This window comes from Nicotiana tabacum, chromosome 18, assembly GCF_000715075.1.
Source record: "Nicotiana tabacum cultivar K326 chromosome 18, ASM71507v2, whole genome shotgun sequence".
Lineage (NCBI taxonomy): Eukaryota > Viridiplantae > Streptophyta > Magnoliopsida > Solanales > Solanaceae > Nicotiana > Nicotiana tabacum.
In genome coordinates, this window is record NC_134097.1 from 106,137,951 (window position 1) to 106,210,039 (window position 72,089).

Sequence of the window (72,089 nt, forward strand, 5' to 3'; positions counted from 1 at the left end):
AGCTCTAGTTGTGACTTTTTGACTCCTGTGTTGACTTGAACAGTCAGCGAGTGGTTCAATCGAGCCATTCATGATTATCAATCTTAACTAGGGTTGTTGTGGGCCCTCGACTCCATTCTATTTAGCAATCTAGCAGCATAAGAGGTGAAGTATTGAATTGCAAGTCCAAGTACCCGTGCTAATAGTCTAGAACTTGCCCCGAATGTTTTTCTAGGCGAAATTCTAAGTGTAGCTTAGCTTGAGAAATGATTGTAGGCTCTCCTTGATCTAATTTGATGTTTGAAATCTTCAACAACCTACCAATGTGATATCCCTAGTCAACCCATTTGAGCCTAAGCCCTTTTTTCTTTCAATAACCACGGTACAAGCCTCTATTCACTTTTTAATGACTCTCTCTTGGAACCCGATCTTTCCTAAGCACTCTTGGAAAACAATTGGAAAAAACATAATTTTGGGAGAGAGAGGAGGAGTTTGAAAGTGATATAAAGGTACAAAGAAGAGAAAGAAATGAAGAAAAGGGAAGGCAAAGAAAAGAAAGAAAGAACAAAAAAAATGCCAAAAAGAAAGTGAATAAAGTAGAAAGTTAAGGATTCAAAGAAAACAATGATGAAAGGCATGGAGTAAATATAAAAAAAAAAGAATGAATGTCATGACCAAGATAGAGTGACATTATGTCTCTCTAGTTCCCCCGAGGAAAAAGAAATTGACTCAAAGAGTCGACAAAGTATAAGCCAAAAAGAGAAAATGGAGTGCGTAAGGAAAGATGGACCCATTCTATTCCATCAAGTCCTACCTTAATCCAAAAGGCCTTCATTACATCCCGAAAAAGCCCTATATGATTTCAAGTTGAGTGAGCTTGCATTAATGGTGATTTACACGAGAGGCAATCACATGGTACTTAAAGTCGTACCTGAGACATTCTTTTGAGAGAGATGAGCGAACTTTTCACTATCTTTGAATTGAGTGTTACATTCTAAAGTGAGATTTGCTAACGGAGAGTAAAAGAGGAGGAGTTTGGGATCAATAATGACCTACATAAAAGAGCGAGCTTCTTTGATGAATAAAGTTAACTCTTAATGCCCTAGTGTCGCATTAGAACTATTGTACTCAAAAAGTCAAATCATTGCATTGTAGATAATTCATACGTGTTGTGGGTAATTGTTGGTCCCAATTGATGTGTGTTTGATTCACTTTAGGCCAGCTGAAATATTTCTTGTCGTGTCGAGGTGGGAGTTACCTTATTTGCTTGAGGACAAGCAAAAGCTTAAGTTTGGGGAGTTGATAAGTAGAGATTTTGACTACTTATTTGCACTCTTTTTACTTTCGTTTAAGCTCAAAATTGCTTAAAGATATTTCCGAAAACTAATGAAATATGCTTGCTTGCAGGAGTATTGGAATATGAGCTAAAGAGCTGAAGATCAATTCAAAAAGGAGTAATTTTGAACAAGGACCAAAATGAGGCTAAAATGGCACAATGCGGACCGCACAATATTGAGTGAGGCATAGATCATGAAGACGACCTCTGACAAGAAATGGCATGCAAAGTGCAGACCGCACAAATCTGTTGTGGTCGTAAAAGACAAAGATCAAAGAGATGGGATTTTAAGTTCAAGAAGAAATGTGGACCACACCATTTTTGTGCGGCCGCATAATCAAGAGTGCGGTCGCACTTATTTTTATGTGGTCCGTAGAAGTCTCACACAGCCAAAGCCCAAGACCAAGGAGTGTGGACCGCACTATAATTGTACAGCTGTAGAAGCAAGAATGTGGCCGCACTCATAAATATACGGTCCACAGAAGTTGAAGGAGTGTAGCCGCAATCCAGAATTGTGCGGCCGCCGAATTGGAACCTGTCAAGCCAGTCTCATTGCGAACCGCACACATAATTGTGTTGCCATACAACCTCCGCATGGGCAATTTTATCAGATATTTTCAGCTTAGTATAAATAGAACTTTTTGTCATTTAGGTTAAGTTTTATTTTGGGAGAGCACCTGAGCTGTTTTTCTTTAATGTATTGAGTAATATTGTATTAGTTTAACATTTTAACATTTGATTTTCTTCCCTTAATCATCTATTATGAATTCTATCTTAGTTTCTTCTTTAATTTCTTTATTTTTCATGAGTAGCTAAATTTCTAGCTAGGGTTATAGCCCAATCCTAGCGTGGGTACTTAATGGGTATTTAATTTAGGGCTTGTTTGTGATTGAGTTAACGACATTTAGTCTAATTCTTGCTTGAATTCAAGAATTAATGGTTGCAAACATTGATTCATGCCTAATTAACTTAGTCTCTACTTGAGAAAGAGAGACTAAGTGTAGGAAAACTTGGCTATCAAGAAATTGAGGTGAACTCAAAAAATTGATAGCCCCAATTAAAGGGTTGAATATAGAGATAGTAAGACGCGACTTGAGCATTTATCACTTATTTTGTGCAATACCCATTTGGACTTGTGAAAGCCAAATGGGGCAAAATCACTCAAACTACCGAGAGGTATAGAGCGGGTAATTGCGTGTGATTGCTATATTACAACCCCAACCAATCAAACTTGCCTTAGAGTTTACAACCCATTAGGTAACCACCTAGGTGGAAGTCACGGCCCTAGATCTTTCTTAACTTGAAAAACAACCAAAACCAAAAATATTATCTCTTAGATCTACAATTACAATCAATAGTTTAAAAGTAGAATTGAAACAACAATTGAAAATGTGGAAGCGTATTTTGAGGCACATCGTATATTCACACTAGGTGTATACCTAATCCAAATTCTAACTGCCCCAGGATTCGACCCCGTCTTGTGTTAGATTTTATTATTGCTTCGACCGCCTCATAACCTATATTTTTTGTGTGAGTTTGGGTGACATCAGGTATATACGCTAACATTGGTGGCTAATGACAGGTTAAACACAAAGGATAGATTGCTAAAATGGGGAATTCATAATGATCAAATATGTCCTTTATGTTCACATGCAAATGAAATCATACAACATCTATTCTTTGGATGTCAATATGCTGCTGAGTTATGGAAAATGATACTCAACTGGCAAGGTATCTACAAAAACATTTATGGTTGGTCTGAGGAACTACTTTGGGCAGAGAACTGGGCGAGAAATAGAAGTGCAAAAGAAGAGCTGTTTAAGGTTGTGCTAGCAGGCTGTGTATATTTTATGTGGCAGGAAAGGAATGCAAGACTATTTCAAGACAAGTCGAGGAGCTGTGAGATATTTAGAAAACTAATTGTACAAGAAGTGCATTGGCGAAGCAACAGGAAAATAGAGAAAATATTGAATAAATTAGACTACTTGTTTGACCAAAAAGTGTTAAGTCGTTTTGTTACACTAATCAAATAAGAAGATATTGGGTAAATTCTAGTTAAATATAATAAATCCTAGATCTGAAACCAACCGATATAAACAACGCATCCTAGTCGAGGAACTGTGAGATACTTAGCAAACTAATTGTACAAGAAGTGCATTGTCAAAGCAATAGGAAAATAGAGAAAATACTGAATAGATTGGACTGCTTGTTTGACCAAAAAGTGTTAAGCCTTTTTGTTAAACTAATTAAATAAGAAGATATTAGGTAAATTCTAGTTAAACATAATAAATCCTAGATCTGAAACTGGCTGATATAAACAATGTATAATTGCATTTAAACCAATTTAATGCAAAGGGGTATTTAATAATACTGTTATGAGTGTATGGGAGAATAATGATGAGCAATAAATATATTAAATGGCAATAAATATAAATGGAGAACATAATTTACCCAAATATTGAATGGGGTGGATGATTCTCCCTTTGAAAACAATGTAAGACAAACAAACGTGGGAATATAGAGAGCTTTCTTGGATCTGATGCGAGAAAGTGTGGGATCAACAACAAATCAAATCTTTTTGTAAAGACAATGTTTGTAATTTACTTGAGAGTCAACTTTTCATAAGAGAGGTTATCATATAGAATATTACCACCCCTTCTTCTCTCTCTTCCCCTTTATATGAGACATATCCCTTACCTAACTGAAAGTACAAGTGCAGAGAATATTCTGTGACTATCCGGCCCGTCGTCTCATGAGTTATCGCCCCATTTTTCCCATTTTCTGTTTCTTCATGCTTCGTTATCCGTATCTTGTGTGATCGAGTTGATTTGGAGTAGTTTTGGTAGGAAATGAGACACTTAGTCTCTTTTAAGAAGGCTTAAGTTGGAAAAGTCAACCGGACGTTGACTTATGAGTTAGAGGGATCGGATATGAATTCTGATGGTTCGGTTAGCTCCGGGAGGTAATTTGTGACTTGGGAGTGTGATCGGAAGTGGTTTTGGAGGCCCGGTGTAGAATTTGGCTTGAATTGACGAAGTTAGTATTTTGGCGATTTCCGGTTGATAAGCGAGATTTTGATCCGGTAATCGGAATGGAATTCCGAGAGTTGTTGTAGCTTCATTAGGTTATTTGGGATATGAATGCAAAATTTTAGGTGATTCGGACGTGGTTTGGTTGGGTTTTTATCGAATGCGTGTTTTGGAAGTTTTAGAAGAACTTAGGCTTGAATTCGATGTAATTTGATGGTTTTGGTGTTAATTGAGATGTTTTGATGATTGGAACAAGTTTGGATGATGTTTTAGGATGTCTTGGTGCTTTTGGTTGAGGTCTCAGTGGCCTCGGGTGAGTTTCGGGTGGTTAAACGGACTATATCATCTTTGGAAATGTTGCAGATTTTTGTTTAGCTTCAGTTGTGCACCAGAAAATTTCTGGTGCGAGGAGTCCAGTTTGGAAGCTTATATCTTGAAATATATAAGGAATAAGAAAAAGTGCAAAACATAAAAGTTGTATCCCTTGCATTCTAGTTTCCATAAAGTTAAACCATTCATGATTTGGATATTCTATCAGAAAGTTATGATGAATCGAATATGGCTGGTGGATCAGTTTTGACAGAATTTTCTGATGCATTTTAGAAGCTCATATCTCGGAATATATAAAGAGTTATATGGTGTACAACCTATCAAATAAAATATCTTCGAGTCTAGTTTTTAAATATTCAAACCGTTTGTCATTTGGATATTTTCACAAGGAGTTATAGGCGTTTTAACAGAAGGTGTACAACATGGAAAATGGTAAGAGGATGTACAACCTGCACAGCGCAAGGTACACCTCGATGAAGCCTGGGCAGAATGTTTTTAAGTCCTCTTGTCTGCGATTTGGGTCCATTTTTCAGCCATAATTGATCATTTTGAAAACTTTTTGAAGGAGATTGAAGAGGGATTCAAGGAGAAACATTTGGAGGTAAGAATTTCGGACCTAAAACTCATTTATATTGTGAAATCCACCTAGAAAATCTTTGAATTCTTGCTAAAAATGGAAGAAATAGGGCTTGGAATTTTGAGATTTTGATTGGGGATTTAGAGGACCATTTGGGGTCGGATTTGAGAACTTTTGGTATGTATGAACTCTTGGGGAGATAAGGAACCCGTTGATGTAAAAATTTCTGAATTTCGAGAAGTGGGCCGGGGCTCGGGTTTTGCCAATTTCAAGAATTTTGATATTTTGCAATTGTTTTTGATTGGGTATTGTTTCTTTAGCATAATGTGACATGTTCGTTGTGATTTTGGTCAGATTCGACGCACGAGGAGGCCAATTTGAGAGGCAAGGGCACAACGAGCTAGAGCTTTGACCAGTTTGAGGTGAGTAATGATTTTAAATGATGTCCTAAGGGTTTAAAACCCCGAATTTTGCACAACGTAGTGCTATACTGAGATGAGACACACGCTGCGTGATGAGCGTGGGGTTCATTGCTACTGGGGATTGTGACTTGGTCCATCCCAATTGATATTTTCACTACATTTTGACTGAGACTTATGCATTGTCATCCTGACTTGGGCTAGTTGCCATGTTTGGGCCCTTGTGCCGACCTGTAGTATCCTTATGGGATTTTTGATTGGTTTTTCTCACTTATTTGCTAAAAATCATATCCTCAAACAGTTTAAAAATGATATGAACCGGGTTATGAAATGTTAACCATAAATGAGAGAAATATGTGGGTTGAGATCCCTACCTTATATTATTGTGCCCGAGAGGCTGTGATTATAATGACTGAGATGGGTTGAGGACCCAATAGTGAGAATATTATATATGATATTGGATCGGGCTGCACGCCGCAACAAATACTTATATGGACCGGGCTGCGCGCCGCAGCAAATATGCAAATACATATATTGGATCGGGCTGCACACCGCAGCAAATACTTATATGGACCGGGCTACGCGCCGCGGCATGTATGTAAATATATATATATGGATCGGGTCGCACGCCACAACAATATAGCGCTTGGGCTGTAGGTGCCCCTCCGGAGTCTGAACACCCCTAGTGAGCGCAGTTGACTATTATTATTATGGATCGAGCTGTGAGCCACAACGATATACGGATCGGGTTGTACGCCGCAACGGTATATATATATGTTTCGATTTCGGTTATTGTAAAAAGTATATGAATTGAGTATTGAGGGTAAGAAATAATTAAATGAACAGAAATGCTCGAGGAGCGAATTTATACTGGATTAATACCTGTCAAATTACCTGTTTTCACCTGGTTCAAAGAGTTTCATTCAATTTTCTTTACTACTTGCTCTTTAAATGGTTTTACTACTTTGATATAGAACTGCTTAGTGCCTTTACGTGATTTCATACCGTCAGCTATTATTTATTGTTATTACTCACTGGGTCGGAGTACTCACATTACTCCCTGCACCGTGTGTGCAGGTACAGGTGTCCCTGAGGTGTAGAGCGAGCTTTCCTGCCTTTTAGTTTTTCATCGGAGTTATCGAGGTAGCTGCATGGCGTCCGCAGACCCAATTTCTCCCTCAATCTTTCTTTACTATTCCATATTTTAGACATATTTCTGCATTAGGCTGTTGAAACCTTGTATTAGAGGCTCAGACTTGTGACACCAGATCATTGGGCATTTGTAGAGATTTCATTATGGCCTTCCACATATTCCAATCTTTTATTTCAGACTTCTACTTATATTAAATTGGTATCTATTTCTGAAAATTGGTGATGAATTTTTATAAGAAGGGACTGTGAGTGGTAATTGGTCGGGCTTTCCTAGCATTGTGTTGGGCGCCATCACGACCGGGATTGGGGTCGTGATAAGTTGGTATCAGAGCCTAGGTTACATAGGTCTCGCAAGTCATGAGCCGGTTTAGTATAGTCTCGTGGATCGGTACGGAGACGTCTGTATTTATCCTCGAGAGGCTGCAGAACCTTTAGGAAAAACTTCATATTCTTGAAATTCTTGTCGTGCGACTTTGGTTGATCCGAGAACTAAACTTCTGTTATCCTATTCTCTCGCAGATGGCGAAGACTCATGCTACTGGACGAGGTGGACGACCACCAGTGCCATCCACTGAGGCCACCAGAGGCCGTAGACGCGGTCGTGGTCGTGGCAGAGGCAGGGTAGTGAGGGCAGCACATATTGATCCACCAGCTGCCCCAGTTCCAGTCCAGGCCCCGTTTGTGCCTATTATGATTCCGGGTCTACAGGAGACCTTGGCTCAGATCCTGACAGTTTGCACTAGCCTAGCTCAGGCAGTTTCAGCTACCACAGCAGCGGCTACTTCACAGGCCGGGGGAGGCAACCAGACCCCCGCCGCTTGCACACCTGAGCAGGTGGTATAGGGATTGTAGACCTCGGAGGCACTTCCAGCTCAGCCGGTTGCACTAGCTCAGGATTTTGTAGTACCAGTTATGCCAGATGATGAGCAGCACCGTCTTGAGAGGTTTGGAAGGCTCTAGCCTCCGTCATTCAGTGGTGTTGAGGGCGAGGATGCCCAGGGTTTTCTTGACAAGTGTTAGCGGATGCTCAGTATAGCAGGGATACTTGAGACTAGTGGTGTGGCATTTACTACTTTTCAATTTACTGGGGCTGCCTTCACTTGATGGGAGGCATATGAGAGGCGTAGGCCGGTTGGTGCAGCGCCACTTACTTGGCAGGAGTCTCCACTCTTTTCTTGGAGAGGTATGTACCGCAGTCCCGCAGGGAGGAGCTGCGTAGGCAGTTTGAGTGGCTAAAGCAGGAAGATATGATTATGTCTCAGTATGAGGCAAGGTTTTCTGAGTTGGCTCGTCATGCTAGTTGGATGGTTCCGACCGATCGTGAGCGGATCAGGAAATTTGTTGATGGCCTTAATTACCATCTCTGTATCTTGATGAGTAGAGAGAGTTTTGGGTGTTTCATTGAGGAGGTGGTTGATATTGCTCGGGATATTGAGATGGCTCGCCGTCAGGATAGAGAGGAGCGGGAGGCCAAGAGGCCTCGAGGTTCTGGTAGTTTCAGTGGTGCTCCGTCTAGGGGCCAGTTCCAGCATGGTAGAGGTCGTTCTTTCAGGCCCGCTCAATCGGCCCGTCCAAAGTATCGCGGGGTATTTTCATGTCATGGTTATCATGGTTCTCAGCAGGGTCAGCCTTCACTAAGTGCCCTCCCAGCTCAGAGTTCATCTCGTGCTCTATCAGTACAGGGTTCTTCCATGGCAGGTCATTCTACTGGTCCTTCTAGTGCCAGAGGTTCCCTTCAGTCCCTACCTCCAGCATCGGGTAGTTGTTATGAGTGCGGAGAGTTTGGGAATATGAGGAGACAATGTCCTCGACTTCATAATGTTCAGTATCAGCAGATGGGTCAGCCCTCGACTTCTGCTCCAGTTATTTCACCACCCGCCCAGCCAACTAGGGGTGAAGGTCAGGCAGTCAGGGGTCGCCCTAGAGGGGGAGGTTGATCAGGTGGTGGCTAGGCCTGTTTCTATGCTATTCCAGGCCGGACAGATGCCATTGCTTCAGATGCTGTCATCACAAGTATTGTCTTATTCTGCCACAGAGATGCTATATTATTTGATCCTGGTTCCACCTATTCTTATGTGTCCTCATATTTTGCTCATTATTTGGGTACGCCCCGGGAGTTTCTTTCTTTACCTGTTCACGTATCTACCCCGGTGGGCGATATTGTTTTGTGGACCGTGTGTATCAGTCATGTGTTGTGACTATTGGGGGTCTGGAGACCCGAGTTGATCTATTGCTATTCAGCATAGTGGACTTTGATGTTATTTTCAGTGTGGATTGGTTATCTCCGTGTCATGCTATTCCAGACTGTCATGCTAAGATAGTTACTTTGGCTATGCCGGGTGTACCGTGGATCGAGTGGCGTGGTGTGACTGATTATGTTCCTAGCAGAGTGATTTCTTTCTTGAAAGCACAGCGTATGGTTGGGAAGGGTTGTCTGTCATATCTAGCTTTTGTGCGAGATGTTGGAGCTGAGACTCCTAGTGTTGATTTTGTCCCAGTTGTGAGGGATTTTCCCGATGTATTTCCTGCAGACCTGTCGAGCATGCCGCCGGACAGGGATATTGATTTTGGTATTGACCTGGTGCCGGGCACTCAGCCCATTTCCATTCCGCCATATCGTATGGCACCAGCAGAATTGAAAGAGTTGAAGGAGCAGCTTTAGGAACTCCTAGATAAGGGGTTCATTTGGCCTAGTGTGTCACCTTGGGGTGCGCCAATTTTATTTGTGAAAAAGAAAGATGGCACAATAAGAATGTGCATTGATTACAGGCAATTGAATAAAGTAACAGTGAAGAACAAATATTCTTTGCCTCGCATTGATGACTTATTTGATCAGTTTTAGGGAGCGAGTGTGTTCTCCAAGATTGATCTCCGTTCGGGCTATCACCAATTGAAGATCAGGGATTCAGATATTCCTAAGACTGTTTTCAGGACTATATATGGTCACTATGAGTTTCTTGTCATGTCTTTCAGGCTGACCAATGCCCCAACAACGTTCATGCATTTGATGAACAGTGTATTTTAGCCTTATTTGGATTCATTCGCCATTGTATTCATTGATGATATTCTGGTGTACTTGCGTAGTCAGGAAGAGCACGCAGAGCATTTACGTGTAGTGTTGCAAAGATTGAGGGAGGAGAAGCTTTATGCGAAGTTCTCCAAGTGTGAGTTCTGGCTCGGTTCAGTGGCATTCTTGGGACATATAGTGTCTAACGAGGGTATCCAGATTGATCCAAAGAAGATAGAGACGGTTCAGAGTTGGCCTAGACCATCCTCAGCCATAAAGATTCGTAGCTTTCTTAGGTTAGCAGGCTATTATCGCCAGTTTATTCAGGGATTTAATCCATTGTATCGCCCTTGACCAAGTTGACTCAGAAGGGTGCACCATTTGTATGGTCGGACGAGTGTGAGGAGAGCTTTCAGAAGCTCAAGACAGCTTTGACCACAGCTCCAGTGTTGGTTTTTCCATCAGCTTCAGGTTCATACACCGTATATTGTGATGCTTCGAGAGTTGGGATTGGTTGTGTATTGATGTAGGAGGGTAGAGTGATTGCTTATGCTTCTCTTCAGTTGAAACCCCATGAGAAGAACTACCCTATTCATGATTTGGAGTTGGCTGCCATAGTTCATGCATTGAAAATTTGGAGGCACTTTTTGTATGGCGTATCTTGTGAAGTATTCACGGATCATCGTAGTCTTCAGCATTTGTTCAAGCAGAAGAATCTTAATTTGGGGCAGCGGAGATGCCTAGAGTTACTTAAGGATTATGATATTACTATTCTGTATCATCCGGGAAAGGCCAATGTAGTGGCCGATGCTTTGAGCCGAAAGACAGTAAGTATGGGGAGTTTGGCATACATTCTGGTTGGGGAGAGACCCTTTGCAATTGATGTTCAGGCTTTGGCCAATCGATTTGTGAGACTAGATATTTCGGAGCCCCGTCGGATGTTGGCTTGCGTGGTTTCTCGGTCTTCCTTATATGATCACATCAGAGAGCGCCAATATGATGATCCGCACTTGCTTGTCCTTAAGGACAGAGTTCAGCATGATGATACCAGAGATGTGACCATCGGTGATGATGGTGTGTTGCGGATGTAGGGCCGGATTTGTGTGCCCAATATGGATGGGCTTAGAGAATTGATTCTGGAGGAGGCCCACGACTCGCGGTATTCTATTCATCCGGGTGCCGCAAAGATGTATCAAGATTTGAGGCAGCACTATTGGTGGAGAAGAATGAAGAAAGATATTGTGAGATTTGTAGCTCGGTGTCTCAATTGTCAACAGGTGAAATATGAGCATCAGAGACCGGGTGGCTTACTTCAGCAGATGGTTATTCCCGAGTGGAAGTGGGAGATGATCACTATGGACTTTGTTGTTGGACTTCCATGGACTTCGAATAAATTTGATGTTATTTGGGTGATTGTGGATCGGCTGACCAAGTCCGCGCACTTCATTCCTGTATGTACTACCTATTCTTCAGAGCGGTAAGCAGGGATTTATATCTGGAAGATTGTTCGGTTGCATGGTGTTCCAGTTTCCATCATCTCAGATAGAGGTACTCAGTTTACTTCACAGTTTTGGAGAGTCGTTCAAAGAGAGTTGGGTACTCAAGTGGAGTTGAGCACAACGTTTCATCCTCAGGCGGATGGACAGTCCGAGCGTACTATTCAGATATTGGAGGACATGTTTGGTGCTTGTGTCATCGATTTTGGAGGTTCATGGGATGAGTTTTTGCCGCTTGCAGAGTTTGCCTACAACAACAGCTACCAGTCGAGTATTCAGATGGCTCCGTATGAGGCTTTGTATGGGAGGTGGTGTAGATCTCCAGTTGGTTGGTTCGAGCCCGGCGAGGCTAGGCTATTGGGGACAGATTTGGTTCAGGATGCCTTAGAGAAGGTGAAGGTGATTCAGGAAAGGCTTCGTACAGCACAGTCGCGCCAGAAGATTTATGCAAACCGAAAGGTTCGAGATGTATCCTACATGGTTGGTGAGAAGGTCTTGCTGAAGGTTTTGCCCATGAAGGGTGTTATGAGATTTGGAAAGAACGGAAAGTTGAGTCCACGATTTATTGGACCTTTTGAGGTACTTAGGAGGATTGGGGAGGTGGCTTATATGCTTGCTTTGCCACCCATATTGTCGAGTGTGCATCCGGTATTTCATGTTTCTATGCTTCGGAAGTATGTTGGGGACCCGTCCCATGTTTTGGATTTCAGCACGGTTCAGTTGGATGATGATTTGACCTATGATGTTGAGCCAGTGGCTATTTTGGGTCGTCAGGTTCGGAAATTGAGGTCAAAGGATATATCTTTGGTAAAAGTGCAGTGGACAGGTCGGCCCGTGGAGGAAGCTATCTAGGAGACCGAGCGGGAGATGCGGAGCAGATATCCTCACATGTTTGAGGCTTCAGGTATGTTTCTTGACTCGCTCGAGGACGAGCGTTTGTTTAAGTTGGGGAGGATGTGACGATCTGGCCTGTCGTCTCATGAGTTACCACCCCGTTTTCCCCATTTTCTGTTTCTTCATGCTTCGTTATCCGTATCTTGTGTGATCGAGTTGATTTGGAGTGGTTTTGGTAGGAAATGAGACACTTAGTCTCTTTTAAGAAGGCTTAAGTTTGAAAAGTCAACCGGATGTTGACTTATGAGTTAGAGGGCTCGGATGTGAATTCTGATGGTTCAGTTAGCTCCGGGAGGTGATTTGTGACTTAGGAGTGTGATCGAAAGTGATTTTGGAGGTCCGGTGTAGAATTTGGCTTGAATTGGCGAAGTTAATATTTTGGCGATTTCCGGTTGATAGGCGAGATTTTGATCCGGGAGTCGGAATGGAATTTCGAGAGTTGTTGTAGCTTCGTTAGGTGATTTCGGATATGTGTGCAAAATTTCAGGTCATTCGGACGTGGTTTGGTTGGATTTTTTATCGAATGCGTGTTTTGGAAGTTTTAGAAGAACTTAGGCTTGAATTCGATGTAATTTGATGGTTTTGGTGTTAATTGAAGTGTTTTGATGATTGGAACAAGTTTGGATGATGTTTTAGGATGTGTTGGTGCTTTTGGTTGAGGTCCCAGTGGCCTCGGGTGAGTTTCGAGTGGTTAAACGGACTATTTCATCTTTGGAAAAGTTGCAGATTTTTGTTTAGCTTCAGTTGTGCACCAGAAAATTTCTGGTGCGAGGAGTACAGTTTGGAAGCTCATATCTTGAAATATATAAGGAATCAGAAAAAGTGCAAAACATGAAAGTTGTATCCCTTGCATTCTCGTTTCCATAAAGTTAAACCATTCATGATTTGGATATTCTATCAGAAAGTTATGATGAATCGAATATGGCTGGTGGATCAGTTTTGACAGAATTTTCTGATGCACTTTAGAAGCTCATATCTCGGAATATATAAAGAGTTATATGGTGTACAACCTATCAAATGAAAGATCTTCGAGTCTAGTCATTAAATATTCAAACCGTTTGTCATTTGGATATTTCCACAAGGAGTTATAGGCGTTTTAACAGAAGGTGTACAACATGGAAAATGGTAAGAGGATGTACAACCTGCACAGCGCAAGGTACACCTCGATGAAGCCCGGGCAGAATGTTTTTAAGTCCTCTTGTCCGCGATTTGGGTCCATTTTTCAGCCGTAGTTGATCATTTTGAGAGTTTTTTGAAGGAGATTGAAGAGGGATTCAAGGAGAAACATTTGGAGGTAAGAATTTCGGACCTAAAACTCATTTATATTGTGAAATACACCTAGAAAATCATTGAATTCTTGCTAAAAATGGAAGAAATAGGGCTTGGGATTTTGAAATTTTGATTGGGGATTTAGAGGACCATTTGGTGCCGTATTTGAGAACTTTTGTTATGTATGAACTCGTGGGGAGATAAGGAACCCGTTGATGTAAAAATTTCTGAATTTCTAGAAGTGGGCCCGGGGCTCGGGTTTTGCCAATTTTGAGAATTTTGATATTTTTCGATTGTTTTCGATTGGGTATTGTTTCTTTAGCATAATGTGACATGTTCGTTGTGATTTTGGTCAGATTCAACGCGCGAGAAGGCCAATTTGAGAGGCAAGGGCACAACGAGCTAGAGCTTTGACCAGTTTGAGGTGAGTAATGATTTTAAATGATGTCTTGAGGGTTTGAAACCCCGAATTTTGCACAACGTAGTTCTATACTACTGGGGATGAGCGTGGGGTTCATTACTACTGGGGATTGTGACTTGGTCCTCCCAATTGATATTTTCACTACATTTTGACTGAGACTTATGCATTGTCATCCTGACTTGGGCTAGTTGCCATGTTTGGGGCCTTGTGCCGACCTATAGAACCCTTAGGGGATTTTTGACTGGTTTTCCTCACTTATTTGCTAAAAATCATATCCTTTGTTTCTAATTGTTGAAAAATGATATGAACCGGGTTATGAAATGTTAACCATAAATGAGAGAAATATGTGGGCTGAGATCCCTACCTTATATTATTGTGCCCGAGAGGTTGTGATTATAATGACTGAGAGGGGTTGAGGACCCAATAGTGAGGATATTATATATGATATTGGATCGGGCTGCACGCCGCAGCAAATACATATATTGGATCGGGTTGCACGCCGCAACAAATACTTATATGGACCGGGCTGCGCGCCGCAACAAATATGCAAATACATATATTGGATCGGGCTGCACGCCGCAGTAAATACTTATATGGATCGGGTTGCGCGCCACGACAAATATATATATATATATATAGATCGGGCTGCACGTATATAGATCGGGTTGCACGCCGCAGCAATATAGTGCTTGGGCTGTATGAGCCCATCCGGAGTCTGCACACTCCCAGTGAGCGCAGTTGACTATTATTATTATGGATCGGGTTGTGCGCCACAGCGATATACGGATCGGGCTGTACGCCGCAGCGGTATATATATATGTTTCGATTTCGGTTATTGTGAGAAGTATATGAATTGAGTATTGAGGGTAAGAAATAAGTAAATGAACAGAAATGCTCGAGGAGCGAATTTATACTGGATTAATGCTTGTCAAATTACCTATTTTCACCTGGTTCAAAGAGTTTCATTCAATTTTCTTTACCACTTGCTCTTTAAATGGTTTTACTACTTTGATATAGAACTGCTTAGTACCTTTACGTGATTTTATACCGTCAGCCATTATTTATTGTTATTACTCACTGGGTCGGAGTACTCACATTACTCCCTGCACCGTGTATGCAGGTACAGGTGTCCCTGAGGTGTAGAGCGAGCTTTCCTGCTGTTCAGTTTTTCATCGGAATTATCGAGGTAGCTGCATGGCGTCTGCAGACCCGATTTCTCCCTCTATCTTTCTTTACTATTCCGCATTTTGGACATATTTCTGCATTAGGCTGTTGAAACCTTGTATTAGAGGCTCAGACTTGTGACACCAGATCATTGGGCATTTGTAGAGATTTCATTATGGCCTTCCATATATTTCAATCTTTTATTTCAGACTTCTACTTATATTAAATTGGTATCTATTTCTGAAAATTGGTAATGAATTCTAATAAGAAAGGATTGTGAGTGGTAATTGGTCGGGCTTGCCTAGCATCGTGTTGGGCGCATCATGATCGGGATTGGGGTCGTGACATATTCTATGGAATATTCCCCTAAAATATATTACTACTAAACTAGCCGTTAGGACCGATCTGAGTATTCGACCTCGATCCCAGTTACTCAGCTCGCCAATAGGTTCTTTCTATCTTGAGCACGACCTCAGCCTAATCAGCTCTTAGCAATCATCTATTGGCAAGATTCCCTTTGGTTAGGTTTTGACTCATACACTACTACAACAACAACAACAACAACCCAGTATAATCCCACAAGGGGGTTCTGTCTTGATTGTAAATATTTTTTCTCTGGTATATATAAAAGTTTAATTACCAAAAAAAATGAAAATCAAAATGGAAAATTTGATAATTTGGTGTATATATTTAGTAAAAATTGACATAATAGATTTACTTTTATTTTAAGTGAAAACGAAAATTAAACGCAAATTAAAGGTGAACGCCCCTGTAGCTGGTAGATGGTAAACTGATATTCCATCATTTCTTATTCTCCGGCCAATTATCCCAGTACTAATTCATAAAATCCGGGTAATTGCCTCCGCCACAGCCAACGGCATGTGCGGCCGCGATCCCATTTAAAGCAATCGAGATCGTAGCCGACACGTTCGTCGTTTAGCAAACCTTTTCACGACTATTTAGAACTCCACTCTCCGTAAATAGCCGCTTGTCAATTTTTCTGTAGTGAAAACCAAATTATCAGATCAATGGGGACCAACGGTAATTCAAGTCCTAATAATACCGCTACTCACAATGCCATTGTCAAACCCGTGCTATTACCGGAGATTGGACCCGATGGCATTGCCAGAGAATCACCTGTCATTGCTTACACTGAAAAGGTATTTCTCTTATTTCTCTGATTTTACTTGTACAAAATATGTTATTAATTTTGGGAATTTTACTGTATGCATTGTTTGATTCTCGCGTTGGTGGATACAGATAATTGAAGAAGAACAACTTCAATTGAGAAAGTAAGTTGACTTGTCACTTTTTTCTAATATTTTTGGATCTTATCAAACTTTCAACTCTCGTTATTTGCTTCTGCCCCACTTCACTGGTTATTTGTGTCAAATTTATTTAAGTATCTGCCTCTAGGTCTATATCTTTGGATACTAGTCAATCAATCAATATACTACTTAATCTCAAATTGATCGGAGTCTGATGATAGTAGTTCTGGTCTATTCATTAGATACTGGTAAATAAAGCGTTTTAGCAGAAAATGGTGTGACTTACGGTCAGTGAAGCTAAAATGAAGATCACAGTTCAAATGCCAGTGAAGACCAAAAAGTTAGATGATTTCTTCCCATCTGTCTCAGCTTTGATGGGCAGAAAATACCTTCATGTGATGTAATTGCCGAGGATGTGCATAAGTTGGTCTGCCATTATTTAAAAAAGAAAAAGAAAAGAAAAGCTAGTCAATCAATCAATCTACTACCCTTGAACTAGTAGGGATTCATGATATGATTTCTTTGTATACTCTGCTCTTTTCGGACTTATTTCATTCTAATACTGGATTTTCGGATATTAGTACAATGTAAAAAGTTTTTAAGAATGGATGGTTAATGAAGCAAACTATGCTCTCACTTTGGAGGAGTACACTGTAAGAGATTGTGCAGGGAACATAAAACTTGAATTTGATGAAAGGAGTATGGGTAAGTAAACTGGGAGAAAATAGCGAGCGAATTGGCCCGACACCATGTTATCCAAAATTCAAATTGGGACAAAATAAGGTAATTTAGCTTACAAGGATATAGTAATGAATTCTGATGACCAGCATACTTCACAGAGTTCGATTGGGCAATTTTATACACAGTTAGGGAAAAGAGTCTTGGGATAAATTCACAAATAAAACGTCTATTTTGTGTAGTTTCAAATAGTGTATATGGTGGTTGTTATTTTGACAGAAACTATTTAAACAAATCACTATATTGAGGTTTATCTGCAAAAAAAATAACGTGATATGCAGACCAATTATCAAGGAAAAAGTAGACTTTTTCTTTCAGAAAGCTTTAATTTTGGAATATCTAAAAGTTGATTTACCAAATATATAAATTAGAGATCTTTCAAATAAAATTGAAGTTCGGAAAAAAGTTTAGTCATTCATTTCTCTATATGAAAACATTATATTGGAGCTATGTTGCACAGACTCTCCAAAATGCTTCCGCACCCGTGTCGGATCCTCCAAAAATACACTACTTTTGGAGGATCCGACACGCACCCGGCAAAATTTTCGGATAGTCCGAGCAACACAGTATTGGAGAGATTTCATCAAGGGAAATTTATTCCATGCATAGGGTACTCTTTTTCATCTTGTAGATCTTTGTTTCGTAAATTTTTGGATGTATTACCAATGTCGAGTTCATGTCCTAGTTCCTTTTTCCGATAACGGCGATATTTGGGCTAGCCTGCCCGCACCTTGCCTACATGTTCGTAGATTCTTTTACCTGGTGAACACATTGTCAGAGATGATTGATTTGGAGTTGAATGTTTTAATGGAGGCCTAGTTCTACAGAAGAAATGGAGGTGTAAAGTGTAATATTGACTTGTATTTAGGCTGACTCCTGCATCAGACTGCTTTCCACATCAGATGGTCTTTCCAAGTTTTACATGCATAATAATTTCTGGTATTCTGCTATATCTTTCCAGATATATTGATGAAAATTATTCCAAGATCCGTGATGTTGAAAGGGAACTCACGAACCTGAATATGGAGATGAAGCTTACTGCTGGGCCAAAAAAAGCAGGTTTGTGACTTATAATGCTACATCTTTGAGCACCATTACCTTTTGATACATTGTTGATTTAAGTGCTTCCTGTGCACCTTCAGCACTTGAACTCATGAGAAAGAAAATAGAAATGTCAACAGAGAGAATCCGTGTTGCTAAGCTGAGGGAAGAGCAAGCACGAAAGGTTTGTCTAACCTCCCTTTCTGTGTTTTTATCTCAACGGATAGAACAGACTCCAATTCTGACTTTTCTACCATTAAGAGAAGTTAAGCATCTCATTGTCGCAGCACTTGTCTTGCAGTAACATTCCTTTTCGTTTTTCCATATATCTCTTCCTTGGATATGTGATATCCGTATGTGCCACTAAGAAATTGTTAAAAGATACTGGTACCTCATGGATCTTGCTTTAGATAGGTGAGCTTATTTGGTTTGGAATGTTCATGATGTCTGGTTGAAAAGACAGAAGAGGGAAGGGAGGATGTCATCCACCATATAAAAAGAAAAAGAAAAAGAAAAAGAAAAAGAAAAAGAAAAGGGCAATACAAGAGTGTTACATTTTTTATTTTGACACAAAGGAAAAAAAAATAGTAAAAGTTGTATTTTTTGTCCTTGACACCCCTCAATATTCATGAACTGTTAATTAAAAGTGCCTTCTGGATTAGGAAATCTTTGCGAAATCTGAGTTCTTTTTTTACCTTTTCCTGAAATGTCTGGGATGAGGCAAAAATGGTGCTTTGGCATGTCAAATTGTTTTAATTCCGAGAATCGCAGATCAAATCAAAGGAAACCCTAGACGAGAAGTCAGAAAGAGAGAGAGAGAAGAGAGAAAGTGAAAAGTTGTATTAAAAAGGTCTCAAACCTTCCATACAAACCTCAATAACGGTACTTATATTAACAATGAATAGACAATAACAATAACTGGAAAAAAAATACATCACCCTGATAAAAATAAACAATTGGACCAAGTCTGCTACATCCATAAGAAACTCAGGTCAGGCCTTCTTCATGTTGGGCATGGACACCAGCTCTAAGACCCCCTCCTTTAAGCTTGTGGAACCATCCAACTTGCATAATAATCGGTGGTGAGGATTTGTGAACAAGTGATACTGAGATTACAATGTAGGGATTTTAGTATGGGGATTAAATAATGACGAGATTATTTAGTGGATATACTCTTATTGGCAGATGTTTAAAAATGGGATATACAGGTATAATACAAGATATGTATTTGGTTTAAACTAGATAAACTTGGATAAACATTTATTTTCAACTTTAACCTTGGGTTTCTTAAAAGACTTTGAAGGAAAAGCTTTGGAGAAGAGCAAATGTGTCATTTTGTTGTTTATCTTGGGATTAGTAATCCCGAGATTGATATACCACATAGAGTGTGATATAAAACTAATACCACAATTGTAGTATAAACATTCCTAGGATTGCTAATCCCGAAATTAAAAATCTCACCAAACATGGGATAAAATATTACCACATTTCATCCCTGGATTATAATTCCTTATCCTTGTAACCAAACAACCCCCTAGGGCTCGTTTGGTACGAGGATTAAGGGATAATTAATTCCGGGATTAAATTTGAGATGAGATTAATTCCGGGATTAAATTTGAGATGAGTTTATCCCACGTTTGGTTGGGGTAAAATCGCGGTATCACTAATCTCGGGGTTAGTTATCCCAGAATTGTAGTGTTATTTTTAGCCCCTATGGGAGGTTGAGATAACAATCTCGGGATAACTAATTTCGGGATAATTAATCCTGGGATAACTTGTTTCCCAACCAAACGACCCTTTAGTGATCACATCAGCTAGTTGTGGATCATAAGGAACAAAAGGTAGAGATATGACCCAAGAATTGTGCATGTCCCCAACAAATTGACAGTTACCGATATGTTTAATGTGCTCATGAAAACAGGGTTCCTGGGAATATGCAAAGCAGCTTGACTATCACAAAATTTAGTAACAGCCTTAGAAATAGGCAAGCCAAGATCACCCACAATTCTTCAACCAAGCAATTTTGGTAACCATACTCCTCAAGGCTCTATACTCGGTCTCAGCCCAGTGTTATTAAAAGCCATTGTTTCGTTGCTGAAAGCGATGAAACGGCACGAAGCAGAGGGTCATGGCTTAAGTGATGTGCTTTAGAGAAGTGTAAACTTAAAACAACATGCTGTTAGTTCTTTAAAATCTCAACTTTGAGAAATTGGACTAATATCAGCATTATTGTAAACTGGATGCTGAAATTAGCTTTTTAATTACAAATTGATTATTAGGGTGCTAAATTCATATATATTTGCTATTTTTAGTATTCGGTAAATTGTACGTTTCACTTTGAAAAAGCATGCTATTCACTTCACGCTTTTCGCTTTACGATGCGTGGATCTTGTCGCTCTTTTGCACTTATGCTATTGACAGTGGATTTCTTCTTAGGCTTTCAAGAGATAGGGAAAACATATAGTGTAATGAAGTACCCGTAACAGACCTCTGGGAGATAGGGCATGCAGCCCGATTAGGATCAAAATATGCTTTTAAAGAAAAATTTGTAAAAACAGCAGAATCCCTTGAGCTGGATCTTTCAAGAGATACCTCAGAATATGAGCCACCATAGATTGAAAAATGATTAAGGTGCTGGACTGAGAGAGATACCAGGTCTAGTTTGCTGTAGAAAATTCAGCCTCCTAACATGTATTCCGTACAAAGAAAGGTGAAGATGAGGCTCGTCTTCGTCAACTCACACTTTAATAGAAGAATCCAAAGAAGTCACAACATGGGCCACCCTAGAACAATTAAACTTATAAAGAAGATCCTGGCCATATTTGTCTTAATCCACAACATAGCTTTGAGGAAGTTTAGTTACTTCAAGACCAAGAAAGTGATGAAATACACCTAGATCATTGATCTTGAACTGTTCATCCAAGAAGGATTTAAATGTCAGCATTCCATTATCAATCACCAACCAGAAATATGTCAACAACATACACTGCTAATACCATAGTAGAAGATTGTGACACCTTGGTGAGCAATGAGAATCATTTTTGCTAGAAGAATAGCCCCTGAATAGGATAACTCCGAGAGTTTGGCAATTTAACCCATAGAGAGACCTGCTCGAAGACGCAGCCATGGCAGAAGGAAGAGAAACAGCAACGTCGGGCAGATCTTCATATAAACCTTCTCATGAAGGTCTCCCCAAGGAAAACATTATTAGCATCCAACTGATAGACATTCCAGCTTTTCTTAACAGCAAGAATGAGCAGGCACTAAATGGCTGTGATGACAACTGGGGAGAAAGTTTTAGTATCTGCTATACCTTCCTGCTGAGAATCACCTCTAATAATCAGTCTAGCCTTATATCTCTCGGTGAAGCCATTAGATCTTTGTTTGATTTTGGTGACCACTTGCAAGGAATAGTTCTCTTGCCAGGCGGAAGAAGAACATGCCCCAGGGCTGATTTGCATTCAGATCTTGGAATTCCTCTAGTATTGCTTCTTGCCAAGTAGGATAAGAAGCAGCTTTTTGGTAAAGCTTGGATCTTAGCAGAGAAAACCTTGCAGGTTTTAGCTTGTGGAGCAGGAGGAGTGATGGAAGAACACCCAATAGTCTTGGAGGTAGCTAGGGGGATTAGAAGTCCTTGTGTATTTCCTAAGGAAAGGAGAAAAGTGAGGAGGATATGAAAGGAATGAAGGAGTAAATGAAGGAAAGGAATTAAAAAGCTGATGATCCACAAATTTTTAGGATGAGTAGGAAATGTAGAGGCAGGGAAGAGTAATGATAGGTGAAACACATGTTCATGGAATATGATATCTCTGGATTACATAATAGAGTAACTAGACAACCCTAGTGTTATCTCCATCATTCTTCTATCTTCAGACACCATCTGTCACGTTAAAACAAAAACTGTTTTCAGCACTTCCAATGACCACCTAACCTCTCCTGTTCCCGCAGTTCAAATCTTTTTGTGTCAGCTACTATTTCTCCAATATACTAGCTTAGCACTAAATCACGTTTTAGCTGGTTTAGGTCCATTGCTATTCAGTTCTTGTGCGCCGAAAGTCATTGTCTTGTGAAAAGGTTGGAGGCATCTCTATTTGATGGTGTAAAGAGAATCTTTTGTCTTCTCTTTGACTTTCATACTCCAATGTTTCATTCCTCCTTGAATTAGGAAGCATCGACTTCATTCTTAGCAGTGTGAACAAGAAGTTGATAGTAACTTTTAGGAGTATATACTGAGTCATGCCCAAGTAAATCAGATTAAAACAAATGGATGAACTTTACAAGGATCATTCTGTCACTTTTTACGGGGATGCAGTGGCTTCCGATCGCACCATGTCCTTATATTAGTTTCTATATCAGTCTAGTCTTGTAATGTGGTTTTGCTCCTACAATATGATTTCAACAATCAGAAGAAAAGATGGAAGAAATTTAAAAAAAAAAGCGCTCTAAAGCGAGACAGCGAACAATAAAATTACTTAGTTGTCCTTCTTAGAAAATTGTAATGGAGTGTCCATTGCTTATGTGGTTTACTTATAATAAATCTGATAATGACTTCTAGGCTTGGGAAGCAGCATCACAGGCTGTTAAAGACGAGGAGGCGAATAAACAAAAGCTTTGTGAGGATTTGAATAGCCTGGTACTTTTTCTTCTGTACTATTACCTTTGCATTTTTAGATTGTGTGAATATTTCTCAAATGAGATTCTCTTTATAGGTTCTGGAAAGTAGTAACAGTCAGCTTGCTAGATTGGAGGAATTGAAAAGACGGCTGGAAGCTATGAATCCAAGTAGAGCATCCACGGCCTCCACCCCTGTAAGAATTCTTTCATATCTTTGTGTATTTTATGTGTATTTTGGAATTCGATTAGTTTCCAGTATGTTTGTGCATGTTTTATCCATTTCTTTTTCTAGATGTGGACAACACTTGTTAGCAGTGTGATAACTCTTTTTTATGCTGCTAGAAATTCCTTATCTGTGCATGGAAGAGTGGGGTACACATATTGTTGTTAAGTTTCTGTCTTCAAAGTAGTTTATGTCTTTGACCAATTCTAATATCTAGCATAACAAGTTGTGTTATGCAGTAACCAACTGGCTGATTCATTATAAGACTCCTTATAGAATTATCGTGCAAAACCATAGTATGATGAGAAACAATTGGGACATGGACCACGTTATTTGGTTATCTCAGCTTTAACTTTTACAGTTACAGTAACTTTGGCGGATATGGATAGAATACGTGACATGATTCTGCTGGCAGCACAGAAATAACCCTGTTTCCTTTTAATTTGCGGAATATTTTGGAATTCTAGTTAGTTCAACGTTTCTTTCCTTCTTTCTCCTCCTGTCCTTTGTTGTCACCTGTAATGAACCCAAATTGTATTGACCAGAAAATAGAGTTGCATATCTTAAACCAAACTCTCAAAGTAACGAACAACAACCAAATGAACAACTAAAAAGAAGAAAAAGGAAAAGAAGAATGGAGGGAGGTTCAAGATCATCCTCTAGAGAAACTAAGGAAATACAGTAAACCAATTTCTTGCATAGCACTAAGGGGCCGTATGGTTACAAGATTGGGGGGGTTATCCCAGTATAAAATTTGGGATTAAATTTGTCCAGTGTTTGGTTGTGGGTATTAGGTAAACCAGGATGGAATTTATATCAAAATCATGGAATTATCTGTCCCATATAGAAGGCGAGATTATCTATCCTGGTTACAATTCCATGATTATAATCCTGGGATAACTTGGTTTTGAATGAAAATAGATTGTTCTTCTTGTATATGTAGGCACATCTTTACATAGTGCACATGCTCCTTCTAGCCAGGGTCCTAAATGTAATATGCCAATTTCCCATACATGTCCTCTCATAGGTAAGTTATGTTCACAACATCATCATTCATTTATTAATGTTGACCCTCAGCACTGCAATGCTGGCAGCCATGGAATTCTATCTTTTGGTTTCTAAGACTGCGTTATTGCCTCAGCCAATTTTATCCTCGAAAGGACCATGTTTTCCCACCTTTTCAGCCACATATACCACTCATTTGCTTGTAGATTTGCTATCCCACTTGTAAGGTTGACATCAACTATTCTATTCTCTACTAGCATCGGTGTAAGATGGTTTTATTTTAGAACATCAGCAATGTTACTCTTGGTTTTAGTTTAGAGCCTGAATGATATTATTCTCTAACATTCTATGCCCTAACAGATGTTTAAGATTGCTGAGCACCTTGCCGAACTACTTGGGCTTAAAGAATGTCCCGAATTGCCCGCTTTGGCCAATCCTCTTATCCATTTTTTTATAAGCGGATTCGCTTATCCGTTTCTCAGAAATCACCTTTTTCCCCTTGCTTCTCTATGTTGGGTATTTTGGTCTCACATCTTGTGTTTGCAAAGATGAAGCAAACCATCTCTCTGGGTGAAAAGATAGCTATTTCCATATGAGTGAGCAAAATATATGCCAGACAGAATATTACAACATGTGCCAAAACTAAAAATTGAAAGGATTTTTCTTTGATTGAATTTTTTAGCTGTCACGTACCCTTACTTTATCCAAAAAAAGCCATCACAGATATGAATTGGAGAGTTTCTTGTATTTCTCTTTTTTCTACATTTGGATCTTATTTGGAACGATATGGATAACATGGCACACTGCAGTTATATAATGCTTGCTTTTGTTTCGTAATTAAGATGACTTTCTACTAAAATGCCCGTGGCCTTTTCCCATATGTGGTCTCAGGATCAAAATCCTGTGGGACCTGTACAAAGCAGTATGACTCAAGATGTTTCCTCAGTTAAGGATACACAAGAACCGTCAAGCGGATCATCTGGAAATACATCGAAAGAAGGAAATGATAGAAGCAGTGGAGCAGAAAATGGACAAAACCAATTGCCTTCTCTTGGTGAAGCAAGAGGTAAGAAGAAAATCAACCTCCAAGGAAGAGTAAAGGGAATTGGCATAGTGCCTAAAGGTAGGGGTTCAACAGCACCTGGTTGGACTGGAGCTGGGTTTGATGTGGATGGTAGAAGTTGATAGCAGGTTTTCTCAATGTTTAAGTTCATTGGAATAAGAGACTTGTTGATTTTTAATGAGGTAGATAGTCCACTCCAAGCTATTAAAATTCTTTACTCTCTTCTATTATTCCATGTATGTGAAATATCATTTGTGAAATTCAAATGACTTGTGAATACATTGAAATATATAGTTCCTGAATCTTTCTCGTGTAAATTGATTTTAGTTTTTGTCAACCTAGTTCAGCAGTGTACTTTATATGTCCTCCAAATTGTTTCAAGAGAGAGAGAACCCAAGGAGTGTATGTTGTAATGATACGACTTGCTGCTGTTTTAAAGAGGTGGAGGGGAAGGAAGGAGGAATTTATTTCTGAAGAATTATGCACCTTGCGCTTGCTTGGGGATAATCTTGTTTGGTTAGTGTGAGAGAGATGCTGCCTTTTAGTTATAAGAGGTATCACTCACACTTAGGGTGATAATTGTCCTTTCACTTGGATTTGAAATGCGCTTAATTAACTGCTATATGTCTAAGTCTAGTATTTGAAGTGCTTTAGAAGTTATATAATGTAGCCTGCAGTTATTTTAGGTACATTTATGACGCAGGATATCATGTGAACGTAATGCAAGGCGAGTCTGGGATTTACATGTCGACAATACTAATTCTATTTTATACTCTCACAGAAAGAATACATTTGTAGTCAAATATGTAAATTTCTCTGTTGTATGTAATATATAGGAGTTTGAATCCAATAGAGCATATGCACGTATGCGATCTGCTAAAACATAGAGAGATGGTGGTAAAATAGTTCTGTTGTAACTTGTAACTCATGATTGTGTTTCTATTACAAAGCATCATCAATTAACCTCTTCCTTTTTATTTTCTTCCTCTTCGTTTTAGTTTCTGGTTTTATTTAACAGAGTTTTTACTTTAGATTAACTTTTACTCACATATTCAGCAAAAAGATTATGAGACATGCATGTAATAGAACTGTGTAGGGGTTGAAGACTCATCAAATACTTGGTTATGTTTCTCCATGAAATATTAACACATTTTTTGTGGAAGACGGTTTTCAAGATGAATAAGATAAGCTCTTAGGCATTACCATCGTTCATGATTATTATATGTATTTATATAGTTTTATGTTGCTGGACATTTCCTCTACCTATATTTCAGATTTAACGGCAGAGAAACTGCTTGTAGTGGTGGCAATGAAGGCTGTAAAGGTATCTTAGCACCAGGAAAGACTAGATTTTTATTAGACGATAGTTAGATAGAGCCTTTAGATGTTAGTAATTATTAAAGCAATTCCTTTATGTAAGAGGAAAAAGAATATCTGGATGGATTGTGGACTTCTTAAGCATCATTGGACGAACTTTTGCTCAACACAAAGAAAGTAGTTAGGCCTTGTTTTGAGTTGATTTTGATGTGTATTTACTATGTAAGATTATTGTTGAGTTTTCGTCGGAGCAGATAATTGCATCATTAGGCTCAATTACTCGTTAGTAGATACCTCCTCTTTTATGATTTTTCCTGCATCTGTCCTCTTTTTTTCCCTTAAATGTTTGCTCTGGTAATCAAGTGTAGTCATTTAAATTGTGTTGTCTTATTTATCTCGTCAGTTTGGTCGCTGTATATTTGAATTTCTAGTAAATGTTTCTCAATCGACTATGCACATACTTTAAAAATGATTGTGGGAGAATCATTATTTTCTCAGTCAATGATCTTGCAGCAGGTGAACATTGGAAATTGTTGCATTCTCAGACGTTTACTACTGAGTATAAAATTGCTGACATTGTGTAGCCTGATTTGGAAACTTATAACGCGAGTAAACTGATGACTCTGGTCTGATTATCTTAAATTATAGCAAGTCCATTGCTACCTTTTGGGACCATAGGAAATGCATTTTAGTTATGACTCTACTGCGATGCATAATGATTATGTCTGAGGTAGCTTTGCAGTCTAACAAGTTATTGACTCCAGTTTGATGTGACAATTAGCATTAAAGTTGGGCATGAAGACTGAACAGTAACAAAATAATTGCAATTTGCCAGAGGTCTACTGTTGCATGCCTTTGACTGCAGTTCTTGGAGTCTTGGTAGGGACCATTTCATATCATTAGTTTACTCGTTTTCAATTTTGATTGTCAAATGAATCTTTACACAACAAGTGGAATTATTTTATGTGAAGTTTTGAACTAATTAGTGGAGTATTAGTTCAAGGGTTTAAGCTTCCTAATATATTTCTACAGAACCTGAACAATTCGCTGTTAAATCTGGTTCTTATAGTCTGTTTGGCTAAGTTTCTCCAATCCTAGAAGCACTTATTTTTTCAAAAAAGTGTTTTTTCAAAGTTGAAGTGTTTGGTCAAGTTTTTGGAAGATAACAAAGTGCTTTTGAGGAGAAGCATAAAAAGTTTTGGAGAAACAGAAAAAAGTAGCTCCTCTCCAAAAGCACTTTTTTGAAAAGCACTTTTGAGAAAAATATACTTAGAAACAGTTTTTAAAAGCTTAGCCAAATACTAATTGCTACTCAGAAGTGCTTTTCAAATTAAATAGCCAAAAACAAATTGATTCTCACCCAAAGTACTTTTGAAAAAAGCACTTTTGAGAAAAAACACTTCTCAAAATAAGTTGATTTTTGCAGCTGGCCAAAAATGCTATTAAGCTCCCCCTAAATTAATGGCAAAAAGTATGCTCTTTTCATGCGGTTGTCAAGAATGTCTCATTCTCTGTGAATTGTTGGTGTAGTTCTAAAATTTCCGTTTGTTAACTACTACTATATCTTTGTACATAAGATATAGAGAATAAATAGTTAAAAGACAAAGAACAAATATTGGAGATTGTGGGAGCAAACGATATGACTATTTATTCCAAAAGATAAGCGAGAGTTTTGAAATTGTATAATATAGTTGGAGGGAGGAATTGAAAAAGGGGCTAAATATGATTGGCTCTGAGTTGCTGATAGATGAAAGGTGATGCTTTTAGGTGCTAACGTTATTTTAATCTAAAAACTGGCGAACTAATACATGAAATACCCGGGATATTTAACTTGTTATTGCTTACTATTATTTACTTTATTTCTATTTAAAATAAACTTACTATAAACAGTTATCTCTGTTGCAGATCTTATTGAACTGATAGTGGGAACACAGTAAATACTGTTAGCGCATAAAAATTAAACTCCATCGCAAACCTGTTTCCATATTACCTTACGAATTTCTTTGTATTGGTGAGAGATGACTTGATTTGGGTACGAACAGGAAGATTAGCTATATTTCTAATTCTAGTGTGGAAATTCGAATTCATCCAATCGATCTTTAAAACAGCATTTACCAAAGCAATGCTGTTGCGTAGAAGTCAATTCATGAAGCATACATTAATAGACGCTATCGCCATCAGCAGCAACAGTGAATGACTCTGTTGCCCAATGTGGTAGCTGCCACTGCCCCATTCCTCATGTTTTTTTGCTCTACGACAGTTCCATTCCTCTGTAAATCTATTGAAATCAGTACAATTTTTTTCAACTCTTTGTCCAATAAGTAATATCCAAACCACTTCAGTTCAAGTGATGCTAAAGCTATAGACGAAGATATGGAAACTCACTGATGACAGTTCGTGCTATGATCCGACAAGTCTTTTATTAATCTGTATCAGTACATTTTACTAGTGTGTTATTATTAGACATCATAATTTTTTTTAACTCTTGGCCATGTGCTCAGTATTAATGCCATTAGGAGCATTTGAATTGTCCACTTAGTACTCATTTGGTTTAGCGGGGTTGGGGGAGATCTAATCTTCCGATCCTCTTAACGCAAATTTTGAATAAACAGTAGTTTAATGAGGAATAATGACACCTGCCAGTGATGTGGGTATTTAATCATGTTTGGTGACTGACATGGTCGCAACACCCAAAGGTGATAATGCATCCCACTCTTTGACACGTAAAATACTTGCTTGCTTGACCCCAGGATATCACTTCTTACTTGCACAAGCTTTTGCTTTTATTAAAATTCTAGTCTTATGATATGCGGCTCGCGCAAAGCGCTTTGCGCGTATATAATATCTCAATAATTTTTTTAAATAAATAATACATTAAATATTATGTTTGAGTTATAAAATGAAAGTTAATATTCCCTAAAAATGATGAATCTTCATAAAAGTTCTCAATCATCGGTCAATACATTCAACTTAAAATTTATTTCAGTTTTATGATTCAATCACTTTAAATTCATAAGTTATCGTGCTTCTTTTTCAATTTCAGCAATCACATATAATCCTTGAAAACTTAAGAATTTTTCTGATTTTTTTTTTTTGAAAAGTTACTCTATTATTATTATTATTATTATTATTATTATTATTATTATTATTATTATTATTATTATTATTATTATTATTACTATTATTATTATTATTATTATTATTATTATTATTATTATTATTATTATTATTATTATTATTATTATTATTTCACCAATACCTTTTCTTTCTCTTTCTCTCGTTATATTCTTAATTTTATTAGTTATTTCTTCTAATTATTGAGTATATTTTTAAAATTATTATACAAAAAAATGATAACTGATAATATATTATTTGAATAAAAAGTATATATAGAGAGAGAGTGTTCACATCCAAGATAATATTAAATGAATTATAGTTATATTCCATGATCAATTTAAACAATCCTAGAAAATATTATTTGAAAAGATTTTTAAAGCCTAAAACTAGTGATAGAACAAATTAGGATAGTATTCATTATTTTTTTATTTTTTTTTTGATAAACAACTTTTCTATTTCATTCCATCAAAAGAATATACATTACATTCAGTAGATGTCGACCATCTACTCATCATTTGTTATAAACTCTAGTCCGAAGTTCCTTCTTAAGCTAGGACTATACATGACAATCCAGTACTCCAATGCTATTACACAAGAAACCAGTAAAAGACTCTAGCATACTAAGGGTAGCAGTTTATCTTCTGCAGAGCTTCTTTCCAGTTTTGTATTGAGACCCCTTTCAGGTGTATGTGGATAGCTATTTCTTTGCAGATGTTGTTGATTATCAGTTTACCTCCTTGGAATCTTAGCTTATTTCTTTCTCTCCATATAGCATTCACCGGCATGCCAAATACACAGGTAATTATTGCACATTGTCCATTTCTGCTTTTAGCATTCTTGCTTACCCATTCGACTTCACTCTGTCAGTCATAAATAGTCTCTATAAACGTGTGTTGCACGATATTTACCATCAATCATATTAAAAAGCTAATTAATATTGTTTTTAATTATATTATATCTATTTTATGAGGTATGAAAAAGTTATTAGGGTCCTATCCTCTTAATACTTCTTAATTTAAAAAAAAAAGTTCTAAATATACATTCCCTTTGTTGCTGCTACCCTTGTGGAAAAAAATAGGTTATGACTAAAATAATTGAATATTAGGAACTAAGGCCGTGATCGTATGTTGTGTTATTGTTATTAATTGTAACTATAAAAGTATTAGAAGGATATTAATAATTTTTTCGGCGTAAGAAGTCAAACTATTGTGCGAACGCGTTTGGTTGCACGTTATTTCATCGATGTTTACACAAATTATAGGAGATAAGAAGTTTCACTCATCAAAGGGTGAGACTTTACAATTTTCCTAGTAGTCATGTGAAATTTTCTTATGAGTTTGAGCTCCTAGGTGTCTTTAAATCGAGTGTAATGAAGGGATTCTCTCTAACGCATATATTAAATAGTTATTTATGGATCACCAATTTTTCAGGGAAAGTTATGTGATTTTCTGAGTCAGAATTTTAACAGAGGACTTGTGATGAGATTTGAACTAATGCACATGCAGTGTTAGGTGGAAGTGAAACTATGGGTAAATTTACTTATGCACCTATACGGTGTAAGATAGGAATTTAGGGGTGGCAAGGGGGCGGGGCGGGTTGAGTCATAACCCAAATTTCAACCCGCAACGCCTACCACGCTTCGCGCCTGCGGCGTTTTCGCCAGACGGTCTTTGCCGGTAGTGCCATCCTCCCCGCTGATTGTATGAGCGGGTTGTCCCTCGCTGCTGCGTTCTTTTAAGCTATGGATTAAAAGAATCCATTCCAGACTATTTACATTATTTATGATCTTCTTACAGCCATCACGCTATTCTATAATTAAAGATCTGAGCCCCGGTCGGTGACAGCGGCTGATTGCCTTGCACCGCATAATATTTTTCTGATTTTTCAAACTGCCCCGCCCCGCAATCGCGCCACTTTTTTGTTGTAGTGAATTTGTAGATCTAAAAAAACTAAATCAAGATTTAATATTATTGCAGTGAATAAAAAGATTCAGAACATAAATTGCAATGAAAAAAAAAAAAGAGAAGTCATGGACATTTAGTGAATTGCTGCTATTTTTGTATTTCTTCTTTTTGTAAAATGTGATATATTTTAGAGTGACAAGGCATTAGGTGAAGAAATATTAATATAATATTCAATCTATTATTTTTACCAACAGTTAGTTCTTGGGAAAATACATAAGAACCCCTGACCTATACCCGAATTTTCAACTACACACTTTTTCTTTGCGGAAATCCTATTATCCCCCCCTAAACTTATTTTAAATGGAATTATTTGCACCCTTAACGCTGACGTGGCAAAGTGTATGTATTTCACTCTCCCAAAGGAAGGAGAGTGAGAATCAAGAAAAAATGATTTTCAGATTATTTTTTATTCTTTTTTACCATTTTTTCTTACTTTTTTTTTCCTTTTCCTTTTCCTTTTTCTTTGTCTTTTTCCTTTTACTTTTTTTTTGTTTCTTCTCTAATTCCGGCGGATATTCATTCACCGGCGACTTTGTCTAACCTTTTTTCTTCCATTTTTTCTTTTCACACACAAATTAAACTCTCAAAAAGATCTATTCATAAGCAAAGCAAAATACACTCTGATTTGGGGGGGGGGGAGGATTCATCATCGAAAAACCTTCCCACACCGGAAAAAAAATGATGTATTAAAATTTTTACTGGAAAAAGTTTTCTCAACTTATATTTTCTTTTGCTCTTCCTCCCACACATAAATTACACTTCAAGAAAAATTTATATGTATATAAAACAAAACACACTTAGATCGGGATAAAAATCTGTCACCGGAAAAAAAAATTCGCCAGAAAAAATGGTGTTTGTGAAATTCCGACAACCATCATTTTATGCCGCCGGTGAGCAAAACAAAAAGAAAGACAATGAAATAACCAAAAAATGAGAATAATAAGAAATAAGAAAAAGAAGAAAGAATAAAAAAGTACTAAAAATACATGTGGGGGCGCGTGTAGGTCACCATCTGCCAAGAGTTTGGTTTCCGGCGTTAAGGGTGCAAATAATTACATTTAAAATAAGTTTAGAGGGGTAATAGGATTCCCGCAAAGAAAAAGTGTGTAATTGGAAATCCGAGTATAGGTCAAGTGGATACTTATGCATTTTCCCTTAGTTCTTAATTAAGTTAATTACGAGACATATTTTGAAAACTCAAGTGTATTCCTATTTGTCTACAAAAAATGAGGGATGGGAAAATAGAACTAGAAATACATAAAATTATATAGAAGTCTTTTCTTTTGAATGTTTTTTCAAAAGTAAAATGAAACAATATTTGTAAATGGGTACCCTTTATAAACTAAAGCTTAGTTAATGATTCATGGATCACAAAATAGAAGTTCATAAGAATGGTTACGAAAATTTAGAGAATAAAATTATTCTTAAAAAAAGAGAATTTAGAGAATGAAGTATGTATATAAAGCAAAAGAAAAAGTCACAAAGAATTGAAGGGTGGAATTAGTAGACTTATAGCCCCTTTGGCCAAACTTCTAAAATCAGCTTATTTTGAGAAGTGTTTTTCTCAAAAGTACTTTTTTAAAAAGTGTTTTTGATGAGAAGCAATTTGTGTTTGGCTAATTAATTTGAAAAGCACTTTTGAGCAGTAATTAGTGTTTGGTCAAGCTTTTGAAAACTGCTTCTAAGTATATTTTCCTCAAAAGTACTTCTCAGAAAAGTACTTTTGGAGATAAGCTACTTTTTCTGCTTCTCCAAAACTGCTTCTGTTTCTCCTCAAAAGCACTTTTTTTTCTTCCAAAAAGCTTGGCCAAACACCTCAATTTTTGGCCAAAAGTGCTTTTGGCCAAAAAAAGCACTTTTGGCCCAAAAAAAGCTTGGCCAAACAGACTATTATATTCCCTCAAATGGAGTAACATTCGCAGCAGTTTCACCCCAAAAACCCACAACCGTCCCATCCCACATTAAATTTTCAAAAACTTATTTCAACGCCCATCGCACCCGTTACGCCCCGAACAAAGACAAATCCGCACCGCACTCGCATAAGGTTAAACCACCCCACCCTGCAACCGCTCCAACCCATTGCCACCCCTAAATAGGATTGAAAGTACAAGTAAATTTAACTATTGTAGTATAAAGTGAAAGTAAAACTATGGGTAGCTTTACTTATTGCATTTATGCAATGCAAGACAGAGGCAGAATTAGGATTTCAATTTTAAAGTTTTTGATTTTAGAACGATTACTTCAAATATTAATAATTGAGTTCCAAATTTAAATTTTAATATATATTTAATAAATCTCTTTGTATACGGCTAAAATCGGAGAGTCTGATTTTGTGATCATTATAGCATTTCACAACCCGTCTTCAGAAGCCTCGAAGCGCAGCTCGAGGTTTGACCCCGAGGGTTCCCAATGCTCGACTTCGGGGCAGTGCAAATCGGTGACTATCTTAGACAAGCAGAAAATCCCCAAAAGGCACGTGGCACAAGTCCGTACCTGAAATAGTTTCTGGATTGAATCTAAAGTATGAAGTAGAGAAGATAAGAGAAATGGAAGAAGTAGAAAGAAGATGAGATGAGCTAAGAGAAGGGGAAAATAATTTTATTCATCTGATCTTTTACATAGCTGGTGTAGATATGTGTGTATATATATATATATAGACTAATTGTAAATTACTAATCTAATTGTAACTAACTAGATAGAGCCGTTATTAATGAGCTAACTAACTCTAGGATTGGTGGTTAGTAACTAACAACCTAACCTATATGAAATTCTTAAATTGCCCTTTCTTACTTATGTTATATCTTTCTCTACACTCCCCCTCAAGCTAGGTACTGAGAACACATTAAGAACACCTATCTTGGAAGAAAGATATTTATGCTAATCCTTGTTGAGACCTTTGGTTAGCATATCCGCTGGTTGCTCCTTAGTAGATATGTATGTTGTTTTGATAAGTCCTTGTACAATTTTTTTCTCTGATGAAATGACAGTCGATCTCGATGTGCTTTGTTCTTTCGTGATAAACAGGATTTGCTGCAATTCTTTGCTATCACTAAACACTTCAACTGGTAATTTGACCTCAACTTCCACTTCTTTTAACAGACCAATCAACCAAATGAGTTCTGCAACAGTTGTTGCAAGGTTTCTATACTCAGCTTCTATGGAACTTCTAGAAACAGTAGTTTGTTTCTTGAATTTTCATGATATTAGAGAGTATCCAAACTTAACTAGGTAACCTGAAATAGACTTTCTTGAAAAAGGACAAGTTGCCCAATCTGCATCACAGTATGCTGAGATAGTATTGTTTAATTTGCTTGAAAGTAGAATTCCTTGTCCTGGGCTGTTTTTGATGTATTTGACAACTCTTAGAGTTGCTTCCATGTGGGACTTCTTTGGTCTTTGGAGGAACGGACTTAGTGTTTGAACACTAAATGAAATATCTAGCCTGGTCATTATTAAATATAAGAGTTTGTCTATCAGTCTTTGATAGGAAGTTAGATCTGCCAGTTCTTCATTCATTTGAGCAGTTGACTTGGTCTTCTTTAGATGTTCATCATACTCTGTAGTTGTAAGCTTCATATTTGTGTCAAGAGGTGTTATAGATGGTTTGGCAGCTGTAACTCCTGTTTCAAAAATCAGTTCCAGTGCATACTTCCTCTGGTGCATAAGAATCCCTTGTTCTGATCTTGCAAATTTTATGCCTAGAAGGTACTTCAATTCACTTAGATCTTTCATTTTGAAAGACTGTTGCAGATGTGCTTTTGTTTCCTCTATTAGTTTCAGAGAGTCACCAGTCACAAGCATATCATCTACATAGATTAATACCACTGTGATACCTTCTGCAGTTTTCTTAAAAAATAAAGACTGATCATGTTAACTTTGCTAAAATTGAGACTTCATTAGTGCTTCTGTCAGTTTAGCATTTCATTGTCTAGGAAACTGTTGCAGATGTGCTTTTGTTTCCTCTATTAGTTTCAGAGAGTCACCAGTCACAAGCATATCATCTACATAGATTAATATCATTGTGATACCTTCTGAAGTTTTCTTAAAAAATAAAGACTGATCATGTTGACTTTGCTAAAATTGAGACTTCATTAGTGCTTCTGTCAGTTTAGCATTTCATTGTCTAGGAGCTTGTTGCAGATGTGTTTTTGTTTCCTCTATTAGTTTCAGAGAGTCACCAGTCACAAGCATATCATCTACATAGATTAATACCATTGTGATACCTTCTGCAATTTTCTTAAAAAATAAAGATTGATCATGTCGACTTTGCTGAAATTGAGACTTCATTAATGCTTCTGTCAGTTTAGCATTCCATTGTCTAGGAGCTTGTTTCAAGCCATATAGAGATTTCACAAGTCTGCATACCTTATTCTCCCCATGACTTGTGAATCCTTGGGGTAGTTGCATATGGATCTCATATAGTAAATCTCCCTATAAGAAAGCATTATATACATCCATTTGATGTATATGCCAGTGTCTTGCAGCAGCTATAGCTAATATAGTTCTTACAGTTTTCATTTTTATGACTGGACAGAAAGTTTCTTGATAATCTATCCCCTCCTTTTGACTGAAACCTTTGGCTACTAATCTAGCTTTAAATCTTTCTATTTAACCAGAAGCTTTATATTTAATCTTGTAAATCCGCTTGCACCCAATAGGAATTTTACCAGTGGGCAGAGTTACTATGTCCCATGTATGATTATTTTGTAGTGCCTCAATCTCTGCTTTCATTGCATCTATCCATTTAGGGTCCTTCTTCAGAGTATAGAGTTGGTTCACTGATATTTGAAGTTGTTGTCAAGTAGGCTTGATACTTAGGAGTTATATGATCATAGGTTATGAATTTTGATATGGCATAGGGTTCATTCTATTGAGTAGTTAATGACACAAAATCTTTCATCCATATAGGTGGTTTCTTTCCTCTTCCTGATTTTCTGACATTTATTGGTTGTGAGATTTGTTCTCTTTGTTGTGTAGCTAATGTTTGTTGATTGTTAGTTTGAGTAAATTCTTTGGGAGTATTTTCATAATATTATGTGTATTCTTGTATCACTTCTGACAAACATTATTTTCTTGTTCATTTGAATACATATTATTTTCTGAAGTTGTAGTTTGTGCTGTTGGATCTGTGTTATGTAATAGTAAGTCTGTTATGTTTTGATGGACAAATAAAGATTTATTGTTTTCTTATTTGTTTCTAAAAGGGAAAATGTCTTCTCTAAACTGGACATCTCTGCTTATAAAGAAACTTTTATTAACTAAATCATATAATACATATCCCTTTTGGGTTGTAGCATATCCCATGTGTATAACAGGTTTTGCTCTAGGCATTAGCTTATCATTTTGATTAACTAATTTTGAAGCCTATAAAGATGTTGTAATGTAGGTTTCTTATTATACATCCTTTCGTATGGACTTTTATTTTCAATGACAGAATTAGGCAGCCTATTAATGATATATACTGCAGCAAGAACACAATAACCCCAGAATTTGATAGGTATATTAGCTTGAAATCTGATACCTCTAGTAAGTTCTAGTATATGTCTATGCTTACTCTCAGCTACTCCATTTTGTTGAGGAGTATAAGGACATGTCTTTTGATGAATCACTCCTAGATTCTTAAAGAAGTTCTCACAAATTGAGTTAACAAATTTTGTACCATTATCTGTTCTCACTGTTTTAATTATAGTTCCAAATTGAGTTTTGACAAAAGTAAAGAATTATTGTACAATCACACATACATCAGATTTCAATTTCAGCAAGAAAATCCATGTCGTTCTAGAGAAATCATCTACTACAGTTAGAAAGATCATATTACCATCCATAGTAGGAATTTTGTAAGGACCCCATACATCTATGTCAACTAATTCAAAGCTAGCAGCTGTTTTTATACTACTGATAGGAAATGGTTGCCTTGTTTGCTTTGCACAAGGACATGTAGTACATAGATAGATTTTAGCAGATATATCTTGTGCATTTGTAGAAAATAGTTTCTTGAGAACAGTAGCAGATACATGTCCAAGTCTTCTATGCCAAAGTTCAATATCATTTGAATTAGTCGCTTTACTGATTTTTGTCTCCTTAGTGTTTAAACTAATTGCATTATTTCTTGGTAATTTTTGTCTACTGAGAATGTATAGACCATTGTCTTTTTTACCAATCGTTTTCACCCTCCCACTGAAAAGTTCCTGAAATATACAAAAATCAGGGAAGAAAGCAACTGAGCATTTCAGTTCCTTAGTTAATTTAGAGACATACAAGAGGTTATATTTGAATTGAGGGATGTAAAATACATTAGTTATTATATCTTGATCTGTTAAGGTACTAGTTCCAATATGAGTAACTTGAGTAGTTTCTCCGTTAGGTAGATGTACTTTCTTTGACTGATTTGTTTGCATTAGAGAGACTTTATTTAATAGTTCGATATCAACTACCATATGATTTGTAGCCCCTATGTCTATGATCCATTCTTGTAGGTTATTAGAGGCTAATAAGGCACAAGGAATACCTGCAGCATTAGCTGATGGTGTTGTTGCAGTAGAAACATCATTAGCTGATGGTGTTGCAACACTTGAATTGTCTTTGTTCAGTAGTTGAACAATATGGTCATACTGCTCTTTTGTGAAGGTGCAATTTCCCATCCAAGGTGTATTTTCCATTTGACCAAAATTCTGAGAATTATTGGCACTCACAGTACTGCTTGTTAATTGAGAATTCTGTACACAATTCTCATTCCAATTTCCTCTAGGTAATTGATTACCTTGTACACTGACATCAGATAGCACATTATATGCACTGTGTGTATTTGTGTTCTTCTTTCTTGGTCTATATTCTGTAGGATAGCCTATAACCTTATAGCAATTTTTTTTAGAATGTCCTTTCATTTTGCACACATCACAGTTTAGATTGAAATTTTTTCTAGTTTTCTCATAATTTCCCCCAGTTTTAGTATACATTGCCATATCAAATTGACTAGTTCCAGAAGTAGGATTTGCTCCTAGTAAGCCAGCATTTGCTGCAACTGATTTCTGGCTTTCATCACTAATCACCATGGCATATGCTTGATTAACCATTGGCATTGGACTCATGAGCAAGATTTGACTTCTAGCCTAGCTGTAGGAATCATTTAGCCCCATCAAGAATTGAAACAGCTTCAATTTTTGCAAGTGAACAACAAACTCTCTTGATTTTGGACAGTCACACCCAGGTGCAGGAACCAGTGCTTCAAACTCCTCCCATAAATCTTTCAGTTTTGAAAAATAAGCAGAAACAGATAATGTTCCTTGACTAAGTGTAGCAATTTCTTTATGTAAATTGTACGATCTTGAACCATCCACTTTATCAAACCTTTCATGCAAATCATCCCACACAGCCTTTGCACTTGAGGCATACATTATACCACCAAGTAACCCATTACTCACAGAATTCATCAACCAATAAAGCACAATAGCATTTACTCTTTCCCAATGATTCCATATATTTTCTGAAAAAATTTCTTTTGTGCATGTACCATCCACCAAACACAATTTATTCCTTCCTAATAGCGCCATTCTCAAAGATCGAAACCATAGGGAATAGTTTTCAATCCCAGTTAGTTGAAAAGATATAATTTGAATACCACTAACATCTGAAGGGCTTAAAAACAGTGGATGATTGTAATCAATTGCATGCGACCCTCCTTGATTTGAATTTGCAGGCGTAATTACAGGGGGAACAACAGCTGGTTGTTCATTAGTCGCCATAGCAATCAAGCTTTCTTCAAGAATTGTTCTAAGCAGGAACTGAAGTTAGAACTTCTTTTGATTTTGCGGAATCAAAATCAAATCAAACTAACTCTGTCGGTTTGAATTGGTTCGATTTTAAAATAGATTCTACATTAAATCTAAAGTATGAAGTAGAGAAGATAAGAGAAAGGGAAGAAGCAGAGAGAAGAAGAGATGAGCTAAGAGAAGGGGAAAATGATTTTATTCATCTATATATATATCTAGACTAATTGTAAATTACTAAGCTAATTGTAACTAACTAGATAGAGCAGTTATTAGTGAGCTAACTAACTCTAGGATTGGTGGTTAGTAACTAACAACCTAACCTATATGAAATTCCTAAACTGCCCTTTCTTACTTATGTTATATCTTTCTCTACAATACCGTGACATTAAATAGTTGTACCAGCTGCATATCTTTGTAATAAATGCATATGTACTATGTTGGGATTCCCCCTCCTATATAAAGAGGATCTTTGTCATTTTGTAAAGACACATGATATTCAATACAAGAATAAGAACATTCTCTACTCTCTAACTTAAATATTCTCCATTGTTTTTCCTTTGATTTATTGCTTACATTATTGTGTTTCATTGATTGTTCCTCATTTATTACTCATCATTGATCACAAAGAACCATCATTGTGGCCCTTGGAACTGTTAGTCCTTCCTCGATCATCTCCAATCAAGCTCATTAGCTCAACCTCGAGGCCCAGCTTAAGCCAGTCCGAGACCCCGATTTACAACTATTCGGTTTGCATAACATACTGTCCTTAAGCTCTTATCTCATTCCCCTAACTCACACTTAGCATCTATCTTAACAATTAGCATTAAAATAAATTACGTATTTTTAGAACCACAAAATCAAATTTAATTGTAATTATCATTTTTAAGGTAAACACTCTTAACTTAAATATACTGCTTAACCAAAAATTATAATTTCGACCGAATCGGTAGCTGGGTTTTAGCTTCCCCGTGGTGCAAGGTGGAAAGGAAACTACAGAACAGGTGCACCTACGTAGCTAAGGCAGAGAATACTACATGAAATAATAGGAAAATTAAATAGAAAAAGTGGAATGATAATGACAATGTTAGAAAGGTGTAATGATTATATAAAAATTATATAAAAATAAGGAAAGTAAAATAATCATGTAGAAAAAGGTGGACAAGAATCCAAGTGAGGAGCCTATACGAAAGCGCAATTAGTTGGCCAAAATCTAGTGTCACTTTACGCCCCACGTGTAGCCCAGTTTCGTCAAACATTTGACAATAGTGGGACCCGTATCCAAACGAATGGCATCTAATCACGTGATTGACCCACCTGAACACGGTCAGACCCTGTTTCTGTTCACTAGTGCCCGCTCTCTCCCCTCCTTTTTTTTTTTTTAATTAAGTTATAAGTATAAACTTTACACTATAATTATTATTAAAAAAATTACTTATAATTAGCTTTAAAAGGTGACTTGATAATTTAAACATTCTATCTATACATTAGCAACATGCAGTAGTTAATCTTATGCGTACTAATTCGTTTAGAAGCATGCTACAGTCTCCAACTACAAGGTATTTTGTTGACGAGAATTAACAAAATTTAGCTCTGGCAAATGTGATGCAGTGAAAGATACTACCATCCGGAAAGACAATTCTATAAATCATAAGTAAAGCAAGATTGAAGCAAATGGACTTGCACTTTGGGGGGGAAAAGACTTGCACAAAAAATTTAAATTGAGATGCAAAACGAAAATATATAAATTGTTACTTCTACTTGTATACTTCAATCACTCAATTGTTCTAACTCAACTGCTACCTCATTATTCTATACGAACATGCCACAGATTCATGCACAAGTGATTCAAATATATCACGTTCAATCTCTAATACTATGCTTTCCCCTTCTTCTTCTTCTTCTTCAAACACACGGCCTCTAATTCCGAGCTCTTTTTTTCGCAAATCCTTATCTATCAATGCATCAATATCTTCAAGAACTTGGCAATTAGCTGAAGGTAAACTCTGTATTCTCATGCAGAGTGTGTTAATCAGCTCCAACCCGTTCATTTGACGATGTAATCGCCTTTTCTTTAGCCATATGGGGTTCAACTTGATGTAATATGGTTCCAAGATTTCAACAAGGAGCTCGTTAACAAGTTGAAAAATATGCTTTCTGTTACACCTCTGGCTTAAACTTGATCTTGGTACGGTAAAAATGGAAGGGTGAAAAAGTTCTAAGTGGTGAAAAATACAAGGATCAAGAGGGTGAGATTGAGAGTACAACTTGGCAAAGGACACTGGGGTACATTTGTCAATTCCTGCACGTTTCAGTATTCTTTCAATGTACTGAAATTCCTCTCGTCCAACACTAGAAGTAGTAGTAGTAGTACCGTTAGTACATTTGTTGCTTTCTTGGAGTGTGGTGTTGTACGAATGGCTCGAACTACAAGATAATTGTGTGCTCCTTTTCAATGGACAAGCATCTGATTCCTGTGACTGTTTTATTCAACAGACAAATATTATTGCACAAAATATCATAAGATAAATAATCCAGCCATAATTCAAAGCAGATATTTAACTTACATACACCTAATGGTATTACAGAATTTTAACACTTGTCGCTACATATATTTTGACCTATTGTAATTTGTAACAATTTATTTATCTTTATTTTTCATATTATTGATTAATCGCATTTATTGTGAACAGTTACGTGCTGCTAGATTTAAATTATACACATTAATAGAGTAAAAAAATTGTACTATTACATGTATTTTAATATGTGATAGCAAGTCATCAGTTATTATTTATCAAATTATCGTTACATTTACCTATAATTACCTTAAATGATTGTCTAAATACATTTTACATAGAACTTATGAAACTAAAAAAGAAAAGGTCAGTACGGTGCACGACACGTTCACGCAAGATTTGAGGAAAGACCACATCAAGGGATGTGATACAAAAATAATAGTATATGAAACTCTTAAAAATAATATATGGAAAAAAAATAGAAACTAAAATGCTGGTTATTTTCATACCTTTTTGATGAGTAATTTAGTGGGGGGAGAAGAAGGCTCTTTCTTCGGAGGAAAAAAGGTTGACAATGCAGTTTTCTTGCACTTGTTGTCCGTGATGTTTGCTTTATTTGTGGCAGCAGAATGAACGAATTGTTCTTCCTTCTTTCTATAGATGGGATCTTTTAATGGTGGCTTCTCATATCTCTCACCTTTTCCTTTTTTGCTACTTCTCTGATGCAGCTGCTGCTTCTGTTTTATTTCCTCCCATAAAGAATCTTGAGATTTATGATTTGTGATAATTTTAGCAGCAGATGAAAGTCTAGGAGAGTGCTGTAAAGTTTGGGTTTTATTACCAGTTGATGTAGTTGTGACTGGTAATTTGTTCTTGGTCTCCAACAATCTTAACCTTGGTGAGCTAGAAGGAGTAATTGATTGCTTACTAACTAGGCTATTATCATCTCCAAGATGGTTTAGAGCCTTGGGTTTTTTCGTCGGTCTAAGCAACACAACAGTACTGTTTGGAATTGAGGCGTAGTTATTGCTGTTAATCAAGACGACATTATTATCGTCTTTACTTGTAACTGTGTTGGTAATGTCATGACCAACTTTCCTGCTGACTCTCTCTTTTACTTGCTTCACAATTTGTCTAGCATAATATCCTGGACTTGTATTCTCATCATCTTGCTTTAGTTTATCATCTCTCCTTCTCCTAGCCATTTTCTTGCCATTGTATTGATAAGCTGAACCTTGAGATTCTTCACCAATATTTTCTTTGTTGATTTGAAGAGATAACCTATGATGATATTCCACATCTGACCTCCTGCTCTCTGAAGATACCCTTGGTGTCTCAGGCAGTGACACAGTACCTGTAATTACGGGTGACAAAATTAGCTCATGAAAATATGACATATCCAACGTAACCCGCCTATTTATCAGTACAACCCGCCCGTTTGACACCCGTACCTGTAATGTTAAGGCCTTGAACTTGCTTTTGGACCAAGAGTGACTTACAATGTGAAGTTGAAGTTGGAGTATTATTGATAGTGGAAATATTGGAAAGAGGAGAGTAATTTTCAAGGCCCATAAGTCTAGCAACAAGTGTTGGTGTTTTGGGCCCAGGAGAGCAGCTGCTATATTCAGAGGAAAAATCATCTGTTTTTCCTCTTGAAGTTGACGTTGATACTCTAGGTGATCTAGAGTCAATGCTTGTTCTAATTTGAATACCAACCTGGATTAATTGCACAAAAATTAATTAATTTTCAATAAGAAGTAAAGTTAATTCCAACACTATCATTATTATCATCATTACTCACTTTTACAAACAACAACAACAATCTAATTAATATCTCACTCTACTCAACATTGGGAAAAGAGATGATTAATTATTAAAATATTGGTAACACGAGATGGGAAGTAACGGTTACAATTTAGACTCACCGGAATGTTCAAATTTTCTTCTGATGAAATTATTAATGAAGTTGAAACAGATTTATTTTCCACAAGAACAGGCCTTTCCTCGTCTAAATCCAAGCTGTTTCTTGGCGCTTCAATTCCTGCATTATCATGTTGTTAAAAATTACTACTCAAAATCCTTAGAAAAAGTGGTTAATATGATTTTTTCTTCACGTTAAAATTACCTTTGAGGAGAACAGGTTCTTGGTCTTCTTTAGTTAAAGAAGGATGAGATTGGTGCTGCTGGTTCAAATTTGCTAAATGAAAATGAGGTAAATCAAATATTTGAAAAACAGCACACATGCAACCAGCAGTAGTAACTTGTTCATTGATTTCTCCTTTCTCTGACCGTCTTCCTTTATTCTTGGTAGATCTACTAGTACCCCAGTACAGCCACTCTTTCCCCATTCTGAGCACTTTTTGGTAGCAAATTGAGTATTTCTGATGGGAAAATGGAAATATCAGAATATTGAAAATGACAGCAAGTATATACGGTCTCAAGAGGAGTATAGTCACTGATCAGGATAGAGAAATGAAATGAGTAGTGAATACTTTAGTTTTCTGCCTCTCTTAGCTTGGTTTATTAACACTCACTCCCAAACGAGCAGTAGCAGTAGCAGAGACCAGATAAAAAAACCAACTCTATCTACGTCTCTTTCTTGTTCTTGTTTATTTATCGGGAAGTGAAATGGGGAGATATATGACGATATGAGTACGTTTCTGTCTCTCTATCTCTATGGGAGACTGTGATTTTTATACTAATTAAGGAGGGGTGAGTTTTGGGGGGTGGGGGTGGGCGCTGTTGACGATGCAGTGCCCACTATTAATTCATCCCGTTATAGTGAGAGTTTAAAATTCGAGGGGGTTTGTTTATTGGGGATCTGCAATATATGTCTCTAAATTGAATCTTCCTGTTTTGAATCATGATGACGTACTCTGTTTATTCCCTCCACTTTTTGATTCTTCTCCCTACTAACCATGGTTAGATTTTCACCTGACTACTATGTTTAAAAAATTTCTTTAATTTTGACAGTGAGGATAATAGTTAAGGTAATTAGCATATTGTGTATGACCATAATTAGTTTACTATTCGGAGCACCAAAGAATATGGTGGAATGAAGGCAATCATCCAATTTGTAATAACCCTTCAATGGAGTTAATGGAAGCTCAAACACTCTTTTGAAAAGTGATGATGACTTGATTACCAATTACAATTGATAGAGACCAATGATGGTGGTGATATGCTAATTAAAATGAAAGAGTTATAATTGAATCCCTTTCCTTATAAAATTGTATTATATATATAAGTTTAAATTTTTTTATGCATATATATAACTTATTGAATTTTTTTCATATAAAAAATCTTTTAGTTTAGTGATTTTTGAATTTCCATATTAGAATTTTTGGCTCCACGACTAAACAGATAAATATTATTGTTTGACTAAAAAACATTAAGCCTTTTTATTAAACTAATTAAATATAAATATTTGAGGCAAATCCTAGCCAAAGATAATTTATCCTAGATCTGACATAGAAGATAAAAATACACAACCATAGTTGAACATAAAATTCGATTATAATAATGGTTGAATCTCATAATGTAAGAAAAGGATGATGATTTCAATAATATTAAACGATAGCGATGAATACATAGATAAAAAGGGTCACCGTTCTTGAACAAAGCTGACCTCCATACATTTGATATAATTCAATTACTGATAAATACTGAGGATCTAAGCTTCTTTTCTCCTTTTTCTTGGCGAGGGGCTTGAGATGAAGATCCCTCTTCATCTTTAAAGATGTGTCTATATCTCTGTGTGAGTTTTTTGTCCCCCCCCCCCCCCTTCAGTTACTCTCTCCTATGATATTTATACAAAAACACTTTCTTTACCCAACAGTCCTTAATCGGAGTACCTAAGCTCTTGGAATATCCTGTGGAATATTCCTTTAAAGATGTCTAAAGGTTGAACTAGTCGTTCAAGCCGAATGGAGTGCTCGACCTAGACCGTAGCTGAATCACTCGTTAGTGTATTGCTTCCCATACATGACCTCGACTTGGTTGGCTCTTGGTCGCCCTCCCTTAATTAAGATTCTTTTGTTCACATTTCAATCTATACAGTTAGTCCCTCCGCGCGTCGAGGTTGCCTTTGGGCGAGCTTGGCAGGCGGACTAAGCCAGTTGCATTTTTTGAGAAATCTGAGAATGTTGGTCGAAGAGTGATTCCACCTTGTTGGCGAATTGGCGAGGTGACGCTTCAAAAGCCGCACATGACTGTTACGTCAGTTTGAAATGACACTTTCTTCATGCGTCATTATGGCGCACGTTCCCTATATGTTATATCGTTTCCCTCGCTTCTTCCGTTTCGAAATTAATTAGGTGGCATTTGGGTTTTCTTGATTGGGGTGCCTATGTTCTTATAAATACGGATAGTCACTCCTCATTTGAATTGTTGTGTTTTTAGAGCCTTTGAAGCCCAAGTTCTTTTCTTCTTCCAATTCTCAGCTTCTATGTTTTCTTCCTCTTCTTAGTATCATTTGCTACTTTCATCACTTTCATCTTTATACTTCTTATACACACAATCAAAAAAAATGTCCAATGCTTCCTCTAACCCTGTGACGTTGGATGCAGATATATCTCCCCATGAGGAAGGGGTGGCCGTGGTGGAAGATGAAATTTTTTCCACCGTGGACGAGATAATCCCACGCTCCGGGAAGGCTAGGTCAGACTTCAAAAACCTGCCTAAGGATGAACCTGAACCTGTCATTTCCAAAATGGATGCGGCGGCGATCACTGCGTTTAGAACTAAGTGGAAAATCCCGGCCCATATTGAAATCATTCCCGCTGGTAGTGATGTAGTCCAAACGCACTGTCCGGGGTACTGCGCATTTTATGTGTACCTATTTGTTGTCGGCTATGCGCTTCCTCTTCCTTCCTTGGCAGAGGATTTTTGTCGCTTTTACAATGTATGCCCGGCTCAACTCTCTCCGTACATATACAAGTTTTTCCTCATGCTTATCAAATATGCTAAGTTGTCCAGCTGTGGTATTTCTCTACGTCATGTACTTCACCTCTTCGCCCAAGTTATCACAGGGGCACGATGATTCATATGCTCCATCGAGGGACCAAAGGGTTAGTAATGAAGATGGACGATAAAACTAATCGTCATTTTTGGGAAAATTTCTTCTACGTGAAGACAAAGCACGTGGTATCGAACCCTAGCAGATTCCCCGAGGAGTGGAATTTTGCTCGTAAGTATTTCCCTTCTAAAATGACCGTCGTTTATTTTGGGGTAATCTGATCGTTTTTCTTCTTCCTTTGCAGCCCAACGGGATCCTCCTTTACTAGTTGTTGATATTCGCAACTGGGTGAGTTAGGTTTTGCCCCATACTATAGGGATTCGCGAGTGGTCACACTTCAATGAGAGGTTCGGGCATAGACCTGCGGCCGGTGAGTCACCTTTGGCTTCAATTGTTGGCTTTTATACCGTCATTTCTATCTTCTTATCTCTCTTCTTTGTTTATAGGTCGGAGGGCAGCAAGAAGGACGAGGGCTCCTACACCTGCCTTTCATCAGTTGGGCATCTCAGCCGAACCCGTACTCGTCGTGGCTACAAGTGAGCCTGCTCAGGCCTCCGCTGTCTCTCAGACTTCGACTTCGCGCGGTCTTGGCCGCCCGGCTGCCTCTCCCCTGGCGGGGGTTCTGGCTCCTACAGTTCATTTGGTAGACGAGTCGCTGGAGGACGAAAATGAAGATGCCCCTTTAAAGAGGCGGAGGATAGTGGCTGAGACCGAGGGGCCTTCGAAAAGTGAACTCGTATTGGTGGTGTCTGAACCGGATGGGGGTACTAGTTTGGGCATTGAAATCGTGCCTCCTCCGATCGTGGAGATGGCTTCTTTAGAAGGGGGCAGAGCTCGGAGGCCGTTGTGATCACTTCGAGTGGTCCGTTGACTTCACAACATGCCTATGTTTCCTCTTCAGCTAGTGAGAGGGCTAAGGGCATGGTAGTAGATGACTACGAGTCCGGTTCGGATATTGACCCCGAGGACATAAGAATGTTTAAAGAGGGATTCACTCGGTGGAAGCTGGAACGGATAGTTCCTCTCGCGTGATCGAAATTTCCCCAGACTTAGGTTTGTTGGAGGACACAGTAAGTCTGGTCCCCTAATTTGCTATTCTTTGTTCCGCTACTGAAAACAGGGCCCTTTAGGAGATCAGCGATGCTGGCCTATCACAGGGCGTAGCCGGAATGGCTTTGAGGGTGAGTTTTTTATTGCTTTCTTCGTTTCAGGTCTTCTACTCTTGCTGACTTTTCTTTGTCCTCTTTTCTTTCTTCATACCTTCATTTTGGAGACTGAAAGTCTCCGCCATGTGGAGAGACGAGTTGCCATTTTCTAGAAGATAGTTTCAAAGTACTGTCAATATCGTGACAAGTTCCGCGAGATACATGCACGACTTAGGGAGGGCGGCAATCTTCAATCCCTTAGAGAGGAGTTGGAGCTAAAGGATGAGGACCTGGTGCAGTCCATTGGCAGATGCAGCAAACTCGAGGGGCTGCTTAGGGCTAAAGAAGAGGAGCTTGAGGTGGGAAAGGGGGTTACGACTGAGTGCGTTGATCTTCAGGCAAAGATGGTGGCCTTGCAGGCGGAGCTTGAGCAGAGTGCCACCAGAGTCGCTGGTTTAAGTGTTGAATTGGCGAAGAAAGTGACCGAGCTAGAAAGGAAAGCAGTTGAGCTGGACATGATTGAGAAAGCCCAAGCAGCGGCCTTGGCGAGGGTCGAGGCATCGGAAGATTCTATCCGCGTTCTCAGGTCTGAACGGGCAACTGAAAGGAAAACAACCGCTCTGAAGGAGGCACGGCTTGATGAGCGGATTGGTGGGCTTGAAAGAGATGTCTCTAGCCTGGGTGATCAAATTGTCGCTCTCGAGGCTGAGAGGGCATAATTGTTGGCTTCGACTCCTCCCGCGTCCGTTCCTTGCCATTTGTACGAGATGTGAATCCATGCTGAGGCTCAGTGGGATATATATATATATATAAGGGCTTGTTGGCAGCGGGGAATGTTCTGAAAGCCATTTTTGAATAAGTTTAAGCCAAAGCGCGTGAGGCCCGGGTTGCCTGCGGCTACGACCCCGCGACACTGGAGGCTGATGGGGACGATGAGGCTGAGGACAGGCTTGCCTTTGATGATGAACATTCTAATGGAGAGGTTGATGGTGGAGGTAAAGTCGCTGAACCAAGCGGAGAGAGAGATGATGGCGTGGATGGGGATAATGCTGAGTGAAACCATTGTACTTTTAATTTGTCCTTTTGTACTTAGTTAGTTGGGTGGGGGGCCCTTTTGGCCCTTTGTAAGACACTATCTTTTCTTTTTTCCTTTGAATGAAATAGTCGGTTCGTCTTTTGATTGTATGTCTTTGGCTTTTCCTTCACTTTCTATTCGAATTTCTTGAATTTTTTCACAATAAGTCCCTAACTTTTGGTAGTCTATTCGAGCGGGTCGAATTTGACCTGCTAATTCAGGCGAGGTCGAACTTGACTTGTTAATTCGAGCGATATTGAATTCGGCATGTTAATTCGAGCGAAATCGAATTTTGACTCGTCCATCCGAGAGGAGTTGAATTTTGACTTGCTAATTCGAGCGAGGTCAAATTTTGACTTGCCAACTTGAGCGAAGTCAATTTTGCCTTGTTAGTTCGAACGAGGTCGAATTTTAACTTGCCAATTTTAGCGAAGTCAATTTTGACTTGTTAATTCGAGCGAGGTCGAATTTTGACTTGCCAATTTGAGCGAAGTCAGTTTTGACTTGTAAATTCGAGCGAGGTCGAATTTTGACTTGCCAATTTGAGTGAAGTCAATTTTGACTTGTAAATTTGAGCGGGGTCGAATTTTGACTTTCCAATTTGAGCGAAGTTGAGTTTGACCTATAAATTTGAGCGAAGTCAATTCTGACTCTTTAATGAATTTGAATTAGGTCGACTATTTTTCCTGTGTTGGCGTGACGTGTAGATTTAGTGGAGTTACGTAAGAATTCTAATTCTGTATGTTGTTTTGCTTACTCATTTATTGGAGAAGGCTACATGTTACTGTACAGTCCGTACATACATTTGAGGAGTCCCAGTCTATCTAGTTCCTTCATAGCTCCGCCTAGAGAGGTAGTTGATAAATTGGGCGATGAATGTCTCGCTCAGGCCGGGATCACGTATGGGCGAGATCAGATTTTAGCTAGTTATGTCGTCGCATAGTTGCTTTGGCGAGCGCGTGGATGAGTTTCACGCACTTGTGTTCTTTCTGCATACTGGAGAGATTCATATGTTCTCCGAGCTGGTGACTCAGTCCCAGTCTATTCAGACTTTTCCCTTTATGGCGTTAAGTACCAATTTGTTGGAAACGTGGTTTCACTTGTCCGTTGCGTGCAAGATGATATGGCGTGGAGAGTGTTGTTTTGATGGCGTTTGTTCTCTGTTCGCGTATTTGGGAGAATGTTCCTGTTCCTATCCCACTCAAAGAAAAATAGCTAGTTATACCCAAACTAAATTGTTTGTTACCTCGACTTGATTGGTTGACGAGTGGAGAGGGGTGCTGTAGTATGACTCGTTTGACCTGTACTCGAATGTTGGCTTTAGATTTGATCCCGGCCTCATGTTTAGCTTCATCGTTAGTCGAATCTAGGAATCTTGTGGACTAACAAATTTGCCCGTTGGGATCTCGAGTTTGAGTCCCCGTCCGATCCAGTCCCAGGTGCACAAAAATAAGGGGAACATAAGTCATACGGCCACCACACAGGCAGGGTAAGATTGCTATTTCAAAGAATTATACAATAGGCTATCATTCTTTGCTAAGAGAGAGAGGGCAGTGTGTATAAAGTATAGATTGGTATTTGACGTTAATATAGCAATAAGATGGTGGACGTACTTAGAGCATAGTGGCCATAATCCTATTTTGACAACTCACACTCACCACATACCAGACTCACCCCTTCAGCAAGACGTGGCTTTCGTGTAGATATCAAAATATAATTTTGATTTCGTGCAAAGATTTGACCTCGGTTGGTTCGGCTATTTCACGAGCTTTTATAAATTTCTCGAGTTGGTGTTTGTAATGAGAGGGCGAGGCTACGACAACCGGGAAGTGAAACTCTGGCTGACTTTAGATCTAGAGGAAAGTAAAATTTTGGCTAGAAATTCCCCACAGACGGCGCCAAATTGTTTGTCTAAAAAACGTTAAGCCTTTTTATTAAACTAATTAAATAGGAATATTTGAGGCAAATCCTAGCCAAAATAATTTATCCTAGATCTGAGATATAAGATAAAAATACACAAGCATAGTTGAACATAAAATTCGATTATATTAATGGTTGAATCCCATAATGTAAGAAAAGGATGATGATTTTAATAATATTAAATGATAGCGATGAATACATAGATAAAAAGGGTCATCGCTCTTGAACAAGGCTGACCTCCATACATTTGATATAATTCAATTACTAATGAATATTGAGGATTTAAGCTTCTTTTCTCCTTTCTTCTTGGCGAGGGGCTTGAGATGAAGATCCCTCTTCATCTTTAAAGATGTGCCTATATCTTTCACCAAAAATGATCATACTCAAGGAGCCATAGATGATATGGATAACCATATTATCTGTCAATTAACCAAATTTTTATCTGTATTAAATATATATCGGTTCGAATAATTTATCCGTTTTTGCATCATTCGTTTTCAACCCGACCATATCCAATCCAACCCGCCCGTTTGCCACCCTACTAACACCTAACAATTGTAGGTGAAAACATAATTTTCGTGAGAAATATAATTAACACTCATAAAAACTCATTTTATTTTTTGTTTATAATAAATACCTAGCATGTTTTGCTCATAAGATTTCCGGCAAACATTGACCTCTACAGAAACAAAACTAGGTCTGTTACAATCACGGGCCATGGTCCGATGCGCTTGAAACTTTAGTCCCATTTATAGGAGAGGAATTTTCAGATCTACTATTGTTTAGTGGCTATTAACTTCCTATAGCTACCATATACATAATTACTTCCTATAACTATTATTCAGTTGTTACTATAGTATATTTGCTGTATCCGCATTGCTGTATTCATGAATACAGTAGCAAAAAACGCCTAAAATCAGGGCAGTCCAGTTGTACACGTATGTATTTACATATATTCGCGTCGTGTATTCATGAATACAGTAATGGAAATCACCTTAAAAATAGGTATGTCTAGTTGTCTAATAACAGAAATAATATCAATTAGTGTGATACACTCCTAATATAACTCAACAAAATCAATTCTAACATACCTCATTATCAACCCAATTATAATTCGATATTTTATATTCAGTATATTCAAGTGTATTTGTATTAACATTATTTTAGTTACTTCTAATACATGTTATTACTATTGTATTCAGTATATTTCACTGGTTGTATTCACTATATTTCTATTTGTATTAAGTGTATTTTACTTTATTTCACCATATTTTAAAATTAAATGTATTCACTATTTGTATTCTGTTCTATTTCAATATTTGTATTCAATGTATTTCAATATTTATATCTTGTATTCATGCATACTGAAATGTGCAGTATGCATTAATACAGGTGTATTCGGCTGTATTAAAAAACAAAGATCTTCGTAATACATAAAATACATGTAAAAAATATATTTATATAAAAATATAATGCGTTTGAGTGAATTTATATAGAATACAATGTATTTGTATCATTGTATGTGACTAAATAGAAAAGAAGAGAAGAAAGTTCGTTGGAGATTGGATTTTCCGGCCAAGAAGAGAAGAAAGTTCGTAGGATATTTTGGGTTCATCCGCCCTCGAATAGGATATTTTGGGTTCATCCGCCCTCGAATAGGATATTTTGGGTTCATCAGCCCTCGAATGGGATATTTTGGGTTCATCCGCCCTCGAATGGGATATTTTGGGTTCATCCGCCCTCGAATGGGATATTTTGGGTTCATCCGCCCTCGAATGGGATATTTTGGGTTCATCCGCCCTCGAATGGGATATTTTGGGTTCATCCGCCCTCGAATGGGATATTTTGGGTTCATCCGCCCTCAAATAGGATATGTTGGGTTCATCCGCCCTCAAATAGGATATGTTGGGTTCATCCGCCCTCAAATAGGATATGTCGGGTTCATCCGCCCTCAAATAGGATATGTTGGGTTCATCCGCCCTCAAATAGGATATGTTGGGTTCATCCGCCCTCAAATAGGATATGTTGGGTTCATCCGCCCTCAAATAGGATATGTCGGGTTCATCCGCCCTCAAATAGGATATGTCGGGTTCATCCGCCCTCAAATAGGATATGTCGGGTTCATCCGCCCTCAAATAGGATATGTCGGGTTCATCCGCCCTCAAATAGGATATGTTGGGTTCATCCGCCCTCAAATAGGATATGTCGGGTTCATCCGCCCTCAAATAGGATATGTCGGGTTCATCCGCCCTCAAATAGGATATGTTGGGTTCATCCGCCCTCAAATAGGATATGTCGGGTTCATGCCAGGCGCCCACCTGAATAACGAGAGGAATACTTTTTTGTCTGTCCATTTCATATTTTAGGCGCCCACCTGTATAACAAGGGAATACATTCCACGCCTTTACCAATAGGAGACGCACTTCCTAGGTCAAGTTTTGCCAATAAGAGACGCGCTTCCTAAGTTTTACCCATAGGAGACGCATTTCCTAAGTTTATTTTACCCAGAGGAGACGCACTTCCTGAATTAAGATTTCACGCATAGGAGACGCACTTCCTAAGTTAAAGATTTCATTAATAGGAGACGCACTTCCTAAGTTTAGTTTTACCGATAGGAGAAGCACTTCCTAAGTTCATTTTACCCATAGGAGATGCATTTCCTCCTAAGTTTACTTTTACCCATAGGAGACGCATTTCCTCCTAAGTTTAGTTTTACCCATAGGAGATGCATTTCCTCCTAAGTTTAGTTTTACCCATAGGAGACGCATTTCCTCCTAAGTTTACTTTTACCCATAGGAATACTTTTCTGTCTTTTCATTTCATGTTCTAGGTTGCCCACCAGTATAATGCGGGAATACATTCATGTTCTAGGTCGCCCACTAGTAAAATGCGGGAATACTTTCTGTTCTAGGTCGCCCACCAGTAAAATGTGGGAATACATTCATGTTCTAGGTCGCCCACTAGTAAAATGCGGGAATACATTCATGTTCTAGGTCGCCCACTAGTAAAATGCGGGAATACTTTCTGTTCTAGGTCGCCCACCAGTAAAATGCGGGAATACTTTCATGTTCTAGGTCGCCCACCAGTAAAATACGGGAATACTTTCTGTTCTAGGTCTCCCACCAGTATAATGCGGGAATACTTTCTGTTCTAGGTCGCCCACCAGTAAAATGCGGGAATACATTCATGTTCTAGGTCGCCCACCAGTAAAATGCGGGAATACATTCATGTTCTAGGTCGCCCACCAGTAAAATGCGGGAATACTTTCTGTTCTAGGTCGCCCACCAGTAAAATGCGGGAATACTTTCTGTTCTAGGTCGCCCACCAGTAAAATGCGGGAATACATTTATGTTCTAGGTCGCCCACCAGTAAAATGCGGGAATACTTTCTGTTCTAGGTCGCCCACCAGTAAAATGCGGGAATACTTTCTGTTCTAGGTCGCCCACCAGTAAAATGCGGGAATACATTCTGTTCTAGGTCGCCCACCAGTAAAATGCGGGAATACTTTCTGTTCTAGGTCGCCCACCAGTAAAATGCGGGAATACATTCATGTTCTAGGTCGCCCACCAGTAAAATGCGGGAATACATTCATGTTCTAGGTCGCCCACCAGTAAAATGCGGGAATACTTTCTGTTCTAGGTCGCCCACCAGTAAAATGCGGGAATACTTTCATGTTCTAGGTCGCCCACCAGTAAAATGCGGGAATACTTTCTGTTCTAGGTCTCACACCAGTATAATGCGGGAATACTTTCTGTTCTAGGTCGCCCACCAGTAAAATGCGGGAATACATTCATGTTCTAGGTCGCCCACCAGTAAAATGCGGGAATACATTCATGTTCTAGGTCGCCCACCAGTAAAATGCGGGAATACTTTCTGTTCTAGGTCGCCCACCAGTAAAATGCGGGAATACATTCATGTTCTAGGTCGCCCACCAGTAAAATGCGGGAATACTTTCTGTTCTAGGTCGCCCACCAGTAAAATGCGGGAATACTTTCATGTTCTAGGTCGCCCACCAGTAAAATGCGGGAATACATTCATGTTCTAGGTCGCCCACCAGTAAAATGCGGGAATACTTTCTGTTCTAGGTCGCCCACCAGTAAAATGCGGGAATACTTTCATGTTCTAGGTCGCCCACCAGTAAAATGCGGGAATACATTCATGTTCTAGGTCGCCCACCGGTAAAATGCGGGAATACTTTCTGTTCTAGGTCGTCCACCAGTAAAATGCGGGAATACTTTCTGTTCTAGGTCGCCCACCAGTAAAATGCGGGAATACTTTCTGTTCTAGGTGGCCCACCAGTAAAATGCGGGAATACATTCATGTTCTAGGTCGCCCACCAGTATAATGCGGGAATACATTTCTGTCTTTTCATTTCATGATTCTAGGTCGCCCACCAGTACAATGCGGGAATACATTCAGTCTTTTCATTACAAGCGTTGAAGTTGGGAGCCCGCCCAGATAACAGAGGCATACATTTCAGTCTTTAATTTTCAAGTGTTGAAGTTGGGAGCCTGCCCATAGAACAGAGGCATACATTTCGAGATCAAGTCAGAAGACAATAAAACAGAGGGTTACAACAGGAATCCCCAGCAGTAAACAATAAAATCCCCAGCACCGGGAAACAGAAGGTTGCAACAAGAGGTCCCAGCACAAATTCAGGCGCATGAGTCAAAAGGAAGAAAGGACGCGTCTTGAAAGAAGCAGCCGGTGAACATTAAATCATGCCCAGCATAACAAGTCTGATGAAGAGAGCCGTACCCACCAGAGGAAACGCCGAAAAGCTTGATGAAGAAAGTCATGTCCCTAGCGGACCGAGCAAAATGATGAAAACTGGTATTCAGAAAAGCAAAGGGCCAGTATCATTCCCAAATTCCCGGAAGAAAAGCACCGGAGGAAGCACAAGCCGACAAGAAAGCCAGGCAACAAGAACAAATTTCAGTCTAGCCTAGCTTCTTGTTTTATTTTAAGCACGGTGTAATAAGGAGATCGGTAAGCAGTGATAACAGCATGCAACAACAGTAACATTGCAGTCCCACGGTAGTCCCAGCTACCAAAAACTTCCCGAACTACATTGACCTAATTCATGTTTAGCCCAGGATATGTAGGAAACCTTTGAAGCAAAGGTTCGGTTAAATCTTTTTCAAAAATGCTTCACACGGAGTACTCGGATGGGCAAAAATCGCTCGCTTTATCTTTGCACGAAAACCCTTCGTGTCTTCGGGCAAAGAGGGGCAGCTGTAAGCACGTGATTTTTGCCCTATATGAGAATTACTCCCAAAAAATTCAAAATCAAATGATTTTCCTTGGTGTGCAATTTTGTGAGATTTTGTGATATTTTTGGATAATTATTTGTATTTGTCTGTGTTTGCTTATTTGTTAAATTAATAAAAAATACAAAAATATGTCGCATTTTGCATGTAGGATTTAATTCTACAATTGTTAGTAATTAAATTAGTTTTACAAAAATTAAAAATTACAAAAATATGCATTTTTTGCATTTTTAGCATTTAATGTCCAAATATACAATTTTATGCTTAATTATTACTTAATTGTGCGTTAATTGTTATTGGTAGTTAATTTGCGCTTTTATAACTTAATTTAGTTCTTAATAATAATTTAAGTACTTTTATAATTTAGTTTTAGAAAAATATAAGAGAGCAAAATACAAAGAAAAATCGGATTGGGCCACTTCTTCAATTTTCAAACCCCAGGCCCAAATAATTGCCCAATCTTCTCCATGACCCAGTCCACTTCAGAACGGGTTGACCCGGTCCGCCGTATTAACCCATTAACCCAACACCCACTCTTCATTTTTGTCCTAACACAAAACAAAAAAGGAAAAACAAGACAAAAAACCCTAAAAACTAAAGAAGCCATCCGCCTCCCTAAGCTTGGCTCCTTCTTCTCCAAGCATCCATGGCTGCCCTCCCTTCCGACCAACTGCTGCTCCTCCTCCTTCGTTCCTCATTCAAACCACCAAACGATGCAACCACCTTCGCGTTCAAAAGACCCCCCTCATCCGCCATTAAAGCCAAACAAGCATCTTCAAGCCTCGTCGACCATGACCACCTAACCATCGACCAACCCGTCACCACTAGTTGCTTCTGCTTGCTGCGTCGACCAGCTTTACTGCTTCATCTTCCCCATCCGAACGACCTCCATTACTGCTTCGTCTTCGACTGCGAACAGCTCGAACAACCACAACCTGTTTCGCGAGCTGCTGCCCCACTGCGTCGTCTGCTCCGAGCTGCTGCTGCTTCACTCCGTCTTCCTCCTCGACGGACTGCTGCTGCTCACGTTTCTGGGAGTTTAATCTTCTGGCCATGGAAGCATCATCGTTAGTTGCTCCTGCTTCATCGTCGTCATTCTACGTCAAGCTCAAAGTCGAGCTCGACGTCCATGGATGACCCTATGGCCGCTGCTGTATCGACGAGTCCAGCTTCTGCCTTCATCTGCTTCAGTTACTCCTTAATCGTGTTCTTCATCGTTGGTTAGAGCTTTGGTCGAGGCTCGTCAAGTCCGTTGTTGGTATAGTCGTTTGTTCGTCGTTTCGATCCGGTTAGTAGATTTTTGAGTTTTATTTTGTCTGTATTTCATTTGGATATTTTTCGAATCTAAAATCGGCGAATGTTTGTTTTGTTCATGTCTATAGTTAGATATTTGATTTTTTGTTTTGTTCATGTTCATATGTTTTGTTAAATTAATTTTCAGATTTCAAAATGGAAGTTTAATTAGTTGTTTTTCATGTTTATTTCATGTTTGTATTATTGTTTAGGTAAATATTTGTTAGTTTAATGTTTGTTAGATTCAAATTGAAATTTAATTAATTATTTCTTCAATTTGTTTCATGTGTTATGTATTTTCCAGAAATTATTAATGTTGTTTGAATCATATGAATCCGTCATGTTTGTTGTTTAAAAAATAGATTTAGTTCGTGTTCATCTTTGTTTGAAGTTCATGTTTAATCCAGTGATTTAATGTGAGTTTATGTTTGTTTGTGATTTGTTGATTTAATTTGAATCATGCATATTGTTGTTTGTATTGTTGTCTCTTTGTTCATCCATTGATGGTCTAAATTAACCAGGATTGGTTCCCGATATGGTTGATTTATTCCCATTAATTTGGAGTTGTGTTGTTCATCGTGTTCATATAATTTGTTGTTGAAGATTGTTGAGAAATTGGTCATCTTAGCTATATTTTGGTTGAGTTATGATTAATTGAATGTTTAGAGCTGATGGGGGTAATTTGGTAAATTGCAATCCGTTCAGGGGTAAAATGGTAATTGCAATAAGATCGGAGGGATAGTTTGTTGATGTACTTGTTTAACATAATGGGGGACAAGACAAATTATAATGGGAGGGAATATTGTACTTATTTAATGTAAGCATGGGGACAAATTGTAATGGGTTGTGGTGGATGTACTTATTTAATGTAAGCATGGGGGACAAATTGTAATGGGTTGTGGTGGAAGTATTTATTTAATGTAGGCATGGGGGACAAAGTTTAAAATAAAGAAAACATTAATAAGTGGGACAAAGCATGCCTTGGGAGAATAATTTCGGGTTGGGAAATTGAAGACTTGTCTTGCTATATATAGAGTCATTCTTGACTTGAATAGGATTGAGAGGATTTTTGGGGAGAGAGTTTTAATACTTGAGGTTGAACATAAAACAGATTTCTACACTTGAGAGCGGACAGACTTGAAACATTTTGAGAGTAAAAGAGAAAATGCAATTTGAACTTTCACTCGAATAATTTCCGTTTGCTTTTCTCAAGTGTTATTCAAAAATCCGAAACTACTGCCTCTTGTATCTGTTCTCTCTTCTGCTTTGACTGTGATTGCACTTTGGTATTGTTGAGTTTTCAATCTGTTACTGGGTTATTCTACTGGTTGTTACTGGTTTGCGGTGTTGCTGAATCTGCTGTTGCTGTGGTATTATTGTTGCTGACTCCTACTTCTTTTGTTCTTGTACTGCTGTTTCCAAGTACACATTTGTACAATCTCGGCTTGAAGCAAAAAAATGAAATATTAATCAGGCTTTGTTCCTGTTGAATTCCTCCTGTTTAGATTTGTGGTTGAATATAATTTGTCTTTCTTCTTATAAAGATGTAGTCGAATGATTAATGAATAATGAGGTTGCATATGTATACTTTCTTCATCTAATAATGTTAGTTTAAATTAATCGGAAAATAATTAATCTATTTTGATATTATGGTCAATCTCATGTTCTAGTATTATCGAATAACAGAATATAAAAATGAAAGCATTTTTTCTCTGTACAAACTCGATCGCAATTTTCCATTCGCATTAGCCGTAAACTAATAACTAATAAGTTACGTTTTTCAGCATGTAATTAATTAAGAAATTTTCTTTTATTTTTAGAGACAAACTTAATAGAAAAATGTAGTCACTATAGGTTTATCCTTTAAAATAAAAATGAGACGAGCCTCGCCAAATAAATCACAAATCGTCGGGGCCCTCAATAAAATACATAACCATTGACTAGACTTTGGATTTGGTCGTTTAATGAACCTTCACGGCATCTTCCTAAAATAACAATACGTTAGACTCTTTAGGACGCGCCTTAATAAATCTTACCTTCTTAAACTCGGGTGCGCATTTATGTGACTCAAATCCAAATCTCAACGGAGTCGAAATGTGTTTCTAATCACGGGTACATTGATTGTGACGTGGTTCGAGATGCGTGTCCATGACGTTGCAAATTCCTTTTAAAAAATAAGAATGAGATGAGCCTCGCCAAATAAAAATACAAAATTGCGGGGCCCTCAGTAAATATTTGTTTTCAAATTGCTTAGATTTCGGGATGGACCGTTTAGCAAAATTCCACGGTCCTACCCAAAATAAATACGCTAGTCGCTTTAGGCGCGCCTTTAATAATTTAATTTCCTTAAACTCGGGTGCACATTGATGTGACCCAAATCCAAATCTCAACGGAGTCAAAGTGTGTCGACGGCCACGGGTACATTGATTGTAACGTGGTTCGAGATACATTTTCACAACGTTGCAATTCTTGACAAAAATAACAGTAAATGATAAAAGCGGTTAAAAGTTAAAATTTGCACATAAGTTCATATTCGTATAAAATTAGATAATCAAGCCAAATATAACAGTTGAGCGACCGTGCTAGAACCACGGAACTCGGGAATGCCTAACACCTTCTCTTGGGTTAACAGAATTCCTTATCCGGATTTCTGGTACGCAGACTGTAATATGGAGTCATTCTTTTCCTCGATTCGGGATTAAAATTGGTGACTTGGGACACCCTAAATCTCCCAAGTGGCGACTCTGAAATAAATAAACAAATCCCGTTTCGATTGTCCTTTAATTGGAAAAAACTCCCTTGTACCCTATCGGGTGCGGAAAAAGGAGGTGTGACAAGTACAAGGTTACAACATGGTTCATTGACCTATCCAATACCCCTACATAACCCACACAAACATCTACGGAGCCTCTATGGATACAAAAGACGACTTATGACAACGCTGACAACAAGGCCCCGGCTATACCTCAAAAGTGGAAGTCTACCACAAAATATGTGCAACATAACCCCTTTAAAGGAAAAGGGGGCTCACCAAGTCTTCGAGAGGAGGACACTCCACTATGCGCGATCGGCACTGTCCGCTAAAGAGCCACCTACATTCATTTAAAAATGTAGTGCCCCCGGCAAAAGGGACGTTAGTACCATGAAATAGTACTAGTATGTATAACTAAACACCATCTAGTTAGAAAGAACTTTCATACAAGAATAAGAAATCACAAGTATAACTCAAAACTTTAAACGATCACCACATTATCAAATAAAAGAATCATACAACATCCACATCATTTTTCCATAGCTTTTAGTTTGGGGCATTTCACACTATTCATCATTGTTCACAATACCACCGCTATATTGAGCGGAGTTCGATCTCGACCCGATCGTCTAGGTTGCCTCAGTTGAGCCATATACTTCAATCACAATCTCATTTTCTTTTTTTTTTCTTTTTTTTTCGGAATTCATTCGCAATACCACAACTATCTTGAGCGGAGTCCGATCTCGGCCCGATCGGCTAGGCCGCCTTTCCAAGGCATTGTTCCCTTTGCATTAATCATTTCGTTTCACATATATCATTTCATAGGCACTTGGGGCTATCACGTCATATATTTGGCACTAGACCACATTTCACATCATTCTCAATTTCAATGTTGGATTTGTAATTTAGGATAATATGCGCACACAAGAGCAAATGAAATTGTAAGCATATATGAGACTTCACCTAGAGGACACAACATATACAGCTTCAATCTCAATTTAAAGTCTAAGCATTTCAGTACATGATTCATATTCCTTGCACCCTTTCAAGTTATCAAGAATAACATATTTATCATATTGAGACACATCTTTCACGATATAAAGTTGCAACCCCAAATTCATGTGAAACAACAATCCATACAACAATTCAACTCTAATCTTACCGTATTTACACAAACACCGACGAAGCTCAATTTTTAAAAGGCGGGGTTTTAGCCATACATACCTCAACTGAGCTTTCCTTAATCCTATAATGTTCCGGAATGTTCGCACTTCAATCTATTTAAGTAATATAGCACAATTGAACCCATAATCAGGAAAAGATCATAATCTAAGCTCACTTGAGCATTTTATCAAGCATTGAGTGTTCATTAAGGTCTTATGCCCCTTTTATGGAAGATTACACTAGCCCTTTCCCCATATCTCTCTATTTATAATTTTCACCTATCTTCTAAGAACACATGCATGCAATGTAGTCACCCTTATCCCCATGAATTACCTCACTAATGACCCCTTGTAGCTATGTTTAAAATTAAGAGCTAAGATGATGAAGTCTTACCTCTTGGGATGAAGATTTGGGTGCCTCACTTGATTATCTTCAATGTTTTAACAAGGATTTGTGGAGCAATTTTGATGAAAGGCATTTTCCCTCTCTTAGACCCCCCTCTCACTCTAAAAGTATCAGGAAATAGGCTCCAAATGAGCTATTGCATAGGATATAACGACAGGGGGTCGGGTTTAAAATTTAAAAATCTGGAGCCCCGGCTCAGATCTGCGATTGCAAAGTTGACATGCGGCCCGCAGAATGGACCGCAAATATGCTCCCAAAAACCTGAACAAACTAACTGGGTATGCGACAGAAATGCAGTCCGCATACCTGTTCTGCGGCCGCATAATGCACCGCAGAACTGCCCTCACAAAAATTTCAAGGGGATTATGCGACGACTATGCGGCCCGCATACTGATTATGTGATCGCATAATTGGCTGCATAGTTGACCTTAAATTAACCAACACACTGACTGGTTCTGCGGCGACTATGCGGTCTGCATACCTATTATGCGACCGCATAATGGTTCGCATAATCGCACACTTTCTGGAAAACATAATTTCTTAACTTTTTAATGCACAGATCAATCCAAAGGGTCCGAACCGCTTTATGAATTTCTAACACATGATCCTAACTTGGCACTACATGACTCATTTTTTTGAGTAGAAATTTCATGAGGCCTTACATCGTGTATCTTGAATTGCTAGAAGAGAGAGATTCTTCTTTCTCGTTGGTCATCAATACTAGGGCTTGTGTTGCTTTAAGAGAGAGAAAGAAGAAAAAATCTGAGAGAAAATCTTCAGTTAATTGAAAGAAAGAGAGAGGGAAAATATAAATAGTATATTTTATGCCTCAAGGGTAGTATATACCATAAATACCTATTATGTTATAAAATATAAAAGGTAGCTATAGAAAATAATATTTTAAAATAATTGTTATGAAACAATAAAAGAAGAAGAGTATTGCAGAAAAAAGTAGGGAGAGAGAACTCTTATTGACTTTGGGATAAATTATAATGAAATAGAACCCTTTATTTATAAGGAGAGGGTGACTTAGCCACCAAGTAATAAACCCTAGAATCTCTCTAAATATAGACATTCACCATAAATAAAATTCTATTTATAACACTCCCCCTGAATATCTATTCAATAGATAATGTGCCTCGTTAAAACCTAACTAAAATAAAACCCAGTGGGAAAAAATTTTTAGTGAAGGAAAAAGAGTACACATATCTAACAATACGCCTTTTGGTTGCCTCATTAAAAACTTTGCAAGGAAAACCCAGTGGGACAAAACCTTGTAAGGGAAAAAGTGTGCAATGCGCATTAACTCCCCCTGATGAGAGCATCAATTTACATCTTTAAGCATTTGCATTCCAATCTTGTGCACTATCTTCAAAAGATCGTTGGTAGAGATTTGATAAATAAATCAGCCACATTAACTTGAATGAATATTTTGCACCTTGAAATCATCAGTCGTGATAGATATATAGTGTCTTCACAAATATCGTGGAATGACTCTTCAATATCTCCATAGAGGTATCCTCGCTATCACATTATCATGCTTATAGTTATAACAAGATACATTTGTGCATAAATTGCACTGAGGAAATAGTACTTCAAGATCAAGAATTGTATATGCTTTAAGCAGTTTAAATCCTTTGGGGATTGTCATATAAGTATAGTCAAATAAGCCATTTAAAGAGACTTTAGATGCATATCAAGTTTTCATGTCATGCTAGACATATAAGATATCGAAAACTGATTGCACATACTATTGACTTTATACTTTCAAGTGTTTGAACTGCAGGTCCAAATACTTGTCTTTCATATGAAACCAATTCTATTCGAATTACATCTCTTCTATTTGGCCAAAAATTTTGTGTCTATATTCGATAGACTTAAGATCCTCATCTATACTTAGCACTATGATAGATGTCATCGACGAACATTTTATATCGGTTCTAATAATTTTTCATAAAGACATAACATAGAGATCTCTTCATTCATATATTCAGGTACCTGAATCTCTCATGAGATTTTATGAAGTGTTATGTCATGTGATCTTCTAGATCACTTGCCTCCTTATTATGATCACTTTGATCATTTGCTCATCTTCTTTATCAAGAAGTTCTATTTGAAACTGATTTGTCTATATGCTTTAAGCGTACCATAGACTTTGTCCTTCTAAGACTTAATATGAGCATTTGCAATGAAAATATAGTTACTTTCTTTGGGTAAACAAATGCGTCTAGCATACTTTGCAATATATTGCAGATGAATTATCGTTTTATGAACTTCAAGTTCATATTATTGTATTTGAGGATCTAGATATACAAATGATAATTCATTCCACGTAACTTTTTCTCAACTGTTTATCATGTCTCCCCCTCATGTTAGAAAAACTAACTTGATTCCTCAACTTTGAAAGCCCATCTTTATGTGTCATGGTGTTAACCAAGATATACACCGCACATCAATAATAAGATGGAATTATTTGGTTCCTGACCCCGAACCACTTGTGAGGGGAGAATGTAATATACAAACTGATATAGGTAACTTTGTTCTCATAAGCAATAGTTTAGCTATTAAGTGGAGGCACTCAATAAATTATTTTGCTAAACCAACTGTGATGTAAACCAACTTATCAAGATGAACTTTCTTGAATAGAAAATCTGAAAATTATGCTCGAAATTAAATTACTGAGCAAGTTACCTCGCTAACACTGGCCAGGTTGCGGGTTAATAATAATCGCACATGTAACTATCTCATAGATGCATCTTATGTGGTATACATGGCAGGTGAATGAGCCCATATTCACCTTTGATATTTCCAGCATTTATGGGATTCAATCCCAATTTTAGTTGGTCTATTAATTAATAAGAACAAGCAATGTAAGAGAATTCATAAAGAACTTTCTAGTTCTTTAATATTTACCCATGCGAATTCTCTATTATTTTTGCACATCATACTTAAATTGATATGGCTAACCCAAATGCCAACTGAATAAATTATCAATATTGATAAAGTTCAGATTTACACCATGACATGTGCAATTATCAATAAACTCCAAGTTTATTATGATATGGGTTTTTATATCAATAAACATCCACTTTATTGTGGTATTCGTTTATTTGTGTAGTACAAACTGGAGAATAAAGTGGGTAACTTTTCACATACATATTACCCCGCTACAAGTTGTAGTAATAGAAGATATTAAATCTTTTCTTTATTTATAGTCTCAATATAATCAACCGCTTTCGCTTGTACTTTGGAAACTGAATAAGTTTCTTTGAGACTTACTACAACACAATACTTTACTGGTAATCAATTGTGTTTCTCCAAAATAGTGATAATTGGCTCTTTTAGAGGTCTCAATTAATTTTATACTAGCACATATTCATCAACATCCATATGGTGAATACCTCTTTTAAGGAGAAAGTTATACCATTATGGTTATGGTCAAAATTATATGCAAGATATGTTTCTTGCATTAATGTTATTCTTTAATAATCGCATTACCAAAATATTTTGGTGTGTGCAATAGGTACGTGACCAATGATCATTTATGCCATAATAATGACATTATTTTCTTATATTATCTCAAACTCCCTTCTAGAGGTGAGTGTGGTATATTCACTACAACTAGCACGTTCATATTCTTCCAAGAATGAATATGTATTCATAAATCAGATGTTGTCACATTCACATCATGAATGGACCATAATCATCTATATGTGCTTTATAAAATCTCATGTCAAATCGATGACAAACATTACTTTCACAGAGTGAAGGATTATTTTGAGAATCCTTATTATTCTCATTACTCAATGATGACGATTATAATTTCGTCTATTACCACGTCCACATTCATTGATACATTCATAACAGTAATTTTGTCTTCTTTCAGACTTATCACATACTGCTATCACATTCTCTAAAGAGAATGAGAATGGAGCATTCAATGGGACGAGTTTTTAATTCTTTGCCCACAATCATACATGAATTTGATCATGGCAAGACATAGAAATTTTACCACTTTGGGTGGTTATAATATCTTTCAAACCCCATTAGAGTTGCAATCAAAATTTATCGTCTTTGCTTGTATTTAAAATCAAATTATAGAATGTCAAAAATTTGAAAGAGACAAGTAAAATACTTATCTTAAATCCAGAATTTAATCATGAAGGAAGTTCATAGAATAATTGACAATCATTATGCTCAATCCCAAATCTTCTACTCAATTGGTTTGAGTCTCGTGCTGATAACGTGTTATGAAACAATAAAAGAAGAAGAAGAGTATTGCAAAAAAAAGTAGGGAGAGAGAACTCTTATTGATTTTGGGATGAATTACAATGAAATAGAACCATCTATTTATAGGGAGAGGGTGACTTAGCCACCAAGTAATAAACCCTAGAATCTCTCTAAATATAGACATTCATCATAAATTAAATTCTATTTATAATAATAATTTTGATTTATAATAAATCGAGTGTATACATTTGCTATATGAGGTAAAATTTCCTTTATATAATTATGTTTGTGGGAACATGCTGGGCCGTACTGGGCCGTGAGTTCCCAACAAAAAGCCCATACATTTAGGCTTGGGAGCTGGGACCACACCCGCGCTCTTCGAACTGTTTCTGTTACTTTTCTTGACCAAAATTCTAATAAAGGCTGTGGTATTCCATTGTTACCTTTTGCTTGAGTCGTTTCTATCCTTTGATAATTTAGTTCTGTTACTGGCAAGATATTTGTTATTATTGAAGAATGTTATTATTGAGTTGTATTGAGCTTGAAAAATATTTGTTAAAGAAGACAAAGTGAGTATATTGATTTTTGAAGGTTTAGGTTGAATTTGACCAATGTGAGTAGTTGGGGTTAGTACTGGAAGTTTGGATATTAAATTTGGAGTCATTTGTAGTTTATTTGGATCAATTTTGAAGCAAAAATGTGTTGGTGTGTTTTCTACATAGGCCATCAGGATATGTGAACAATTTATACCAAAGTTATGACACTGTTTATACTTAAGTCTAAACAATCATCAAAATTTGTGCAAGGCAAGTGATGCCCATCAATCAGACCTTTCGACAATCCATCAAAAAATTATGAACAAAACATTTAACTTTTTTTTTCTCATTATGCATATGACTACATATTATTTCTTTTCCTCACTGATATCCTGTTAAAGAAACATCACTTCAATAGTTTTTTTTGGTTTCTCATTCGGTGTTCGGTACTCGCATTGGAACCCGACTATATTCGGATTCGCGCCGCGTAGGGCTCCATTCGGGGGGGAAGCGCTCCCTACCAAGGATTTTTCCATACCCAAGGCTCGAACTCGAGACCTCTGGTTAAGGGAAGAGCAGTTACATCCACTGCACCACATCCTTTGGTGGTACTTCAATAGTAAAATCTATGATAGTTGGGCAAAGTTGAGTGATTTTTTTTATTAATATATATATATATATATATATATATATATATATATATATATATATATATATATATATATTTGGTGAGGATGAGATAAATTCGGATAAAGTTAGTGTTTTTTTTACAATAGTTTAGTACTTTTGGTGTAATTAAGTAAAAAATAAGTGATTATCCATAAAAGTAATCAAGTATAATTTAGTTGTAGGTACTAGGAAATTTTCTTAATCCCGCTATTAATCTTTGGCTGCATTCTCTAGTTTTGAAATTTGGCCGCATTCTCTAGCTCTCTGATTTATGGATGATCAGAATTGGGCATGTGCTCAGTGGTCTACCCTTTTGAACATTTTAAAACCATTTAAACATAGAAAGAGAGGAATTATTGAACCATGCCAAATAGAATATGGTATTTTATTTTGATTAAAAAGCAATTTTATTAAAATAAAAAATAGCCGTAGGATTTGAAATTTGAGAGGTGTTCTCCAAAAGTCAGAATAATTGAAGCAAACCTTGAGAAATATGAGAAGATAAGGAGAGGTGAAAATATAAAAACAGAAGAAAAAAAAAGAGACATCTGACTTGGGAATAGAGAAGGGAAGTTGGGGGAGCGTCCCCTACAAATGTCTGTCTCATGGGGAAGGGTGGCTCATTGTCGTTACTCGATTCATAATTCGTACGTCTAATAATTTTGAATTTTACTATTGTATACATATACGTATGTGCACAGATATATCTATATCTGTATATCAGGGATATTCAAATTTAATTGTGAACTATGCGAAATAGTTTAGATGTACCGTCCATTAATAGTCGGAGTCAGGTGTGTCCTTATCGTTATAAAAGTGGCTTCGTTGGATCTAATAGTAATTAGTATCTAAACACTTTGATTTGCACCTGAAGCTGTCACATGTAGGGTATTCGTCAGTTAGTACGGTGTGGTATTTAGATATTTTGGTTTGACTTTTTCGATTTTCGATTTCTTAAAATGTTATATCAATACCACCTAATTAAATTCAGTATGATTCGACTTTTCTCCTATTGGTTTCGGTTTATTCGGTTTGGTAATTTTAGTTTGTTTGACTCAAATATTAACTAATGCATAAAACTATAGACTGTAATATTCACAAATACAAAATAAAAATATTATAATATAGTATTAAAAAAAGATAAAAACCAAAAATGCTAAATGTAGACATGAGAAAGGTTAAAACGTAAGTAGGCAACTAAAAAAAATGGGGAAAGACACGCATAGTGGGAAAAAAGATGGTAAAGGTTAAAGAGAACTATAAAAACAACTGAAAGTAAAATTGTAAACTTTAATATTTATGTTATAATCAATAATATACTGTAACTTAGTATACATTACGGTACAATATCGGTATTTCGATAGTTTTTTTAATAACGAATATCATACATAATACCAATATTTTAAAAAAGTTAAATCAAATACCATACCAAATGGCATATACTATTAACCATGCATTTGGATATAGTATATTCTAATAATTATCATGGTTAAAAGTCTAAGTGGGAGATTGTTGGGATATATACTATTAACCATGAGTTTGGTTTAGATATAGTATTTATTATGAAATAATTGTTTATTCAGTTTTAATAAAGTTTTAAATAGATCATATAATAGTCTGTGTCCTTTGCTTATATAGTAGATGATTTAGTGTATAGAGTTTAGCTTATACACGGAAGATTAAATCATCGGTTCTTATAAGTATAAAGTTTGAGTTCACAATCTAATGATGGAATTGGACAAACCATCAGGAATGATTGTAGCACAAGATTAAATATAATTAATCTTGATTATGGGAATGGTTTAATTCCAACTTCTTGTGCTAGTACATTTTGTATGTATTGAACGGACCAGGTAGAGATAAGTATTTTATACTGACTTAATAAAATAAACTCTCTAGCCATTAAATGTACTTATACTCTTAATCTTGATATAATTATTATTAGCTGTGTATATTATTATTGTTTTGATTTATTAAAAGGCGAGATTCTTTCGTGGGTCAATATGCCTGGTAAATTGGATAATAATAATAATGTACATTGACGAAGTAATAGTTAATTGATAGAATCCATGTCTCGATTTAGAGATTGATGATATACCTTTATGAAAGCTTATAAGTTTTCATGTGTAAACCCGACCGGTGAATTTTGTATCCGACACATGAAATAAGTTAAGCGAAAGTCTAAAAGAAATAATCAATAAATTAAATTGTTAGTAATTTAATTTAATTGATTAGTATCTGAATCTTAACATGGAAAATTAAATAAGATTTAATGGATGGATTTCAAAATTGAATAAGGAGTGCAATTACGAATTCTTAGTAAAATAATTCGTAATTAATTATGGTGGATATTAACTTCGAAAATTATAAATTAATTCCATAATTGGAAGCCTTGTTAATTAAAGTATGTGGTCTCTGTTGTGCCTAAATAATAGGAAATAAATGAATTATTTTTCTGGTGGAAAGTAAAACCTGTTTGGGAATGGGTTTTGACCCTTAAAACTTGTGTTATAAATACGTAAGGTTTTCCATCCAGAGAAGAGAGAGAAGGTGACCGAATTTTTCAGCCTTTTTCCTAGAAAATTTTATCCATACGAAATTACTATTTTCGGATATTATTTGGCTAACACAGCAGAAGATCGTGGAACGTTCGGATATTGTGATCGTGCGGGTGGTGGAGATTTCATTGAGTTGCTATGGAATTGGAGGCTCATGTGATAGAGAAGCTTTGTCCACGCTTCAGAAGATAACCCGTGAAATTCCATTTATACTAGTAATCTAGATTATATGTGATTTTGATATTGGGAGCTTATTATAATCCATCAATATTTATATAAAATGTCGGAGGGAATAAAGTATAGATAATGAATTTCACAACCACTTTGATAGACTGAAGAGTGCATACTGGAAGTTTAAAAAGTATGTAGCTTAATGAAAACTGATCACAACATGCTTTAATTAAAATGGTACAAAGGTACATGTCACTTTTCAATGACACGAAAGTTAATAAGCATGAAAAATAATGATAGTAATACATCATAAACATGAATTTAATCTTTGCTTTTTGCTGATAGGTCTCAGCAGGATCAGCAAGATTTTCGCCTAAATTGATGCTGCTAGTAAGGATAAAGCAGACAATTAAGGGGTTTTAACCGTGGCCTAAAGGTTTTGTTGTAGTTAAGCAAATATTGACCATTAGATTTAAAAGCGAACAGATGTAATAAAATAAAGGTGCATTTGAAAAGCTGAATGGAGGGGTCGGGATTCAGTCCAGTTTTCCTCAATAGATTTGTAGGATGTTGCCACGTGCGTTTCTAATATTTAAAGACCAAAATCCTCTTGAAATTTATAACCTATTTTGTATTATTTTAAATCCAAACAGTACCAGGGGTGAGGCTGCTTTGATAGGGTTGACCTTAGACGGCTACAGGTTAATAGACTTGTACGATGTTGCCACGAGTATTTTCAATATTTAAAGGCCAAGATTTGTTGAAATTTATAACCTATTTTGTATTATTTTATCACGACACGGATTTTTCACCATCGGGAGCCGCGATGGTGCCTATTAAGGTGAGCTCGGCAAGCCGACTGTTTGAACCAATTACCTTTTTACCCTTTTTTATATTCTTTAACAATTTTAAAGCAATAACGTGTAGATAACGGAATTTACAATAAGCGAAAGAAAAGCAATGAATTATCTTAATATGTATCCAATATAACTAATTGAACACCGACTACCCAAAACTGGTGTCACAGTTTCACAAACGTTCTAAGAATACTACATACAAAGTCTGAAAGATAAAAGAATACACTGTTTCTGAAATAAGTAAAGGAAACAGAATAAAGGAAAGATAGGAGGTAACGCCAAGGCCCGCGGACGTCTGCAGGACTACCTCGGGTCGCCTGTGTGGACTGAAGACAGCACCCTCACTGCGGTCCAAGTGCTCCGGTATCAGTATCTGCACACAGTGCAGAGTGTAGTAGCACAATCGACCTCATGTGCTGGTAAGTGCTTAGCCTAACCTCGGCGAAGTAGTGACGAGGCTAGGACCAGACTACCAACTAAACCTGTGCAGTTAAATCATATACATCGAAAATAAAAAAACAGATAATTACAGTTAAAGACGGGAGGGGAAACATGCTTCGAGGAATAACAGAATATCAAGAGGAATATAAAGAAACCAAAATCCAATTACTAACAAGGATAAGGAAAACAAATGCAGAATTCACTTTCATTTCACAACTTGTTGCAGGCGTGCAACCCGATCCCATTTCATATATCTCGTTGCAGGCTTGCAACCCGATCCCATTTTATATATCTCGTTGCAGGTGTGCAACCCGCACCCATTTCATATATCTTGTTGCAGGCGTGCAACCCACTCCCATTTCATATATCTCGTTGCAAACGTGCAACCCGCTCTCATTTCATATATCTCATTGCAGGCGTGCAACCCGCTCCCATTTCATATATCTTATTGTAAGCGTGTAACCCGCTCCCATTTCATATATTTCCGTGACGGCGTGCCACCCGATCCCAGTTACAAATCAACAACAATCACAAAAGAATCCCGGTAAGAGAATAAGAGCAATATAACAACATCCCGGTAAGGGAACAATAATATTTCAACAACATCAGGAACAATAATATCAAAACAAACATCTCGGCAAGGGAACAATAATATGACAATAGCATCCCGGCAAGGGAACAATAATGATAATAACATGTGAAGCGCAATAAACCACAACGGAGTCATAACAATTACAATACAAAACTCACGAGCATGCTTGACACCGACGTATAGATACTCGTCACCTTACCTATACGTCGTACTCCACAATTAACACGTAGCAAATAAGACACGACTCCTAATCCCTCAAGCTAAGGTTAGACCAAACATTTACCTTGAT

General features: G+C 37.5%; 4 protein-coding genes across 5 annotated transcripts; 1 reads left to right on the forward strand and 3 right to left on the reverse strand.

The window, feature by feature from the left end:
* The first annotated feature begins 15,940 nt into the window (after nt 1-15,940).
* On the forward strand, nt 15,941-26,319 carry LOC107775263 (uncharacterized). 2 transcript variants are annotated; one of them, XR_001645698.2, is made up of 8 exons: nt 15,941-16,233; nt 16,334-16,365; nt 18,041-18,138; nt 18,222-18,304; nt 22,676-22,753; nt 22,830-22,928; nt 24,854-25,207; nt 26,300-26,319. XR_001645698.2 is itself a non-coding variant. In XM_016594982.2 (7 exons), the coding sequence occupies exons 1-7, from the start codon at nt 16,102-16,104 to the stop codon at nt 25,145-25,147; spliced, it is 816 nt and encodes a 271-aa protein (XP_016450468.1). In that variant the 5' UTR covers nt 15,941-16,101; the 3' UTR covers nt 25,148-25,342. The 2 variants fall into 2 exon arrangements, 1 of the variants encoding a protein (XP_016450468.1); XM_016594982.2 differs by lacking the exon at nt 26,300-26,319 and having other exon boundaries at nt 24,854-25,342.
* A 7,981-nt stretch (nt 26,320-34,300) lies between these two features.
* Nucleotides 34,301-38,496, reverse strand: LOC142172615 (uncharacterized). Its single transcript, XM_075236280.1, has 4 exons — nt 37,165-38,496; nt 35,636-35,854; nt 34,691-35,269; nt 34,301-34,609 (listed from the first exon to the last, which is right to left on the reverse strand). Exons 1-4 carry the CDS (start codon nt 38,494-38,496, stop codon nt 34,301-34,303), a joined length of 2,439 nt encoding a protein of 812 aa, XP_075092381.1.
* A 36-nt stretch (nt 38,497-38,532) lies between these two features.
* On the reverse strand, nt 38,533-39,165 carry LOC142172616 (uncharacterized). The gene has a single exon (XM_075236281.1). The coding sequence runs from the start codon at nt 39,163-39,165 to the stop codon at nt 38,533-38,535; it is 633 nt and encodes a 210-aa protein (XP_075092382.1).
* Nucleotides 39,166-40,929: 1,764 nt separating this feature from the next.
* Nucleotides 40,930-44,369, reverse strand: LOC107775264 (uncharacterized). The gene is made up of 5 exons (XM_016594983.2): nt 43,831-44,369; nt 43,631-43,746; nt 43,157-43,421; nt 42,215-43,059; nt 40,930-41,669 (listed from the first exon to the last, which is right to left on the reverse strand). The coding sequence occupies exons 1-5, from the start codon at nt 44,051-44,053 to the stop codon at nt 40,989-40,991; spliced, it is 2,130 nt and encodes a 709-aa protein (XP_016450469.1). The 5' UTR covers nt 44,054-44,369; the 3' UTR covers nt 40,930-40,988.
* Nucleotides 44,370-72,089: the final 27,720 nt, after the last annotated feature.

What these genes read in the sequence shown, in the direction of transcription:
- LOC107775263 (XM_016594982.2), top strand. Translation starts at nt 16,102, where the DNA reads ATGGGGACCAACGGTAATTCAAGTCCTAATAATACCGCTACTCACAAT. An exon ending in GTGAGGATTTGAATAGCCTG is followed by an intron (nt 22,754 to 22,829) that starts GTACTTTTTCTT and finishes TTCTCTTTATAG; the next exon opens with GTTCTGGAAAGTAGTAACAG. An exon ending in CATCCACGGCCTCCACCCCT is followed by an intron (nt 22,929 to 24,853) that starts GTAAGAATTCTT and finishes ATGTGGTCTCAG; the next exon opens with GATCAAAATCCTGTGGGACC.
- LOC142172615 (XM_075236280.1), bottom strand. Translation starts at nt 38,496, where the DNA reads ATGGTTAATCAAGCATATGCCATGGTGATTAGTGATGAAAGCCAGAAA. An exon ending in TTGCAGAAGGTATCACAATG is followed by an intron (nt 35,270 to 35,635) that starts GTATTAATCTAT and finishes TTATTTTTTAAG; the next exon opens with AAAACTGCAGAAGGTATCAC. An exon ending in CATACTGTGATGCAGATTGG is followed by an intron (nt 34,610 to 34,690) that starts GCAACTTGTCCT and finishes TGAAAATTCAAG; the next exon opens with AAACAAACTACTGTTTCTAG.
- LOC142172616 (XM_075236281.1), bottom strand. Translation starts at nt 39,165, where the DNA reads ATGGCGACTAATGAACAACCAGCTGTTGTTCCCCCTGTAATTACGCCT.
- LOC107775264 (XM_016594983.2), bottom strand. Translation starts at nt 44,053, where the DNA reads ATGGGGAAAGAGTGGCTGTACTGGGGTACTAGTAGATCTACCAAGAAT. An exon ending in AAGAAAATTTGAACATTCCG is followed by an intron (nt 43,422 to 43,630) that starts GTGAGTCTAAAT and finishes CAATTAATCCAG; the next exon opens with GTTGGTATTCAAATTAGAAC. An exon ending in CTAAATTACTCATCAAAAAG is followed by an intron (nt 41,670 to 42,214) that starts GTATGAAAATAA and finishes TGAATAAAACAG; the next exon opens with TCACAGGAATCAGATGCTTG.